Genomic DNA, 72,089 nt, shown 5'->3' on the forward strand with positions numbered 1-72,089 from the left:
ATGTTGTCTTCAATATGCATGCTCCCTCATTAATATAATTCATAAATTTAATACTCTCCCTCAAAATTGCGTATAAATATTGATAATACCCATCTTGGAAAGAAAATTAGAGAATAGATTGTAACCAAGGGGCTTAGCCAAAACATCGAATAACTAACTAGCTGAAGAAGCATGTAATGCTTTCATAGTGTCTGCCAATAGTTTTTATCTAACAATATGACAATAAATCTCAATATGTTTTTTACCTTCATGAAAAACTGGGTTGGCGGCTATATGCAAGCCAACCTCATTATCACAAAAAAGCACGACTGGTTTACATTGGGGTGCAAGTAAATCTTTCAAAAAATGTTGTAGCCAAGTAATTTCACATGTAGTCATTGCCATGACACGATATTCAGCCTCTACTATGGACCTAGACACTATATTATACTTTTTAGATTTCTATGAAATGAGGGATTATCCAAGAAACACACAAAAACCAATAATAGATTTTCTAGTGTCTTTATATGCAGCCTAATCTACATCATAGAATGCCTTCAACTGTAAATCATTTGCTGATGGAAAGCATAACCCTTGACCAGGGTTGCTTTTAATGTATCTCAAGACATGATGAGCAGCAGAGAAATGGGCTTCAGTGGGATTTGCAACTTATGGACTTAATTTTTGAACATAAAATGACAAGTCAGGTCTTGTAATGGTCAAGTAGAGAAGTTTGCCTACTAATATTCTATAAAAAAATGGATCTAAGAGAGGCTCTCTTTCTATTTTGGGTCATCTCAAGCTCTAGTCCATAGGAAATGAAGCTGCTTTACACGCCAAATACCCTGAATCAAACAATATTTCGAGAGCTTACTTCCTTTGTGAAACTGCAATGCCTTTTGTGGAACGAGCAATCTCAAGACCAAGAAAGTACTTCAAAGGTCCGAGATCTTTGAGCTTAAATTGAGAATAAAGATACTTCTTTAAATCAGCTACAACATCATCCTCTTTACTGGTAATGATCACATCATCTACATAGACTGGCAATGTAATGAATGAATTATTTTTCTATCGAATGGACAAAGTGTGATCAACTGAAAAATGAAAAAAACCATGAGCTAGCAAGGCAAAGGAAAACTTTGATAACCATTATCTTGATGCTTACTTAATACCATACAAAAACTTGAGAAAATGGTAGAAACTCCCCTTGAGTAGATGATCCCTTCAAATTGTAATGAAACCAGGAGGTAAGGATATGTACACCTCCTTTTCCAAGTCTCTATGAAAAAATTCATTATTTACATCCAGTTGATGCAACGACCAATTCTTAGATGCAACTATAGCTGACAAAACTCATATAGTAACTAACTTGGCAACTGGTGAAAAGGTTTTCAAGTAGTCTAATCATTTCTATTGCGTATAGCCCTTAGCAACTAATCGGGCCTAGCTTGTATCTTTCCGCGGAACCATTAGAGTTATATTTAATCTTGTAAACCCATTTACATCAAACAACTTGTTTGTTAGGAGGTAAATGAGTTATAGTCCAAGTTTTATTATCTTCCAAGGCTTTAATTTCATCAACCGTGACATTACATCATTGAGAGTGTTAAATGGCTTGTCTAAAATATGTTGGTTCTTTTTGCAAAGAAATAGAAAGTGTGAATGCTTTATGAGAACAAGAAAGATTATAATATGATAGAAAATTAAAATTTGGATATTAAGTACTTGAGAGAAGACCTTCACTCAAAAAATCATATGATGAAGTGGCATCTACGATATTAGCTAAGTTGCAATGATAATCTGCAAGATATGATGGATTTTTGTGAATTTTAATGGATTTTCTAGTCTTAGGCTGCAAAGTAGTATAATCAAGATTTTTTTGAAAAGTAGTTGGAGCTGAAGTATTTACTGATCCATTTATGGAGTTGGAAATAATATCAATAGGATCTGAAAGAATGTTTTGAGTAGTTTGAGTTATAGGATATGTGAATATATCAATAGGAACTAAATCATCTGTTTGAGGAACTGATATGACTACTAACGAAGTGGGAAGATCATGACCAGCTTTGAATGGGAATATAGATTCTTGAAAAATGACTTCTCTAGATAAGAAAATGACATTGGTTTCTAAATCATAGAGTTTGTATCCCTTGGTGCCATATGTATATTCAAGAAAAATACAAAGACGAGCTCTAGGTGCAAATTTAGAACGATTATGAGATAAAGTAGATGCAAAACAGAGACAACCAAGTATTCTATGATGAGTATAAATTGGTGGTTTTTATAATAACATCTCACATGTTGTTTTATCAGATAGAAGAGGAGAAGGTGTTCTATCGATTAAGTAACTTGCTGTGAGAACACATTCACTCTTGAAGACAAGGGGTAAATTGGCATGGAATCTAAAATATTTTGCCACGTTGAATAGATGTTGATGTTTATGCTCAACTACACCATTTTGTTGAGGTGTAGCAACACATGTTTGTTGATGATAGACTCCTTTAGAAGAATAGAATTCCTGTATATCAAACACAGCCCCTTTATCAGTCTTTATAGCTTTTATATGAATATCAAATTGTGTCTGTTGAATTTTTGAGTCCGATCTTTGTTTTGATGCTGACAAAGCACCAGTATCTTATGTTTGTTTAAGTATGTGAACAAGTCTAAATTTTAGCACACATAAGATCAAGGGATTTGGAAGCTAGAAGAAAAACCAAGATCATATGTATATGGCGCATTCCATGAACGAGCAAAGAAGAAGAAGAAGACTGTTTAAATTGTAAATGCATTTTTATTTTGATTTGGTCTATAATATAATGCATGGCATGCATGATGTGGATGATAAGCTTAGACAACCATAGACTGACCCTAGGGACCAACACTTTTCACAGAAACTCTTTTCTTAAATTAACTAATTGGTTAGTGTCAAAGATTGGGGCTAAAACGAAGTTTACAATGGTCAACCGACGCTAGATTTTTTGGATCAATTCAAAAGCTTCAACCATAGGGAACCGGACAAGGACTATAGCTAACCTTAGGGGCAAAATTGGAATTTCACTTTCCTCGGTTGACTAATCACCGCAAGGTTAATTGACCTCGATCAACCGAATTGAGAAAGTTGACCTAAGTCAAAGTTTCGTTGGACCGAGCCCTAAGTAGTACAAAAGCCTCGGTCGACCTAACTAACCAGAAGTCAACATATTAACTTCACTCAGTCGACCATTCTGAAATGAACATGTCTTCCACGGTCGACTGAACTTACACATGTTTGACCCCTAACAACGATCGACCGACCCTCATGAATGGTCAACCGAACCTCAGCCTTGGTCGACAAAACCTCCAAGGGTTTCAAATCGCCCCGAGATGGTCGACTAAACCTATAGGTCAAAATCGCCATAGTCGACCAAATTCAATAATATGGTCGACCAAACCTCAAATATGGTCGACAGAAACCTCTCGGGTTGATAAAATTTTTACCGTAGTAAATCAAGGTTAATTTTTATTAAACTCAATTAAATAATTTTCAAAATACCCTTAATGTCCCCAACAGTTATATTTTTTCTTGACTCTATATATACCCCTTCATTTGTTATAATTTGCATGAAATTAACATATAGACTAGCAAATTTTCTCTAAAAATTTTATTAAACTAAATCTTTCATACTCCTACCCTTTTTACAAGTATATTGCCACAAACTCTTTCTTATACTTATTTGATCATATATCTTTAGAAAGAGCATATTTTCCTCACCTTCATTTTCTTATTGATTGCATTTCGAAGCTAGGTTGAGTGTTATTCTTTTGTGAGAATATTTCATTCTACTCAAAAGCTTATCTCTCTCCCATACTTGCATTTGTTGACTGTTGATTTTGGAGAGTAGCTTAAAGTTTTTCTCATTGTATTTTACTTATAAATATTAGATTAGGAAAAGCACTTCATTGGCTTAACAAACTTGCATCCTTATTGCAAGTTTCATAAGCTTACTTTGTGTTTTGATAAAATCTGTTTTAGCAAGCTTAAACCCAAATATCCATTATGCTTGATATTTGAAAAATATTTTTGAGATATCTGCTTAGGGTTCTAGAGATGCTTTGAATATTGATATTGCAAATACATTATCTTGAAATCAAAGGTCTCACTCTCACATATACACATTAACACACATATTGTTGAGAGTTAACACATTGGTTAACGAAATCTCATTTGAGCTTGATATCCTATCATATGTGAGTGCATTAATTGATTGTGCGTAGTGGTGCAAATCCGCTTAGTGTAAGAAGCATATTTCTTTGTATGAAAAATTGCATATCTATTGTATTCCCAACGTGTGGTCAGAAGAAGGAGACTTGTCTTATGAAAAGTCTCGTACTGGTTCAGACTCGATTAGGAGAACTAGGTGCACCATCCTATTAAGGTGTTGTATTAGGTGCCACTCCACCTATTAATCGAGCCATAGTGGAATACTCTTGCTTACGAGCTTGAGGCGGGGACGTAGGCAGTATTGGATGAACCCTGATAACATATCTGGTGCAGCTTTTATTTTTCTGCACTTTCAATTTCAGCATATGTATGTTTTTATGTTTGATTTATTATTTATAGTACATGTGTTTGATTGTTTGAATATTTGATTGGGTTTATGATTATATAGAAAGACCCTAGGCTTGTGCAATATTATTTATGGAATTTGAATTGACCTAGGGAAAAGTTTTAAATACCCAATTCACCCCATTCTTAGGAATACACCAATTCCAATAGTGTGTTTATGAGCTTAAAAAATGACTGAACTAGAGAGCAAGTGTCAGATTTATTTTTCATTAGATATACCCAAGTACAACGTGAAGGATCATCTGCAATTATAAAAAAAATATCTAGAACCAATAATTGACTCAACAGAGAAAGGACCCCAAATATCACAGTGTATCAAATTGAAAATTTTATTTCTGATGGAACGACTAGTATTAAATGGCAATCTTTTATGTTTTGCCAATGAATAGACATTACATTTGAAATCTGAAGGAGTATGTATTTTAGGAAACAACTTTTGTAGTGTTTGAATCTTATTAAAAGAAGGGTGGCCAAGCCTAAAATGCCAAAGATCAAAAAAAGGAGGATTTACACAGGAAGTGAAATTTACAGCAAAAAAAAAACACTAAAATTCATAATAGGTACTTGTAGTAGATATAGTCAAGTTACTTGCTTAGCCACTCCAATCATCTTCCATGAGTGTAGGTCCTGTATAAAGCATAAATGAGAAAGAAATATAAAACAAAAAAAATTTTCTCTGAGTTTTTTGACTGAAATGAGGTTAAAATAGAAAGATGGGACATACAGAAGATTATGAAGAACTAATGAATCTGATATTTTCACAGTTCCAATATGCGTAACAGGAACACGTGCTCCATTAGGAAATTTTACTAACGTGTTTATAAGAGAGGTAATTGTAGTGAGATACAAAATAGAACTGACCATGTGATCAGTAGCACGACTATCAATTATCCAGGAATTTGATTGCTTAGAAAGAAAATCAGGTAAATTAACCATACCTTGATGTAAAATAAGGGCGTCTTCTCCCAATAATACGCAATGGAATGAACATTGTATAAAGGATCACACATACATACTTGCAACAAAAAAATTTGCTGATAAACAAAAAATATTCTATAACCTTAGCAATATAAAGAGAGTAAAGATTAGAGTAACGATAGCAGGAATTATGTGGTTCAGTAAAGCTTACATCCACGGGAGCAATCGGTAAGAGATTTCACTATGAAAATCAAAGATACACACTCGTTGATCTTCTCTCCTTCTCCTACCCCTCTCTTACTATCTTACATGTCAAAATATGCCTAGAAGAGCATATATAACAAGCCCTCAGAGGTTTCCCTCCAAATCCCCAACTGTCACAACGTTCAAATTCAAAATTCAAATAACCTCTCGCAACTCGGTCGCACTCATCGATGAGAATAGGGGATTTGTCGATGAGTCCAAGAAGCCCACTCATCAACTAGTCTATCATCTCGTCGATGAGTCTTATGCTTTGAGATTTTCTAGCTCTCGATATCTACTCGTCGAAGAGCACAGGGCACTCATCGATGAGTCATTGCTACTGCACCAACATATGTTGCTCTTTTATCCCTTTGTTTATAAGTCCCCACGAAGTATAAAAGCCACACCATAAACAATAATCTCCACCTTGGCGATTATAATCCCCTTAGGAGAACCTGAAAAACATATCTGACTACTCCACCTTGAACTTAGAATGCTCAGTTGAGACCGTCTCCCTTCTAGCATTTGGAGACATGTACCAAGTCCAAGCAACACCTCCTGAACTTGCCAATGGCAATTTCAGCTTCTACCATCAACCCCGATGCAGTTGTAGATTCATCACCCGAAGACTTCACCCTAGGCTTCCAATAAAGCCTTCCAACAACAGTAAACAAACACTACTGCAAGCCTTATATCACCAAAGCCCCCTACATAGTCTTCAACAAATCTCACAACTGACGGTCCACTCTGTTGCCTATTGAAATACCCCATTTACACAATCATGGAGGACCTTTGACATATCTCAGACATCACAGCCCGTCTTGGGTACTAGGCGGTAGACATTTCACAACGATTCTCCACAGAACCCCCTTGAGACGGCAAAGAAAGTCTCTTTACAATTCCATCCACAAAGCCACTATGAGATAATACCAATCTCCCTGCAGCTTTGTCCATGTGAATCAACAAACCAAGACCCATCTTGGTCGTACCCAAAGACATTCATGTCAAAACCTTCCAACAAAGTTTCCAATTGATTAAAGCCTCAGTTAAAGAATTTCAGCCAATAACATGTCATTCATACACAACAGACATATCACTCCACTGGATCTTATCACCCTCTTCCATACTGGAAGCCTCACCACCTCACACACTTGAGTGGTAGTCAGATAGTGCACATGAGCTTACCATGATTATGCGGGTCGCCCAAGCTGAAACTCCCTATAATATGACCAATGTCATCTCTGCCTTGAGTCTGTTGCTCCACCCACATCGCAAGCCCATTTAATCTGTGATATTGTTAACCTGAGTTAGAACTCCTTGCATTTCTATGTTGAGTCTCTAACTCCACCTGAATAACATTGTAATGCCCCGAACCCAAAAACCCGGTTAGGTGCATTATACCTGATTAATCGTGTCTTGTGGTGCCCCGAACCCGCTTTGTGGGACTCGGGTGCCACATCATTTATTTTTCTGTACTTGTTGTTCCATTAATAATTACGTAGCGGAAAACATAACTACAATCCTCAATCGATATAATACCAGAGTTTTCTACATCTATCTACATTCCAACATAAATCATACATTTACCTGTGTCCACATTATATATGTATGTATGTAACTCTAAAAACATGAACCACCACTTTCAGTATTCACCATCATCCATTTCTCAGAAGCCTTAAAACATAAAAAACATAAAACATAAATTTATACAACCCAAAAGTATCATCAAATTTATACCCTTTTTCCTTTCTAACTCAAAAATGTTATAATAACCTCGAGCTCCCTAAGCTCAATCTTGTGGAGGTCTTGAAAAAAAATAATTTGTATTCGGGTAAGAGACATCTCAGTAAGTGAAGAAACAATATATTAAATTAGCCTGTGACGAACGTGAAATTATAATCAACATAATATTCAACATTTACAGATCTTTAACATAATTTTTGAAATCATTTTTTGAATCTAATCAATCACATACAAGATATTTTACCCACAAGAAAAACCTAAGGATAGGGGTGATTACCTGCCCATATAAGTAGCACCCCTCTACTTTAATACTTTAGGCAACCAAAGGTCACAACGGAAGCATACCAGGGCACTCACCTTACTCAGTAAGCCCTCAAGTGAAGAAGTAATCTCGTACTCATACAGTCATACAATGGTTTACCAACAAAGGCTCCCAAAAATAAGGAAATCTACCCACCCAAACAAGTAGTTTCCCTCTGCCCTAATATGTTATGCAGCCTAAAGGTACATTTGATACCTACTAGGGCACTTGCCTTTCTTAGCAAGCCCTCGGATGAAGAGTTTGCCCCTCCCATATAAATATATATCATAATAGCATGAATGCTAATACTGCAATATACAATTCATTCTTACTTTACTTGGTATCTGTTATCTCTTTATCTACATCTTTTCATGTTCTCAACAGTTCATATTATGTAGTCCACTTTCATAGTTCACATTACATAAAATTCTATAAAGTCCATTTTGCGTGGATCACATGTAAAGTCCAACCTACATGGATCTTAGGTAAAGTCCAACCTACGTGGATCTCATGTAAATTCCACATTATGTGGGTCTCATGTAAAGTCCACATCACGTGCATCTCATGTAAAGTCCACATCACGTGGGTCTCATGTAAAGTCCACATTACGTGTGTCTCATGTAAAGTCCAAATCACGTGGGTTTCATGTAAAGTCCACATCGTGTGGGTCTCATTTAAAGTCCACATTATGTGGATCTCATGTAAAGTCCACATTATATGGGTCTCATGCAAAGTCCACATTACGTGGGTCTCATGTCATATACATCATCTGCAATAGTCCACAATGCGTGGATCTCGTGTAAAGTCCACATCATGTGGATTGTTGACTTTTTGAGTCTGATCCCTGTTTTGATGCTGACAAAGCACAAGTATCTCATGTGTGAATTTAGTGTTTTTTAATAGGTTCATGATTCTGCACACACATGAGGTAAAGGACATGGAAGCCTGGGGGAACATAAAGATCATATTATCCAGCATATTTCAAGAAGACTGAAGAGCAAAAAATGAAGACGTTCATTATAATTTGTATATACATTTAATTTTTATATCTTGGTCTATAATAATGCATGCATCTGCATGATGTCTTGTATGCTCAAAATGACCATAAATTGACCATAGGGACTAAATGACCTTAGGGAACCCTTCGGTTGATCGACGTCGAATTTTTTTTATGTCCTTAGAGACCCTAGAAAGACCTTAGGTCCCTACACAAATTCACAAAATAGACCACATAATCACTTACAATAACAGGGGAATTAGTTGAAGTGAAAATGGACTAAATAGGCAGACTTTGTGAGAGGTCGGGCGACCGAACCCATTGTGTTCAAAACACTTTGGACGCCCGAATAACTGAGAAGTCAGTGGGTTGACTTGGTTTCAGTCGACCGAACCATATTGTACACATCTTCCCCGGTCAACCGAACCCCTATCAGAGCACTTTTCACCAACTCAGGCACCCGAACCTTAGCGTTCAAAATAGCATCGGGTGACCGAACTCATGAGTTCGGTTAACTGAACTTAGACCTGGGCACTCAAACCACACACAGAAAGATTCTAACTTTTATTCAGCCAACCGAGCTTGAACTTGGGCACCTGAACCATTAAAAATGGCTTTTTGAGCTGAGTTTATTCAGGCAACCGAAATAAAGTTCAGCCACCCGAAACCTCTTGGGTTGGAAATTTTTTAAGGGCTAAAACATCATTAATTTTTAATTAATCTTTTCCAAAATACCGAGCATGTCCCTAACGGTCATAATTTTTAGAAAATCTATAAATACCCCCTCATTACTCCATATTAGTAACTTTGATTAATTTTAAAAACCTCTCAAATTATTTCTTAATCAAAGTTCCCCCAAACTGATTTCATTGCAAAAAATCCTTTCCTTGGGGTAAATTTTTACACTCTCCAACTCTCTTTATTATTTTTTGAAAATCGTTTTGAAGAGAATATTTTACTTTGGGTATTTATTTTACACTCATTTACATTTACTCTCATTTGCAACTTCATTTATTAAAATCATTTTTGAGAGCAGCTTTAATATTTCTTCTAGTTATTTTTTCTTGATAAACATTTTTTTTTTTTTGGAAGAAATCTTTGATTGCACAAATATCTTCTTAAACTTGAACTCCAGTTTCACCAAACATTTTTATTAGCAAAAATCGATGTTGGAGAACATAATAATCATTTTGATGTTTTCATTTGTGCATTAATTATTTAGATAAACACCCTTACTTTACTGAGTACATATTTTGTATCATATTAGAGTGCATGTATTTTGAGCTTTATTGTGTACATTTCTGCTTGTTTTTTTTAGGAGCATTTTCATGTACAAAAATGATTTTAATGTAATGGTTGGGTTCAGCTCGTTAATTGAACTGGGGAGTCTTAGCCCCGTAAATGAGAACGGTTCGGTTCAGCTCGGAAATTGAATTGGGGAATCTCAACCCCATAAGTGAGACTAGGTCGGCTCAGTCTAGCAATTGAGGTGGGGTTTTCCTTGCCCATAAGGAGAGGATGTAAACGAATTTTGCTCCGGCTGGTTAAGTGAGCAAGTTTTAGTAGAATCCTTGGGGGGTATGCCCTAAGGCGAGGACGTAGTCTCGTTTGGCCGAACCTTGATGATAAATCTTGTGTCTCTCTCTCCCTATCTCATTTAAATTACTGCACTTTAAATTCAGTATGCGTATGCCTATTTATTTACTTTTATATTTAGTTGCATGCACACATTTACTTTGAATGAGATACGCATGTATGCATGAACCGATTAGCTTAATCATTTTTCATACACGCGTTTAATATTGAACGGGATATGATATGTGGTGAATCGGCGTAAATGTTTAATTTAGCCAAAATATTTTAAAATCCAATTCACCTCCTCCCCCCCCCCCCCTCTTGGGATTATACCAATTCGAACAATTGGTATCAGAGCCTGATTGCAATAAGCTTAATCGCTACTTGTATAAAGATTGCAATGGCTCATTTTTCGGTGTATCCCTGTTTTGAGGGTCAATATTTTGCAAATCCTTCACTGCTTATATTATATAGATTTTACCGTTTAATTATTGAAAATGCTTTTGTAAAATCACTTGATTGGAGGATTTGGAAAGTATTTTTCAAAGTTATCATATCCCATCCAAAATGTTTTTAAAATGCAAAGTTTCCCAAACCTGAAAATAATTTTGAATTTGCATGAGATTGTTTTAATGCATTTCATTTGAATGCCATGCTTATTTTATTTTGTGCCTTAGTCACTAATGTTTTTACAAGTTCATATTTTTCTAAGTGCTAAGGATTTTGGGAACCAGTTGAGGTATGAAAAACAGAGAGAGAGATGAACACAACTTCAAGCTTAAACGACTAAGAAGGAGTAAACCATATAGGTATATCTATCCTCCTTCTATCCTCTTGAATATTTCATACAATGATTCATACTGTATATTTTGTGTTATATTTTTTATGAATCATGTGTATTTTGTGTTGATTGCATGCTATCTTATAAGAAGTCATAAAGGAATATTTTTTTTTTATATACTCATAAGATGCTTGGGTAAAACATATGAGGGGTCATAATGCTTTAAATGCTCAAATAGTGTTTGCGCTTGAAATTCTTAAATTTTATTATACACTATTGTTATACTAAGAACCCTAAGAAAAACTAGCCAACATGTGAGTTTTAATGATCTTATCCAATCTAAGCTTAATATATATACATATAACTATGATTGGTTAATATATGATAATTTTGGCTAGTGCATGCTTATATCATTATCAGTTTTTGAATTAAACATCATAAGCATGTTTAAATAAATCTCATTCAAATGGACAAAGTGTTTTAATTGTTATACGATTATTGATGCTATATACATGCATAAATTTAAAAACTTTAAATATAGCATACTTTTGTCCATCGTATAATTTTGAGTATTAGGAAATCAATCTTATGGAACTCATCATTGAACTTAAAAGATTTAAATATTTTCACACCTGTAGCTCATCACCTGTTAGATATTATTGATTAGCATAAAATGATGAAAATTAAGAGCATAAGATAAAAAAGCGTAGGTTATTTAATTGAGGGGGGGTTCCTAAAAATTCATCCAATAAAAATTTGAAATTTGTGCTTAATACTTGTTGGATGATTTGTGAGTTGAATGCAACTGTCCATTGTTTGCAAAATAATTATATCTTCGCATGGATAGTTTATATTTTATTTGATATATTGAATGAACTACCTGATTGCATGCTTAGTCTAAAATGCCTCCTGCATGACGGATGTAGTTGATGAGAATTGCATGCTGGTAGTGGATATAGGTTCTCGCATGCCTTTAACTGAATGGTATCTGCATGATGCAGATTATTTTATATTGCTTGCTTGAATCTATCAGGTTTCAGGTACATAGAAAAATGGGAAAAAGTCCAATTTACAGATGAAATGCTATTGAAATTTTGGTAGAATTTTTCCCAAAAATAAAACCATGTATCAAGATAATTAGTTATTGCATGCCCAAATGTTTTGAAAGGATGAGTGAATAATAAATGAATATTTATTCTCATTCGTAGTTAAAAATGCATGCACAATGACATATAGGGAAAGCTATACTAAACATATGATAAAATGCATTAACAGATAACCAATATAGTTGCATCAAAAGGATTGCTTATACTTTCTGGTATACTTAGTGAAATCAATTTTTGATTCGTATAAGCAACACATTTCCCTTCCTAGGATGCATAGTAATTGCATAGGTTAGTACATGTAAAATCCAAACCGCTATATATTTTGAAGACATATACACATGTAGTTTGTGTCATAGAATGAACTCAGTTCATGGACACCATTTGGTCAAATTCTTTGGGTTATGTACTTTTACTCCGAACCCAAATGGTAGAGCATCATTCCTTTTAAATTGAACGTCCCATATTTTGATGATGGTCCATTGACTAAGGAATTTGCATGACGTAGGGGGAGTTTTTCATTTTGCACACACTCATTGTGTTATGAGTTGTGCCATCCTTTTTTAACCCCTATTGCATTACCTCTGAGTATAGCCTTAGTTGGCTATCATGCATTAAATTGAAATGTAATATGTCATGCTTATATACTGAATAATTAATATTTGCTGCATATTGAAAGGATGAATATGTAAGGAACTTTCTTAAAAGACTATCATCCTTGAGCTATAATGCAAGTATGTGTGCACGCAAATATATAGTGGGAGCTTAAGCCCTACTTTTAGGAAAAATGAATAAGAACTTAATGCCTATAATATCTTGCATTCTAAGTAATATTTTAGAAGGATGAACATGTGATGAATGTACTTGAATGAAATTCATCCTTAAGCGTAAATGCATTTATGCGTGCCTGAGACTATTCCAGGGAGCATAAGCCCTATCTTTAAGATAAGAATTATAAATCACTTGACCAAAACACATTAGAATGACTCAGCCGACTGACCCAAGTTATCTTTTGAAAACTTGTCCAACTGACTCACCTTTCTGAACTAGAATCAGTCAGTCGACTGACATCCTTGCCTGCCCAACAGACTGACCATTTCGAACGTGGTTCAATCAGCTGACTGATAATTTCTTGAAATAAATTTTTGGCAGACAAAATGTCCTTAGTCGCTTGTTCAACTGACTGACCAATACAAATGTTGACCCAGTCGAGTGAGTCAGCCGACTGACTCTACGAAGATTTTTAAAATATGAACTTAACGGGAAGTTTTTCAAAATTAATTCTATGATTTATTATCCTTTGAAAAATTACCTAAATACTCCAAGTCAACTTGTTAAATGAGGAAACTTTTCTCAAAGGAGTCTATAAATACCTCTCTTGCTTATTGAAACAAGATGCACAAGCAATACAAGTAATTTACGTTAAAACTCTCCTAAAGTTCATACTTGCTCATATTCTTGCTGGGAGAACTCTACGAAATTGCTGGTTGATTAAAAGCTTTGGTTCTGATTTGCAACTAAGTTCTCTATTCATAAGAAAGAACTTTTGGTGACTTCTAAACCTTGAGCTTCATATTGTCTATTTAGTTTTGGTTTTGAAGTACGTTAGGTGATTTAACTTGTACAACTTGCTCTGTGTTTAAGAGTGTTTTTGTACGCAGATATTCATTCCTTTCTATTAGATCTTTGACAGTTCAAGGTATAGTTGGATCGTTGCATCAAGCATAGGTTGTTGCTTGGAAAGGTTTCTCTTCCTGAAAAAGAGGTTAGTTATTGTAAAGGTTTTTGTTCCACCAGGAAGGAACAAGGTATAGTGGAATCCTTAGATGGTTAACCTAAGGCGAGGACATAGGCTGGGGTAAGCCAAACCTTGTAAAAACATCGTGTCACTCTCTTCTCTTATTTTCTTTAAATTACAGTAACAATATAAACTGCGTAGATGTATTAATCTTACAAACAACCTTGGATATTGAATAAACTTAAGATTAAAATTGATTGGGTTGATCATCAGTGATTGCAGAAACCGAAAGGGAGTACATTGGTTGATTAACTCCTAAATTCTTTTAACTAAGGGTTTATTTAAAATCTGAGTTATTGAAAAGAGTGATTAGATGTTATTTTAATTTTCAATTCAAAGGCCAACTACAAAACTTCCATATTCATATGCAAGCCTGCTAATAATTAAGCTGAATACTGCAAAGCATACATTAATTGATTACTTGTATTGTGTTTGATTGGTTTGAATAGTTGATTATTTGGTTGTTTATGTTGTGGATGTGGATTGAATAGAACATGTAAGTTTTTTGTGTGGACTACCTAATCAACAGGAAAATAAGAAGTCTTTAAAAAGAATTGTAAAAGGTTAAGATTTCAAAAAGGGACTTAAAAGAAAATTTTTAAATAACCTAATTCACCCCCCTCTTGGGACTACGCCTTAGGTTTCAATTGGTATCAGAGTCAAGTTATAGTAAATCCTAACAAGTAGCTATATAAAGATCTAGATGACACAAATAGGAGTAGCTCCCTTTGGTGAGGGTCAATCCTCAACTAGACCACCCATTTTTTGGGGTCTCAATTACACCTTTTGGAAACAATGAATGAGAATCTACCTTCAAACAATGGATTGGAAGGCATGGAATGTTATCAAAAATGGTAATCTGATCCCTGCTAAACTTGTGGATGGAAAAGAAGCACCTAAAGAAGAAAAAGAACTAATTGAATCAGATTACAAAATGTTACAAATTAACTCAAGTGCAATAAACGCCCTATATTGTACACTTGATGCGAATGAATTCAATAGAGTAATGGCGTGTAAAACAGTAAAGGAAATTTGAGATAAATTAGAAGTAAGCTACGAAGGCACAGTAGATGTTAGAGACAGTAGAATTGACATGTTTACTAGTGAGTACGAAGATTTTAGGATGAACTCCGATGAAACCATCACAAGCATGTACACTAGGTTCACACATATCATAAACTCACTAAGTGCCTTAGGGAAAAATATTCCACCCATGAGATGATTCGCAAAATTCTAAGAGCACTTCCACCCATTTGGGAACCCAAAGCCACAGCAATAATAGAAGGTAGAAACCTCAAAACAACTTCATTAGATGAACTAATAGGATCACTTCTAACCAATGAAATGACTATAAAAGAAAGAAGCACTAAAAATAAAAATAAGAAGTCTATAACTCTAAAACCCTTGAAAGAAAATTCAAGTGAAGAAGATGATGACTCTAGTGAATTAGAAGATGAAGAATTAGCTTTCATAACTAAAATACTTGGAAAATTCTTTAAAAGAAACAAAAAGTTCACTAAAAAATTCAGAGGGTCAAGAACTGAAAAAGGTGAAAATAGTAAAAAGGAGTACAAGAACAAAAATGAACCACCCACTTATTATCATTGTAAAAAGGTCAGACACATCAAGCCGGACTTCCCTCAACTCAAGAAAGAAAAAAAGAAAAAGAAGCTTGCAATGAAGGCAACATGGGATGACACAAGCTCAAGTGAATTAGAGAGCGAATCCAGCGAACAAGAAGTAGCAAATATGTGCTTCATGGCACACAATGAAGAGGTAAACTCTTACTAATCTTTTTCGATAGATTCGTGCAATGAATCATGTAATGATTCATGTGAAAGTATGCCTTTTTATAAAAAACTTCAAGCTGAATTATTCTCTCTTCATAATAAATTAATCAAGGTCTCAAAAAGGAACATAAGCTTGAAACAACAAAATGAAACACTGAGAAATAAGCTTGAATCTTTGAAAATTGTTGAAGAAGAAAAAGACCTAAAAATTGATGAGCTTGAGAAGAAAGTACATGACATGTCTCAGAAATTAATTAAGTCTCAAGTGAATGAAGATGGCAAGAGAGAGCTAGAAATAATTGATCTTAAAAATTCAATTCAAGATAAGGAAAAGATTGTTTACAACTTCACAAGAGGTAAAGTAAACTTTGAAAAAATGGTAGGATAATAAAGGATGGCTAACAATAGAGAAGGAATTGGTTACAATGGAACACCAACCAAAAGAAAGAAACAATTGTTTATGGGGTATTTTGTAAAGCAATCTAAACACTATGCAAGTACTTCATCCACAAACATTTATAAGCATACTACTTGCAACATGTGTAAAAATGAAGGACATATAATGTTTAATCGTCCACTCAAGAAAACGTACATCAAAGTGAAAAATGAATGGAAGATAAACACAAAAACTAGACAAGACTTAAAGAGAGTTAAAAAAGTTTGGGTTCCAAAAGTAACCACATGAATCCTCTCTTGTAGGTTTGCTTTAGGTCCACTCTGTCTAAAGAAAAATGGTACTTGGACAGCGGATGTTCAAGACATATGACGGGAGATAAATCAAAGTTCACTTCTCTTTCTCAAAAGGATGGAGGATATGTAACCTTCGGTGACAATGCAAAAGGCAAGATCATCGGAATTGGTAAAATAGGTAAAGACTCTTCACTCACTATTGATGATGTCTTGTTAGTAGATGGTCTAAAACATAATCTATTAAGCATTAGTCAACTTAGCGACAAAGGACTTGAAATAATGTTTAATAAAGACAAATGCATAATACAAAATTCTAAGGATCATAAGACACTATTCACTGCACATAGAATGAATACTGTGTATTGCATAAACCTTGATAGCTTGATTTCTCAAGATATAACTTGCTTTGCTACCATGAGTGAAAATAGTTAGCTTTGGCATAGAAGATTAGGACATGCTAGCATGGATCTCATATCTAAACTCTCTAAAAAGAATTTAGTTAAAGGCTTGCCTAATACCAAGTTTATCAAAGATAAAATTTTTGATGCCTGTCAACTAGGAAAACAAATCAAGACAAGCTTTAAAAGGAAGAAACATATATCAACTAGTAGACCCCTAGAACTCATACACTTAGACATGTTTGGCCCTACTAGAACTCAAAGCTTAGGATGAAAACAATACGTCTTCGTAATTGTTGACGATTACTCTAGATACACATGGGTATTGTTTTTAGCTAACAAAGATGAAACTTGTAATTTATTAATCACTCTATGCAAGAAGTTTCAAAATGAGAAAGAGTTGTTTCAAACCTAAGAAATGACTAAGGAAGAGAATTTAAGAATCAAGACGTTGAAAAGTTTTGCAATGATCATGGTATAAGTCACAACTTTTCAACACCAAGAACCCCACTACAAAATGGAGTTGTAGAGAGGAAAAATAGAACTCTTCAAGAAATGGCAAGAACTATGCTTAATGAAAATAACTTACCCAATTATTTTTGTGCCGAAGTTGTAAATACAGCTTGATATGTAATTAATAGGTATTCTATTAGATCAAGTCTAAACAAGACACCTTATGAATTATGGAAAGGAAGAAGTCCTAACATAGCTTACTTTCATGTTCCTGGGTGTAAGTGTTTTGTTCTCAATAACAAAGATAACTTAGGAAAATTTGATGCTAAATCGGATGAAGAAATTTTCCTAGGATACTTTACAAATAGTAAGGCCTATAGGATCTAAAACAAAAGAACACTCACCATCATTGAATCAATTCACGTAAACTTTGATGAATCAAACTCTCTTTCAAAAGAAGTCAAAAATGAAGAAAATGATGATATTTTCAAAAAGGAAGATGATCTGGAAATCAAGGAAGAAAAAGAAGATAATGAAGAAACCTCAAAAGATAAATCTATAGAAAATCATGAATGATCAAGAGAATGGATGTATGTAAAAGATCATCCTCAAGATCAAATTATAGGTGAACCATCTAGAGATGTAACTTCTAGATCTTCTTTAAAGAATCTATGTAGTCACTATGCATTCCTATCTCAAGATGAACCTAAAAATGTGTGAAGAGGCCCTTAAATATGACTCTTGGATAATTGCTATGCAAGAAGAATTAAACCAATTTGAAAGAAGTAAACTATGACAATTAGTACCCAAACCCGAAAATCATTCGATCATAGGAACTAAATGGGTATTTAGAAATAAAAAGGATAAGAATGGTAGTCATTAGAAACAAAGCTAGACTTGTAGCTAAAGGATATAACCAATAAGAAGGGATAGACTATGATGAAACCTTTGCCCCTGTAGCTAGAATGGAAGCTATAAGAATGCTACTAGCTTATGTTTCCTATAAAGAATTTAAGTTATTCTAAATGGATGTCAAAAGTGCCTTCTTAAATGGGTATACTAATGAAGAGGTACATGTTGAACAACTCCCTGATTTTGAAAATATAGAAAATCCTAATCATGTATTTAGACTAACTAAGGCTTTGTATGGATTAAAATAGGCCCCTAGGGCTTGGTATGAAAGACTTAGTGGATTTCTAATTGAGAAGGGGTTTTCGAGAGGAAAAAATTGATAGTACCTTGTTCATTAAAACCAAGAAAGATGATATACTCCTAATTCAAATCTATGTAGATGATATAATATTTGGTACTACTAATGAATATCTATGCAAAGAATTTGCAAAATGTATGCAAGAAGAATTTAAAATGAGCATCATGGGAAAGTTAAACTATTTTCTTGGACTGCAAATTAAACAAGCCAAGCTTGGGACTTTCTTAAGTCAATCAAAATACATAAGGGAAATGATTCAAAATTTTGGTATGGAAAATAGTAAACCCATAGGAACCCCCAGGAGTACCTCCATCAGCCTAGATAAAGATGAGAAAGGGAAACCTATAGACATAAAGTATTATAGAGGTATAATTGGAAGTTTACTATACTTAACCGCCAGTAGACCTGACATAATGTTTAGTGTGTGTATGTGTGAACATTTTTAATCAGCACCTAAAGAATCACACCAAATAGTTGTTAAAAGAATCTTTAGATATTTAATAATCACCATGGACTTAGGACTATGGTATCCCAAGGATACCAGATTTGAAATGATTAGTTATTCAGATGCGGACTATGCAGGGTATAAAATAGATAGAAAGAGTACAAGTGGCACATACCCTTTCGTAGGAAGATTATTAGTTTCTTGGTTCTCTAAGAAACAAAACTTCGTAGTCTTATCAACTGCTGAGGCTGAATATGTAACAGTTGGAAGTTGTTGTGTACAAACACTATATATGAAACAGCAGTTAAGAGATTTTAACTTAGAATACAAAACTATACCAATTAAGTGTGATAATATGAGTGTGATAAACATATCTAAAAATCCCATTTCACACTCAAGAACCAAGCACATTGACATAAGACATCACTTCCTAATAGATCATGTTCAAAAAGAAGAAATCATTCTAGAATTTATCAATACAACTGATCAATAGGCTAATATCCTCACTAAACCTCTCTCAGAAGATAGATTGATAACCATTAGAAGAGAGCTTGGTCTACTACATAGTAGAGAAACTAAGTGAAAGGAAAAAGCTTAAATAAAAATCTACAGTCAGCCGACTGACTGAATTAGTTTTCCTGGAATAGAGGCTAGTTAGCCAACTGACTCTGAAGTCAGTCGACTGACTGAATTATTCTTTCTAGAACAGAGAGCAATTAGCCAATTGACCCTGAGGTCAACTAACTGACTGACGGAAAAACCCTAAGCTCATTTATAAAAACCTGAGTCATTCGAGTGGTCAGTCAACTGACCTAGGGTTTGCCTCTTCGTGTGCTCTCACTCTCTCCCTTTCCTCAGCTTCCTCCCATCCAAAAACACCAAGAATCTCATCTTCCATCTTCCAAATCTCACTAAATCTTAGCCTATACACCTACAATTATCAATAGAAAATCTCCAAAACTCTGAGAACAAAGTCAGTTGGAAGCAAGAAACCGTCCACCTCTACTCAAACCACTGAAGACCCTTCTATCAAACAATGACTTGTAGCCCTGCACGCTAAGACTTTTTATTAGAATTATCTAAGCACAGCAGATCCTATTCTAGGTAAAATCCTCGATGTTTTATTTTTCCAATCTGATTTCCCTTATATCATTTCCCTATTTGACACTCTAGGATGGAAATTTTTCATTTTATATCAAGCCAAAGGACATTTTCCAAATCTCATAAAAATTTTCTATGCAAAGCTTGTCAAGGAAGAGATTGACCTATCATCTAAAGTAATGGGAAAATCCATCTCCCTTACCTCTGAATCCCTTGGAAAGATTTTTAAAATTACTAAAGGAGATTTTGAATGTCCTCCTTTTGGTACTTCTTGGATTCTAGAACAGGGATTTACTCCAGAAGAATTTCTTCCTCTGATTCTGGAAAATGAGCCTGTTTCTTTTGACAATCCTCCATTATACAAACACTTGAACCTTCAAGCTCAAATTTTACAAAAAATCATCACTTATAATATACTTCCTCAAGTTGGATCATATGCATACATCTCCTACGCAGATTGCTTTGTCCTCTGGTGCTTGTTCAAGGGCAAGAAACTAGACCTACCTAACCTTATGCTTAATGGATGATATTAAGGCAGAAGCACGACGAGTCACCTTTCCCTATGGAGGTGTCCTAAACCATCTTTTTGCCAAACTCCAAATATTCTCTCCTACTAATTTCTTTGTGAAATGCACCCATTATGACATCTTTAATTCCACAACTCTCAAGTTAATGGGTTATGAGAATTATGAGGATGGTTAGATTATAAAGGGAGGTGGGAGTCAAGTTCAACAACCCCCAGTTCCCACTACTCCCGCATGGTTTAATCCGTTCTATCAGCAATTCACCACTTTCAGCCAAACTATGCAAACAAGACTTCAATCCTTCCAAGCCAACTTTTCTTCACTTTAGGAAAATTACTCCTCACTTGATGAACAGTTGAGCAACATTTAGCCAGCTCCTCTCATCCAACTGATCCTATGGATATCAATTCAGCTCTTGCCAGTGATGATGGGAGTGATGATGAAGATTTCAAAGAGAAGAGTGATGTTGATGAAGAAAGTACTGAAGAAGAAGAAGAAGAAGGGGAAGATGAAGCTGCAGATGGCAAGGATTGAAGAAACAGCAAAGGATCTTTTTGCTCATGCTATATGATGTTTTTACACTTCCACTTGCAAGCTTGTAACTTTTTTCTTGTACTTTGATATACACTTTGTTTGGTAGCTTTGCCTGTATGATTTATCTCTTTCCCCTTGTTTTTGAGTGATGTCAAAAGGGGGAGAAATCTGAGAAGAGCAAAGATGTAATGAAATGTTAAGTTTGTATGCCATAATAGTCATGTTAAGTTTGTATGCCATAATAGTCATGTTAAGTATGCATGCCATATTGAATAGTCACATGCTCAGTATGAATGCTCTTTATATATACCCGTATATCCTTGAGTATGTATGCCATATTGAATAGTCACATGCTCAGTATGAATACTCTTCATATATATTCGTATATCCTTAATCTTATGTTGAGTATGTTACTTGTATATTGAATATCCTTGATTTTCACTTAAAGCACATTGACATTTTTCACATAATATATGACTCCGATGTCACATGCTTAAAATGTTGAAAAATTAAAATTGATGTCACATGTTTAAAATATTGAAAGAATGCTTACAGTAAAGGGGGACCTTTTCATAGGAACCCTCATTTTTGCTCTTTGTTTGTCATCATCAAAAAGGGGGAGATTGTTGGTTTAACTGAGTTTTACAATCTTGTTTTAATGATAACAAATGTAGGATGTTTTAACATGTGTTGTTGAGTAATAATGAAAGTAAGCTGGAAATCAAAGTCAATCAAGTGAAAGCTTCTCAGTATATTAAAGCAATGAACAACAAATGAAGATCTTAAAGGCTAAACAGGACTTGAAGTAAAGGGTTGAATCTCAAGAGACTGGAAGACTTAGTGGTTAATGAGATCATGCTTAGAAGGATATTTTTAAGTACTTCAATTCATTACTATTTAGATATGTGAAGCTCCTTCAAATACAAAGACTTAGAGACCAGCACTTGAAAAACCCTTGAAAATGTTTTTGAAGAGTTTTATTTGAGTTTTTCAAGTAAACTAGAATTTAAAAATTAGAAATAAAAATATTTGAAAAGAGAGGACTGGTCAATCGACTGACCAAAACACATTAGAATGACTCAGCCGACTGACCCAAGTTATTTTTTGAAAACCTGTCCAGTCGACTGACCTTGCCGAACTAGAATCAGTCAGTCGACTGACATCCTTGCCTGCCAAGTTGACTGACCATTTTGAACATGATTCAATCAGCTGACTAACATTTTCTTGAAATAATTTTTGGCTGACTGAATGTCCTCAGTCACCTGTCCAGCCGACTAACTAATACAAATGTTGACCTAGTCGACTGAGTCAGCCAACTGACTCTACGGAGATTTTTAAAATACTAACTTAACGAAAAGTTTTTCAAAATTAATTCTATGATTTATTATCCTTTTGAAAAATTACCTAAATACTCCAAGTCAACTTGTTAAATGAGGAAACTTTTCTCAAAGGAGTCTATAAATACCTCTCTTGCTTATTGAAACAAGATGCACAAGCAATATAAGTATTTTACGTTAAAACTCTCCTAAAGTTCATACTTGCTCATATTCTTGCTGGGAGAACTCTACGAAATTGCTGGTTGATTAAAAGCTTTGGTTCTGATTTGCAACTAAGTTCTCTATTCATACAAAAGAACCTTTGGTGACTTCTAAACCTTGAGCTTCATATTGTCTATTTAGTTTTGGTTTTGAAGTACGTTAGGTGATTTAACTTGTACAAATTGCCCTGTCTTTGAAAGTGTTTTTGTATGTAGATATTTGTTCCTTTCTATTAGATCTTTGACAGTTCAAGGTATAGTTGGATCGTTGCACCAAACATAGGTTGTTGCTTGGAGAGGTTTCTCTTCTTGAAAAAGAGGTTAGTTATTGTAAAGGTTTTTGTTCCACCCAGAAGGAACAAGGTATAGTCGAATCCTTAGGTGGTTAATTTAAGGCGAGGACATAGGTTGGGGTAAGCCGAACCTCGTAAAAAAACACTGTGTCACTCTCTTCTCTTATTCTTTTTCAATTCCAGCAACAATATAAACTACGTAGATGTGTTAATCTTACAAACAACCTTGGATATTAAATAAACCTAAGATTAAAATTGATTGGGTTTATCATCTGTGATTGCATAAACCGAAAGGGGGTACGTTGGTTGATCAACTCCTAAATTCTTTTAACTAAGGGTTTATTTAAAATATGAGTTATTGAAAATAGTGATTGGATGTTATTTTAATTTTCAATTCAAAGGCCAACTACAGGACTTGCATATTCATATACAAGGCTGTTAATAATTAAGATAAATACTGCAAAGCATACATTAATTGATTACTTGTATTGTGTTTGATTGGTTTGAATAGTTGATTATTTGGTTGTTTATGTTGTGGATGTGGATTGAATAGAATACATAAGTTTTTCGTGTGGATTGCCTAATCAACAAGAAAATAAGAAGTCTTTAAAAAGAATTGTAAAAGGTTAATATTTCAAAAAGGGACTTAAAAGAAAATTTTTAAATAACTCAATTCACCCCCCTCTTAGGACTACACCTTAGGTTTGAAATACCTTGAACATCATATCCTATCTCTACTGAATATCTCTGATATGATTGTTCCGGGTACACATAAACACCATGCTTGACTTATTGTTTGACCTTTAGCACATGTGTGTTTAGGGAAATTTTACTGGTAAGATTTATTAGTCTAACATATATCCAGTAAAATCGAAAAAGAGTACTTATATTGTTTGAACTCTTAATGAACTTTTATAATCAACACCAGTATAAGTACTTGTAGAATCTAAACACTTAGTCAAATTGATAGGGGGAGCATCTTAGGCTAAAATTCCATCTTGTAATGCTCACCAAATTTTTGGCTTAGATCTATTGTTGAATTCCTTGTGGCTTGTGCTTAAACGAAATGATTTTATTGAAATTTTTTATTTAAAATATACTTCCTAAATGAAAATGATTTTTTTTTAATTTCAAATATGTTTTATAAAATAAGTCAACCTACATTTAACCTTTATATACTGAAAATATACCTTTCATTTCTTACATAATTATCCTAAAAAATATTTCACTTTCATCAGTCCATTTTCACATATACATAACTAATAAAACAACCTTAGTTTAGAAAACATAATTTAAACAGTTGGCATTTTAAACCCATACAAAAATATATACACGTATATTCATAACATATTTTATTCTTCAATTAATTCATAAAAATCTGATTTAATATCTATTACCCCTTCCCTGCTTTCTTGAACTATGCCAACATGAATCCCCAAAAGGTGCCTGTGACGCCCACCCAGTCCTTGGTTCAAAAACTCCAGTTTAACTTAATAAACCCCAAATAACCTTCTATTTTTGCATTTTCTCAACCTAAAAACCTTAAATAAACCTTTAAAAACTCAAAACTGAGAATCTTAACCCTTACCTCAAATTAGGAGCGTTTCCCGAAAAGCCAGTTTAGAAAACTATTCCTCTATATGTGCAGAGAATCTTCTCTAAAACACCGTAGTGGTCTCCGATCATTGATTTGGGCTGAAATGGGGCCATAAAGCTAGAGAGAAGGCAGAGAGATTTCTAGATAGAGAAACAAATGGAGGAAAATAAATTTCCTTCGCCAAGAAGTTTCCCCAACCCTTTTATATACATTGTTGCCACGTGGCCTCATCGACGAGTCACCAAAGGAACTTCGTCAACTAGTCTTAAAACCTAAAATTTTCTCATTCGAGATCTACTCATCGATGAGGAACTGAACTTCCCCGACGATCTTTTTAGAACACACATCGACGAGGATGTGTAACTGATTGACGAGGTCTGCTGTTCCCTTTCTTCCAAATTTTTCCCTTTTTTCCCCTTTATTCCTTATTTATCCATTTCATCTTTCATTTTCCTAATTACTTAATCATTAAAATTTTTTGGGTTGTTACAAACATGATTGCTGCTACTGCTGCTGCAATTTTCTAGCATTTCTGTTTCTCTTCCTTTACCTAATTAAACCGCCCCATGACCTCATCAACAAAAATCCATGTCCTCAATCACTTCTTTGTTTGCCATAGGATTACCTAGCTTGCACCCTCCTTTTTTAGTGAATAAAGAAAGAGGTATTATCTGGACAAAACACCAAGCCTAGATCCTCCATCACTAGAATAGTGCATTAGTAAACATTCACTCACAACCGAGTAGTCTACCGCAAAACCATGCCCTCAATTCACTTGCAACTTTCCCATCTAGCGATACTTTTGGCGATCAATCATACGAGAAACAAACCATACTCACTAACTTCATTAAGAAGTACTCTGCAAGCTCTGCATATAACCTGCCCTGCTCACAAAATTTCTTGAACAAAACCAGCATACTCATCCCCAATGTTTGACTTTAGAATCTCTCTCCTAGTCTGGTTCTCCACCTCAGCCACTGCATAAAGTACACCAAGACCCTTCATGATAAATCCATGAAATACATATGTCTATCCCATGATGGTATCATCATTGATTCCCAAACATCTAAATACATGTAGTCACTCATATACTTTAATCGCATATGCCACAAAAAATTCGACTCAGACTCAACAGTTGCAGCTCCACCTACAACTGTGACATCTTGTAGTGCAAACATATTTCCTACAACTTTATCTTCTTTCATCACTATCAAGTTACCCTCACACACTTTCATTTCTCGACATTCAGACTCGTAACAATATCCATTATGGTCTAAAATTCCAAATGAAATACCATTCTTCCTTAGACTCGATTCTTACTTTACATCACATATGGTTTTTACAACATTATCACACATTTTGATTTTGAAATTTACAATAACAAATATTTTGTATGAAATATTATTTTCAATCAAAATACAAGCAGCATAAACTGACCTATCAATGTCAAACCATTTCTTGGCATAAAAGCATCCGGTGACTAAGATTTAAGAATCATCCATGAGGCACCTCGAATCTGATGAAACACGTAGCATATCTCCAACACTACATTCTAAATCTTCCTCCACTACACTTGTAGATTTTGACGAACCCTTAAACATATATCGAAATTCTCGTTTTCACCTAACTAATGTCGGAGAATTCTCATCCATGACATGATACAACACGTCCTTAGCCAAACAAAGACAAATAATTGCTCCCAATTCACTCCAAGTCGTTGCATCCATGCTATCCAGTTGAAATTCTGTATAAACCTTTCACCAAACCTTGTTTCACTAAGAGATCATTCAATTCAAAGGCCATACAATACGCTCTGATACCAATTGATGTGAAATAAAGGTGGCCTCTCCCAACAATACGTAGCAGAATGAACATTGTATAAAGGATCACAAATACATACGTGCAATAAAAAAATTTGGTGATAAACAAAAACATTCCACAACCATAGCAATATAAAGAGAGTAAAGATAAGAGCAACGACACCAGGAATTACGTGGTTTGGCAAAGAATACATCTGCGGAAGCAATCGGTAAGAGATTTCACTATGAAAATCAAATATACATACTCAATAATCTTCTCTCCTTCTCTTACCCCTCTCTTACTCTCTTACATGTCAAAATATGCCCAGAAGAGCATATATAACAAGCCCTCAAAGGTTTCCCTCCGAATCCCCAACTGTCACAATGTTCAAATTCAAAATTCAAATAACCTCTCGCAGCTCAGTTGCACTCGTCGATGAGAATAGGGGATTCGTCAACTAGTCTATCATCTCGTTGAAGGGTCTTCTACTTTGAGATTTTTTGGGTCTTTGTATCTACTTGTCGACGAGCACAAGGCACTTGTCGACGAGTCATTGCTGCTGCACCAACATATGTTTTTTTTTTTATCCCTTTTTTTATAAGTCCCCATGAAGTATGAGAACCACACCATAAACAACATACCTGATAAACTCTAAGTGTTTGGAACAGCAGATGATTTGCTCATAGCATTCATGATTGTGGGTTGAGGTGTTTGTGAAGAGGGTTGTAGAAAAGAAACAAGTTGCTGATACTGTTCTTTGGTGGAAGGAAGTAGAGGAATTGTGGAAGAAGAATCCGGGTCATTGGAAGGTAATGAAACTTGATGCGCAAAAGATGTTTTGGTTCTTGAATTCTGGTGATATCTAGGTGGATATTTATGTAACTTGTAGCATCTATCAACTGTATGCTCGGTGAGACCACATGAGTACAAACTGGCCTGGGAAGTTGCTTCTGATAATTCTTGGCCATTGTTCCAAGAACATTTTTGCTGAATAAAGCAGCAGTTTCAATCCCACCACCTTTTTTTGCTTTTATTCTTCTGAAGTGAGAGATAGAACTCTATCAATGGATGACATTGGATCCAAGAGCATAATTTGCCCTCGAATATGTGTAAAAGAATCATTAAGACCCATAAAAAATTGAACAACATATTTCTTTTGATGTTGCTCGATCAATCACTATTTTTAAAGCTCCACAATAACATCCCGAATTACGAGAACAGCTAGGCATTGGTTTCACGGTAGAAAATTCATCCCATACAGCTTTCAACTTCGTATAATAAGAACTAACAAAAGATCAATCTTGAACTAATGAAGCAAGATATTTCTTGAGTTGAAATAAATTGGGGCCATTACCTTGTGTGAATCTGATTTTCAGATTCCTCCAAACTTCTTTAGTAATCGAAGTGCTGATAACACTAGCAGCAATTCCTCGTGTAAGAGAATTCAAGATTCATGAAAGGACCATGTTGTTGCAATGGAACCATAGAATGTACAATGGATCAAACTAATCTTCAGGCTGAGAAAATGTTCCATCCACAAAACCCATCTTGTTCTTGGCATTGAGAGCTGTCAACATTGATCTACTCCATGTATAGTAGTTCTCAGCATTTAAAGCCTAAGAAACTAAGATTGAACCAAGGCTTTTTCCATGATGAAGAAAATATGGGTTGGAAAAATATTCAATCAAAAGAAAAGAACTTTGCTCTAATACCACGTCAGAATGAAGGAAAACATATATTGCAAGGAACAAAGAAGGAAAACCAGAATCTTGGAGAGAAAAAATGAATCTCCAACTTGTATTATTTCTTGCATACATACATGTACATCAGCAGACCTCGTATATATACACATAAAATGATAACTAACAAACCAATTAACTACTAACTAACAAAAAGACTAACACTGAAAACAGATAACTAACTTAACAAATTGGAAAGCATCGACGATTTCCAATCGACAGTTACATGGCAAACCATCGACGATTTCAGACAGAAACAAAACCGACGATAAAAACCAAGATAATCGTCGGCTGTTGTTGCGATGTTTTTAGACAAAAAGCAAACCGTCGATATATTCACTAAAGCATCCTAAAGCCCAGCTTCTTAGTTTTCTTGTTTATTTTCACACCATGTTGTCTTCACCGTGCAGGCTTCCTTATTAATATAAGTCATAAATTTAATATATGTACTCATAAAATGTTATACTTCACACATTACTATTCGCTTTAACTTAATTTCTTATATAATTAATTGTAACTAACCTATTAAACTTAATATATTTACAAAAATATATATACAATAGTTTCATATTATAGATCAATCTCATATTCAAATTTCAATAGAAATGGAATGAAATATGAAATGGGAGACGAATTGCCTTCTATGTGGAGTTCAATGTGCGGTTTTGCAAACTATTAAAAGAAGAAATAAAATAAACAAAGAATTGGAGAAAGGAGAAAGGGCGCACCCCAGGCCAAGCAGGAGTGCCGTATCCAACACGCACGGCACGGACGCACAGCGCGCAGGTCGCCACCACCCATCCGCCCCACCCACAATAAATTCCCATTGCCCAGTGCCCACGCGACGCATAACTCATCACTCCAATTAATTAATCGTCTGCCGCCTGCCTCCTACCAAAGCTGAATTTCCTTTTCCATCGATATATCGGCGGATATGGATAATAATAATGATGAATCGGCGTCAACGCCAACCATTGGGTTTCCTCTAGCCACGGCGCTGCTGCTGCTGGTTCTGTTCGGCACCAGCGGCCTCATCTCCTGTTGCTACCACTGGCACCGCCTCCGCTCCCTCCTCCCCCTCCTCCTCCTCTCCCATTCTCCTCATCCCAACTCCCCTGCGCCCCAACCACCGCCCATCCCCCTCGCTGTTCTTCCCACAACCATGCACCACCTGGTACTCTCTTTCTCTCTCTCTCTCTGTCTCTGTAATTCAAATTAATTAATAAAATAGTTGTCTTAACTGTACGTGGGTTGGGATTTGTTTGACTTGGATGACTGATTGTTACGGAAGAAGCAGGGGGGCGGAGATGATGATGAGAATGAATATTTAGGAGAGCAGCAGCAGAGGTTGATGGTGGTGATGCCAGGGGAACGAGCACCCAGGTTCATAGGGATTCCATGTCCTCACCCCCCGAAACCATGATGACCACCCTTACCCTCTCCCAAATTAACTCCCCCTCTGCTTTTCCTCGGCCCTATTAGCTATTTTAGTTAATTAATTAATTAGCATGTCCATTGATTAATGTTAATTAAATTTTGTGTAGTACTTGTGTACATATACCCACGCACAAATATATGTATAAATATTCGTATGGAAATTAATTGAATTTTTGGGCTTCTTATTAATTCCCTGTATCTCAATATTCAATTGAGCCTTCTTTCTTCTTCTTCTTCTTCTTCTTCTTCTTCAAATTTATAATTACGTGCCAGCAATGACTCCTTGTGAAGAAGGGAAGAATTGGTAGGGCAGATGAAATAGAAATAGTGGAAGAGAAGAAGGGTGTTAAATGAAGATCTTGTCACTTCTTGGGAGAAAATGAACAAGAGAGCATTCATGAAGGTAAATATAAGACGGTTAATTTTAATTCTGACCCACAAAAAATTAAGTCATACATATTATATGTGAATTGTACTGTAGACATTGATATATATATACACACACAAGTATCTATATTTAATTTAATTAGTCAAAATAAATTTGGTTATAGTCCATTATTATAATCATTTGTAGATATTAAAAAATATATAAATGTCTACAATTAATTTGATTAGTCAAAATTAAATAAATTTAAGACTAATTATTTTAATGAGCTCATCCAATTTTAGTTTTGATCTATAAATACCTTCTATGACATTTCTTAAGGGGCACCTGGAAAGAAGAAAAGAACAAGTAAAAAGAATTGAGAGAGAAGGCATACATCAATATCGATCTAGTCTTCGCTCTTCAATAATTTTTGCGGTCGAGAAATATCAACAAATTTTGGATTGTGTTTGGACGATCCATTCCTAACTCAAACATCCATTATTCATGATCAAGCTTGTGCCCAAAAAAAATTGGATATGAATCCATCTTCTAATATAATTAAATTTGTTGTTGATACGAATGTGCAGCGGAAACCTCGCAACTTGAAACAATCCGGAACAAGTAATGCAAGCACTCAACGATGAATATACGGAAACAATCACTCAACTACAATGAGAATAATGGAAAGCAATAAAATCAATGACACAAGAAATTTACGTGGTTCGGCAATTTGCCTACGTCCACGAGAGCAAACGACTGACTTTCATTGTCTTATGTGAAGCCTACATCACGGGTTACAAAATATGGTTTATATTCTAACTCTATACGTACAGAAAACTTAGAATACAACTAAAACACTTATGTAGTAATCCCCAGAGGAAAATCCTTTGAAATCTCCCAATCTATTGATCTCTGGATTCAAAATCTGTGTTCCATGCCGAACAAAACTATTGACGGTTTTAGGCAAACCATCGACAGAAAGATACCGAGAACTATGCCTACTGCAGACTGAAACCGTCGAGCCTACCATCGACTAAACCTTCGACGATTATCTCTTGTAACCAGCTTCCTTGTTCTTCACATTACTTCACTTCCCCGGTGCATGTGTTCCACTCAAATATGAGCCACATCTCCAACAATCTCCACCTTGACGAATATTCACCGCTTAGGAGAAATCCGAAAGCATAACCCCGCTTGTCCACCCGAGACAATAGATTGGAACTGCCTTATGTCTAGCACCTAGAGACATAAACCAAGTCCAAGCGATGCTTGAACTTGTCTGTGGTAATAGGAACTCCACCTAGCTGAATACCCAGCTCCTTGAACGATCATTTAAACCACAATGCTACCTTGGTAGCCTCAACTGCTACCAAGTACTTCGACTCAAGTGTTGAAAGTGCAACTTGAGACTGTTCCATGGACTTCCAACAAATAGGCCCTACCACAACATGCGCTATTGTAGACCTCGGGTAGTCCCAAAATGGGGTGAATTGGATATTTAAATTTTAATTACGCAGAAGCTTGATTTATTTTAAACATTTCTTAACAATCTCAATCACCGCACAATAACTAATCAGTGAATGGCTTTTCCAATAAGCAATCCTAAGTATATATGTAATTTGATAAACATAATCTGAATTTTACCTTCAGCAGTTTTAAATATCCAATCTGAATTTAGACAATGAACAAGTATTTATTTAAAACAAGATTCAACAATATAACATAAGCAAGTAGGCTTCTTATGCTTGACCAATCAAACCACAAAAATAACTTTACCTCAACCAATCAAATTCAATTCAAAGTTTCAACAATTATCTGATTTTCAATTGGAAACTTAAACCATACAAAGCATTAGCAAACCAATTTAATTATTCAAAGTGATCCCAATCAAATCTCAGTATTCAACATATTTTTCCAATAAACTTAAAACATACACAGCAGTTAATTAGTACAGAAATTAAAGAGAGTTAAGCAAAGACGGTGAACACAAGGATTTTTTACAAGGTTCAGCTTCCCACCTTCGTTCTTACCCCAAGCAACTTGCTGTGAGGATTTTCCTTACTCTCTCCATTCAATAGGTGGAGTTCCCTCTCTCCGTTGGAAGGTGGATACCCCTCTATAGCAAGAACACCCTCTCGCTAGGCAATAACTCTATCCTCGAGTCGTTAGTTTGCAAAATAGCATTACAATTGTGCGTATAATCAAAAAACTCTCACAGTAGAGCAGTTTTTGTACAAAGATAAAATTACTATATACTCTAAACAGCAATTTGCAATGAAGCTCACTAAGAAATCAAGGGTATTCTAATTTGTACAATGAGAATTCAAAAGAAAGAATTAGAAATCTATTTAGGGCTTTAAGGAATGCGCACAATAGCTTTTCAGAGTATGAATCAATGTATAATGAATCTATATCAGTGTGTATTGGTGCCCTAATGCATATATAATAATCCTTATATAGCTTAGGAAGAAATCTTACCATTTTCCTTAAGTTTTGAAACCATATCTTGTAAATTAGGAAAGAAATCGCGCGGTTCATAAGTTTTAAACACAGACTTTAGTCACCTGAACCATTTAAAGTATGTGCTCCAGAATAGGCAACAGTAATTAAGTCACCTAAACCCATGAGTTCAGTCGCTTGACCCCTGTTTGGGTGACCTGAATTCCATTCAGTCGCCTGTACTAGCATTGTTACGATTTCTTTGAACTGGTAGTAACAATTCAGTTGACTAAGAAATTTACTCAAGTGCCTAAACACTCTATAACTCACTGTTTTCCATATTTTTTATTCCAAAACTTGTTAGTATTACTTTGAAAAGAATTCTAGACTTGTAAAAATATTTTCCAGATTTGTAAACAAATCTCTAAGTCCAATATTTATTCCTAAGAGCTTTATAAACAAATTTGAAGTTTAAGAGTACTTACATAAGACTTTCAAAATATCTAAACAACAATAAATCATAAGTCTTCATGTGTAGAAGCTTTAACTTTGTCCAAGCTTTGTCAATACTTCAATGTACTTGTTTTCTTCATGACTTGTGAATTTAAGTTGAACTTCATCCAATCTTTACCAAGTTTAATCATTATGCTTGAAGGAAGATAATACGTGAAATTTTACTTGAAAGCACAATTAGAATACCTTACTTTGTTATCATCAAAACGAGACTAAGTCTTGTTAGACCAACAATGTCCCCCTTTTTGATGATGACAAATAAGGAGTAAAATGAGGTAGCCTTGATAAGGCTCTTGATGAGTCCCTAAAATAAATAATTTTAGACCCTCATTTACCTGTGCTTATCCTCATTTTATTATATATTTACTCAGAGTTATCATTGTTCAGAGCTATGCAAGGTTTATTTGTCTTTCTAGGAAAAACATGTTAAAATCATGGAATTGGGCATTACAAGAAGCCAAGGAGAATTTGGAGGATTCAAAGCTCGAATCCAAACGCTCAACCAAGATCCAGAAGCGTCAAATCATACATGGACAAAAAGATAATGCTTGACCATGTGGCGTGACTAGCAAACCACAGGGGCAACTTAGTCTTCTACTGCAAACTCTAAGATTCAGACTAAGATTTTAATGGTGTAAGATATGACCAAGTGCTCGACCAAGTGACCCGCTGGGGCGACCACGTCGAGATGCTGAGAGGGAACTAAAATTCATAAGTACCGAGAATGTAGTAACCCGAACTTGAAAAATAAAATAAAAATGAATAAAAAGAAAAGGGAAATAAATAAAGGAAAGGAAAAATAAGAAAAAGAAGAAGATGGTTTGGTTCAGCACCAAACCATTGATAGTTTGAAGATCTCTCAAAAGAATCATCGACGATTTTCTCTTCAGCAGGAATTTTAAGAACCAAACTGTCGACAGTTTTCTTCGGGGATAGAATACCTATATATAGATCCTAGTTCTTTTTTTTTTCATAAATTTCTCTTCCTCTTCACTCTCTTAGTTAGGGTTTCAGGTCTTTAGGGGGTTTTAGGGCATTGCAAGCATATCTAATCCTATTCGGGGGTTTGTGATTGCTCTCGGACGTAAGGTTCGTGTTGTAGCTCATCGGTTTCTGTTCATCAGTAGGTTTGGAGCCTAGGGTTTCAAGTTTCCTTTTTATTTCAAGCATTTTCTTTAGAAAGTAGGTAAGGGGAATTAATTATAGCAAGTTTTACTAAGTTCGAAATGTTTAATTCCAATTATACAAATTTATATACTTAGGTATGATTTTCTAAACGGTTTAGGCATTTGGAAAATAATGATTTTTGATTATATATCATGTATGGGAAAATTTGTGTGGCATGAATATAACTTTCATATTTAACTGGTTGCGAATACTAGTTGTTGTGAATACTAATTGGTGATAAATACTAACTGCTTGTGAATATTGGCTGATTGTGGATATAGTTTATTTGTAAACATAGGTTGGTTGCGAATACTGGCTACTTGTGATTATTGTGTGGTGAATACTTTGATATGTGTGAATGGGTCATTTTGTGCGGTTATTCGTGTGTATCACAATATAACGTTGGCAGGCCTACGGAGTTCGTTATATTGCCTAGATATAATCATGATATAATGTTGGCAGGCCTGAGGAGTTCCTTATATTGTCATTATATATTGAGGTAGAACATTGGCAGGCCTAAGGAGGTTGTTCTATTGATATACTATGGATAGGTCATTATGAAAGTGTGACAGTGATGGTTGGCGGAGAAGAACTTGTACAGAATCCTGTGTAGATGTGAGTCCTGTGTGAATGGTATTTCCTTTATGGACTATATTTCCTGTGTGGATATAAGTCCTATGTGGATGGTATTTCTTGTGTGGATGTGTGTGGTTATTTGTATACATGGATCTCAGTGAAATGGTTTATAATGGATGTATGTGAACTTAATTACATAAGTATTTATGGCAAAGTAAAACTCTCCACCCGAAGGCTTGCTGAGAAAGGTGAGTGCTCTGATAATTTTCAGTCTAGTACTGAAGTATAGGGAAGCTACTTTTATGGGCGGGTATTCTTCCCTATTCTCGGAGACTTTGCCTATATACGTAATCCGAGGGCTTACTAAGTAAGGTGAGTACCTTGGTATTGGTATTAGAGTAAAAGAAAGTTACTTGTATAGACAGGTAATCTTCTCTATTCTCGGGAACTATCATTAAAAATAATTATGTATGTGTGAGTGTAATCTATATGTGCTTCCTCTATTCATGTTGAGTAGCAAATGATTATATTTTGTAATTATTAAACTCTCTGCTACACACAGTCATGGTTTATTCTTCCTTACTGAGATGTGTCTCACCCTAGTGAATGATTACATTTTAAGGTCCTTTAAATGATCGAGCTTAGAACTCTAGGCAAGGTAGTATGTTTGGTAAATTTTGGGGTGATTGTAAGTGTAGACACCCCATTTTTACCTAGGCCCAATATATGTATTACTATTATTATTATTATTGTTATTTTGTTATTATTATTATTATTTTATTTATTCTTATTATTATTATTATTATTATTAATTTTCACTAATCTTATTATTATTATTATTATTATTATTATTATTATTATTATTATTATTTTCTTTATTATTATTATTATTTTTCATTAGTGTTATTAATATTACTTTTATTTTTATTTTTTACGTCTATTTTATTATTATTATTATTCATTATTTTCATTATTATTTTTAATTTTTATTAGTATTTTTATTACTATTATTACTATTATTTTATTTATTACTATTATTATTATTATTTTTTTTCATTAATATTATTATTACTTTTATTTTTATTTTTATTTATATTGTTTATTATTATTATTATTAATTATTTTCATTATTATTGACATTATTTTTAATTATTATTATTATCAGTATTTTTACCTTTATTATTACTATTATTACTATTATTTTATTTATTACTATTATTATTATTATTTTTTTTCATTAATATTATTATTATTACTTTTATTTTTATTTTTATTTATATTGTTTATTATTATTATTATTAATTATTTTCATTATTATTGACATTATTTTTAATTATTATTATTATCAGTATTATTACTATTATTACTATTATTTTATTTATTTATTTATTTATCTTTATTATTACTATTATTATTATTATTTTATTATTATTATTTTTACCTTATTATTATTATTATTATTATTATTATTATTATTATTATTATTATTTCCTTATTTACATAATAGCAATATATATTATTTCCAAAAAAAAAAAGAAAAATATCATAAACCAAAAAGGAAATGTTTTTAGGGTTTTTTTCAAAAAAAATTTTATAAGAAGAAGGGCACCGACAGAGGCCAAGGGTGGAGGAAAAACAAACTAATAAAAAAATCTCTCGCTGTCTCTCTCTCGGGCTCTCTCTCCCCACGGCGGCGCTGCAAACACAACCAAGCCGGAGCCTCTTCTTCTCCTTCTTCTTCTTCCATCCTCATCTGCAACCTCCACCATCCCGACCCGAGCCACCCGTGACCACCCACAACCACTGCGGTTCCCCACGGCCAGACCAGAGCCACCTTATCCTTCATGGTTTCTCCAGCCACAACCTCATCTCCGGCAACCACCCAAAGACCCTGCTGCAATTAACCCCAAGCCCATACGTAGACCAGCCGTGGCATAGTTGTTCTCCGGCACAGATTCGGAGACCTCCTACCAGTCAGCACGGCAAGCTTCCCCCTGCACTAACTCTTCTCCGAACCGAGCACATCTCCTCTTCCAGCAGCCCCGGACGCCCCTCTTCAACAGACCACCGCCGTCGAAACAGCACCACCCTCCGCGCACGGGCCACAGTACCAGCTTTCCCCTCTTCTCGCCGCCAGTAGCAGCGGCCGACAGCAACAGGCCATCGTCATCCCCGACGAGGCCTCTCCACCTTGCTCCTGGTGAGATCCCGCAGAGCTCCCGCCCATCTCTTCCGGCCTCCTGGCGGTGCAGCCCCAGCGACCTCCCCCTGTAAGCCTCTGCACACACGCACACAAACGCACAGGCATACAATTTCTGATTTATTTATTTTTATATATTTTTTTTAATTTTCTTTTCTGGTCTTGTCTTGTATTGAAAATTAACATTTTTGTTTTTATTTTTTATTTTTCTATTTATGCAGGCATGTGTAATATTTAAGGATTTTTATTTATTTATTTGTAATATGTAGGTTTCATGTTTAGGCTTTTATTTTATATATATATATATATATATATATATATGTATATATATTAATTGGTTAAATGTTTATATCTAGGCGGTGTAAATGTGTATGTTGATATATTATATGTTGTAATATTTAGGTAAAATTTATTTCTATGCTATGTATGTGTGTATATTAATACATTTTTTTTAGCATTTAATTAATAATGGTATCTATTGTTATTGTTGTATACTTTAATATCGTTGCCATGTTAATATTATCATGCTTGTTTTATTGTGTATTTATTTTGCATAGTTATATTGTTGCGATGCATGTTTATTTTATTGTATATTTATTTTTGCATATTTATCATATTATTGTATTGTGTGCTTATCTTGTTGTATATTTATTTTTCATATTATTATGTTGCATATTTATTTTATTATATATTTTTTCATATTTATGTGATTATTATTATTACCTTATATATTTATATTTATGTTACTATTGATTGCATATTTTAATTGTATATTTAATTTGCATATGTATTATTGTCATTGCCTTTATTTTATTGGCATATTTATATTGTCATTTAATTGTATAGTTTGTGTATTTATTATAATGATTGCCTCATGCATTTATTTGGATATTTACATTACTATTGACTGCACATTTGATTGTATATTAGCTTGTATTATTATTGTATTTCAATCTTAGATTTTTGCTATGTTTCATAATTATCACATGTTTCCATATTGTACATATATATATTTGTATAATATATTGTAATTTGAACTGTTCCCATAATTCCACTTGATTTGTTTCCAAATTGCATAATTTACGTGTTAATTACATGATTAATTTATTTCTTTAATTATTTCCATATTGTACGTGTATTCATTAATTATGTGTTAATATTAAGGTAGGTTTGGTATTACTAAAATATGCTTATTATCATTATTAGTATTAGTATTGCTGTAATTATCATCTTTATTATTATATTCATACACATATATATGTTTTTAGATATGTAGTATTATTTTACATTATTATTTTTATACCGGTATATATATATATATATATATGTGTGTGTGTGTGTGTGTGTGTGTGTGTGTGTGTTAAAATAAATGTTATTATTACTATTAGTGTACCTATATATATTTGATTTACGTATTACTATTACAATATATAAGAGCACAGGTCATTTATTTACGTACATATTCATATTCTAAGGTAGTGTTATTATCATGTGAAATTACTATTAGTATATAATTATTATTCTTTAATTATTTTATGTAGTATCATTATGATATCATTGTATGTTATTATTACTGTATAGCTTGCAATATTAATATGGTATTATTAGTGCATGAATATTATTATAGTATAATGTTTCATTATTGTTACTATTGTTATTACTCTTTATTATTATTATTAATATCAAATATTCTTTATATTTTTGTTTCTCGGGTATGTTCAAATTTGGTATTATGTATTATGATATTTACTCTTATTATTTTATTTTATTATTTATTTTCGTGTACATAGTTCCCTATGATTTTATTGCGGGGGTATGAGCCTTCGGTCATCACGTACCCTAAGCTCTGAGGGAATATATATGTATATATATTATCTTTATTTATTTATTTATTATTTTATTTATTTATTTTTTTCATGTATTTATAAATTCATAAAAAGGAGTAATTTAAAGAATTATTAGATTAACTTAGGGATAATTTTAAATTAATTAGGTACCGTTCGTAAGAACGGGCGCATAGGGGGTGCTCGTACCTTCCCCTCGCGTAACCGAACTCCCGACCCCAACTTTGGTAATGTAGACCGATTCTACCCCTAACGGGGTAGTAATCATGTGTTCTAACCGCACTAAAGGTTAGTGGCGACTCCTACACCATATTTTTCTTGAAAATATTAAATTGATTTTTAATTTCGCCGCCCGGGGCACACGCGCTCCCGGGACGTCGCGACAGTAAGAACACTATATATATAGTTTTTGTTTTAAATACTGGGATGTAATATAAACAAATGGATGCTATTGTTTTATTTGGGATTTATAGATAAACTCTGATATTTAAATTGAGATTGTTATTTATTTCCACTACGTGATTGTAGTTTATCGTATTAGAAAATAGGTGAATGAAACACATAACCTTCGGGCCCCACTTAACAGGTTCAAGGTGTTACAGATGGTATCAAAGCCTAATGGTTCTGTAGTCTTTAAGGATGATTAATACCAGAGTATAGGTTCGAATTAGGATAAGGATAAGAGTGGGTAGGTTAGGTGGAATAATGGTCAGGAAACTTGGAGACAGAGATCCTTTGATGGTCTTCTATATTTTTCCATGAATGGTGATTTTTGGAAAACTATGGTAAATCCATTAATAGTTTCATTTCTGAGTTGAGAGATTGGAACTTGGGCACATAAGTTGGAACGTTAGGTCGATTGAGTATGTTTATCGTGTTGATGTTATGGTTTTCTAGTAAGATGGTATGAACGAATTGTGGGTTAGAACATCTATGCTATAGTAATTTTTCGTTTTAAACTTGTTTCAATTATGATAAATAAGGAGATTCTAAGTTTGTTTCTATCTTGTCTTCAGGATGGATCCTAGAGGGAAGGACATTGACATTAGAGGAGATAAACATGTGGATACCTCCAATGAGGATCACATTGATGCCTCAACAGTGCTGCGTAGCATAGTACGTCAGGCTAATAAAGAAGCTCGGAGAGAGCAGGATCAGCCACTGGGTGATTGGGGCTGTACTTTCCAAAAGTTCACCCAGATGAGTCCTTCGACTTTTGAAGGAGGTGCAGACTCGATCATAGCTGAGGATTGGATTCAGGAGATAGAAGAACTCCTGACTATTCTACACTGTACTGAGGAGTAGAGGGTACAATATGCCAAATTTAAACTGGTTGGGGAGGCCAAGCAGTGGTGGAGGGCAGTGAAGCTCGTAGAGGAGTAGTGACTACGACTTGTAGTCATCACCTAGAGTCACTTTAGGGAGGTTTTCTTTGGCTGGTATTTCCCCGCTGCCACCCAGACAGCTAAAGCAGAGGAATTCCTACATTTGACTCAGGGGTCCATGACTGCGCAATAGTGTGTGACCAAGTTTGTGCAGTTATCACTCTTCACTCCACACATAATCTTGGACGAGCTGTTGAAAGCCTAGATGTTTGAGAAAGGACTGAGGCAGGGGATATGCACTCAAGTGGTGGCAATGTTGACTTAGAGTTTCTCTGAGCTGGTGGACAAAGTCATGGTAGTTGAGGCCAATATACAGGAAAGTGAGGCAAAAGTGAATCTGAAAAAGAGATCAATACCTTCTAGTTCATAGACCGAGGTCCGACAAGATTCTTGGAGGTGAGATCAAGATATTGGAGGTCAAAGGTCAGATAGGGCTGATCGAGACTACCGGGAGAATTCATCCCGCCCCCTTTGTGCCAAATGTAATCAGAGGCAATGGGGGGAATGCTGAGGTGGGAATATCGTGTGCTATAGGTGTGGTAGATATGGTCACATAGCTCGTGATTTTCTTGACCCACTGAGCAATGCACCTGCTTCTGATCAGAATAGGAGGAACAACCCGGTACCTCACGGCGGCGGTGGCCCAGCGCGTGTCTATGTGCTTACCTCGATAAAGGGGGGCCATGCTAAAGGTGCAGGTAACATGTTTACGTTTGCATAAGCGATAGTCATGTTTGATTTTAAGAGAGTCAATGGTTCATATGTTAGAATAAATTGAACTGTGTAAATGTGGTTTGTTAGCTTTCAAGTTATGAAAAATGATGGATTAACGAATTTCGATGATGAAATTTTGTAAGATGGAAGAATGTAGTAACCCGAACCAGAAAAATAAAATAAAAATGAATAAAAAGAAAAGGGAAATAAATAAAGTAAAGGAAAAATAAGAAAAAGAAGAAGATGGTTTGGTTCAGCACTAAACCGTCGACGTTTTGAAGATCTCTCGGAAAAATCGTCGACAGTTTTCTCTTTAGTGGCCATTTTAAGAACCAAACCGTTGACAACTTTTTCAATTGCACGAAAACCATCAACGATTTTCTTCGGGGATAGAATACCTATAAATAGATCCTAGTTCATTTTTTTTCAAAAATTTCTCTTCTCCTTCTCTCTCTAAACTTGGGTTTCGGGTCTTTGGGGGGTTTAGGGGATTATGAGTATTTCTAAGCCTATTCAGGGGTTCGTGATCGCTCCCGGACGTAAGGTACGTGTTGTAGCTTGTTGGTTTCCATTCCTCGCCGAGTTTAGAGCCTAGGGTTTCAAGTTTCCTGTTTATTTCAGGCAGTTTCTTTAGAAAGCAAGTAAGGGGAATTAATTATAGTAGGTTTTACTAAGTTTGAACCGGTTAACTTTGATAATACAAATTTATATACTTAGGTGTGATTTTATGAATAGTTTATGCATTTGGAAAATAATGATTTTTGATTATATATGATGTACGAGAAAAATTGTGCGGCATGAATATAACTTTCATAATTTAATTAGTTGCGAATACTAGCTATTGTGAATATTGATTTGTGATAAATACTAGCTGCTTGTGAATATTGGCTGATTGTGGATACAGTTTTTTGTGAATATAGATTGGTTGCAAATACTGGATACTTGTGATTACTGTGTGGCAAAATATTTTAATAGGTGTAAATGGTTCATTTTATGTGGTTATCCGTATGTATCACAATATAACATTGGCAGGCTTGAGTAGTTTGTTATATTGCCTAGATATAATCACGATATAATGTTGGTAGGTCTAAGGAGTTCATTATATTGCCATTATATAGTGGGGTAGAACATTGGCAAACCTGACGAGCTTGTTCTACTGATATACTATGGATAGGTCATTGTGAAAGTGTGACAGTGATGGTTGGCGGGGAAGAACTTGTGTAGAATCCTATGTGGATGTGAATCCTATGTGGATGGTATTTCCTGTGTGGACGGTATATCCTATGTGGATATGAGTCCTGTGTGGACCGTATTTCCTAGGTGGATGTGTGTGGTTTTTTGTATACATGGATCTTAGTGAAATGGTTTATAATGGATGTATGTGAACTTAATTACATAAGTATTTATGGTAAAGTAAAACTCTCCACTCGAGGGCTTGCTGAGAAAGGCGAGTGCCCTAGTATTTTTTTGTCTGGTACCAGAGCAAAGGGAAGTTACTTGTATGGGCGGGTATTCTTCCCTATTCTTGGAGACTTTGCCTATATACATAACCCGAGAGCTTACTGAGTAAGGTGAGTGCCCTGATATTGGTATTAGAGCAGAGAGAAACTACTTGTATGGGTGGGTAATCTTCCCTATTCTCAGGAACTATCACTAAAAATAATTATGTATATGTGAGTGTAATCTATATGTGCTTCATCTACTGATGTTGAATAGAAAATGATTATATTTTATAATTATTAAACTCTCTGCCACACACAGTCATGGTTTATTCATCCTTACTGAGATGTGTCTCACCCTAGCGAATGATTACAATTTTACATCCTTTAAATGATCGAGCTTAGAACTCCGGGTAAGGTAGTATGTTTGGTAAATTTTGGGGTGATTGTAAGAACAATTTATGTATAGTTCTTGTTTTAAATACTGGGAAGTGATATAAATAGATGGATGATGTTGTTTTATTTGGGATTTATAGATAAACTCTGGTATTTAAATTGAGATTGTTTTTTATTTTCGCTGCGTGATTGTAGTTTATGGTATCGGAAACAGGTGAATGAAACACGTAACCTTCGGGCTCCACTTGGTGGGTTTGGGGCATTACAGAGAGTCTCGACGAAGTGTTCAACCAAGAGACCTTGTTGACCTCATAGGTCACACCTAGTTTTGATAATAACAAATACTCAAGTATTTGATGGCTATCTAGTTTATATGCAGGTTTATATTGGCAGATAAATTGATGGCACGTGAAGTAAAGCCTAAAGACCCTAAAGATTATTTTATGTTGTAAATTATATCATTATTCAATTCGGGTCTGTAATAGTAATTATAGGAAAAAGGTCTGCTATAATCTTTGCATATCATGCATATAGGTTTATTGTAAGCTCACATACCTTAGGTCCTTACACAAATGCACAAAACAGTCCTCATAATCACTTACATTATCAGGGGAAAGAATTGAAATGAATTGAACTAAATAAGCAAAATTGTGAGAGGTTGGGCGACCAAAGCCGTAGTGTTCAAAACACCTCAAGCGCCGGAACCGTGGACCGGTCAACATGTTGACCTGAGTTCGACAAACCAAACTAAATGTCACATATCATCCACGGTCGACCAAACTGCTGAGCTAACCCTTTTCACCAACTCAGCCAACCGAACATTTACGTTCAAAACAGCCTTGGGCGACTGAACACATAAGTTCGGTTAACCTAATTATAGACCAGGCGACCAAAATGCGGACATAATGAAAATCACCCTGGTTTAGCAAACCAAGCCCTGATTTTGGCACCCGAAGGATCAAAAGCAACTTTTTGAACTGAGTCTGTTCGGCCAACCGAACCATGGTTCAGCCACCAGAAAACTCTCGGGTTGTTTATTTTTTATTGTGGTTAAAATTAGAAAACAGAGTTATTTTTTTAAAATGGTTTTTAAACAATTCTAATAATGCCCTATAAGTCCTTAACGATTATAATTTGGGCTACTTCTATATAATTTGTGAAGATTAGCATAAGATTAGAGAAATCATTAGCCAAAAATCCTCTCAAACTCAAAAGGCTCATTTTACCCATTCTTCTTCAAAGCTTCTCATACACTCATTCCTTTGCTTAATCCTAGTATTTTGAGAGTTCTTATTGTGCTATTGCTTTATTATAGATTTCTTAGTACTCTCAATACTTTGGTTGTTGATTATTGTTTATTTTGGAGAGTTAGGTAAAGAGTTTTCCCATAGATTTAAATTTGATAAATCTTGTGTTGGAAAAACTCAATAGCTTGAGGATCTTTGCATTATTATTGCAAGATTCCTATAACTATAATTTTTGTGTGCAAAATATTTTACAAGTTGTATTCTTCAAACAACTCTTGTGCTTATTTCATTGAGGAAAATATTTTGAGTTAGTTTGAATATTGTTTGCAGCCTCTTTGAAACCCTAATCCATTATTGAGATTTTTTATACAGTGTTTCAAAGAAATAGTTTGTTAGAACACTCTTGAGCATTTTTTTATTGTACTTTGCTAAGTGTTTGCTTGCACAAAATCACATCACTGAGCTTACAATTTCCTTTACTGTTGATGTGTGGTTGATTGATTACATTTGGTACATATCTGCTTGATTGAGAAGCATAATCACTGTACCAAGTTTATTATTGAGAAATATTGTTGTATTCTAGGCATGGCTTGAGGGGGCGGTAATCCAACTCGAGAAGGATTGTACGTAAAGGTTGAGGTCAACTCTGTGCTAATTGATCTGGTTGTTTTAGGTGCTGCTCCACCCGCTAAGTGAGCATATAGTGTAATCCTTGTGCTTTTTAGCCAAGGCGGGGACGTAGGCAGTTTGCTGAACCTTGGTAACATTTTGGTGCTATGCTCTTTACTGCTTTATTGTGCATACTTGGTTAAATTTCTAGTATAGTTTAATTTCTGCTAACAATATATACTGATTTATTTTATACGCATTAGATTGACCTTAAGCTTGTGTAATATTGTTGTTAGTGGATTGATCTAGGGGATAAATTTTAAAATACCAATTCACCCCACTCTTCGGATTACAGTAAAGCTAACAGACCTTCAAGGGCAACTATGTCGAGATACTGAGATTTCTTGAAGATCGAGATACTGCAAGTCTCGACCATCAAGACCCTGAGGCCCGACAAAGTCAAAGACATTGAAGATTCGAATCCTTGACTTCTTGTGAGTCTCAACTAGGGTGCACACAAGAATGACAAAGGCGCAACTTGGTCGACAGTGATGATCTGCTGCGCAAGATCTTCTGCAAACCTTCCTAAGTTGTAGAACAAATATTGTAAACCATAGAGCCTATAAATATTTTCTACGAACACAAGCTCTAGGTTCCTCTTTGGTCTCTCTTAGGTTAGTGACAGATTTAAGATGTCATTAAGAGCCAAGTTAGATTAGGAGTAGCATAGATTTCAATTCCTGTTTCGGTGTATGCATGAAGTGTTCAATGGCCTGTGACAATCGGTGACGTTCGTGTGCTATCTATGTGTATTACACGAACACTCTCTTGTACCTTTTGGCATTAGTGACAAATTTTTTTTAATACAAAAGGGATGATCTTTCTACCTGCTTTCTCCTTTACTGCTTTTGATTTATTGCTTTCCCTTTACTTGTTGTGTTTAATGAAAGATTGCAGATAAGGATAAGCACTACTACGTATTCGTCAAAGGGAAGTAGTTGGCTATGGAACCATGGAGGTAATCGTTATCATTGAGACAGGGTATACTCCGGTTCCCAACCGTGCTCTGGACGGTTGGTGCACCCTTGCTACCCTGTGCCCTTGATTGACCCTCTCCCACTTTGGCCCACTTGAGTTAATACTTCTATCGAAGTCTAAAGGAGCACAGTTAGAGGCATGGCATCCTGTGTCTAATTCAGACCTCAGCATCGCTTTTTAGGAGTAGGGTAACATAGAAATTTACTTGCTTTCTAGTAGTATAAATTTACTTGCTTTTATTTCATTGCTTTCAAGTAGTTGGTTTGATTTCAACCATTGAAAAGTACCATCTTTTACTTCTTTTTTATAACAAGGCTATAATAAACTAAATTGAAAGTAGTCTAATAACTGCGCTTCAAGTCTCTGTGGATCGATAACCGACTTACCCACTTTCTACAGAACTTGGGATAGTTAGGTTTATAAATATTATTTTTTGTAGTTAAGAACCCAAACCTTGGTGAGCCTAACAAATTTTGGCGCCGTTGCCAGGGACTTGGCTATGGTTATAAGCCAACTTCCATTTTAGAGTATTACAACCTTGTTCTTTTGATTTGCTCTCCTTTTATTTTCACTTTCTTTATTTTATTTTATTTTATTTTATTTTCTATTTGTGAAGTCTGAATCTTTGTGCTTAAAAGTGTGTATGTTTGGACTGCATTCTTTGGAACCAGAGATAATTCCCATAGATCTAGAGATTGAAAAATCCCGTAGGTCCCTTAGAAAACTTATCTCTAGCCCATAGAAGGCTGAGTCACCGAAACTAAAAGCAATGGTTGAAAATGACCCGCTAGTTTCTGCTGAACAAATCTCGGAACCCCATGCTCCTCACCTACCTATTATGGGAGAGCAAAACTTTTGACCTCTTAGGGACTACTTTGTACCTAATGCATACACATCGCCATCTTACATTCGGTTCTCGTATGTCCAGGCGGCACAATTTTAGATTAAGACTTCAATCATCTCGATGCTGCCCAACTTTCATAGGAACTCTACTGAAATCCTTATTAGCATCTGAATGAGTTCTTGGAAATTTTTTCCACCATCCACGTCCCTAATTTTAGTGATGATGCTCTCCATCTTAGGCTTTCCCCATTCTTCTTGAAGGACAAGGCCAAATATTGGTTGACATCCTTAGAATCGAACTAGGTAACCAACCGGGCCACCATGCAGCATGAATTTTTTAAAAAGTACTTCCCAATTGGGAAGACTAACCAACTTCGAAGAGCCATTACAAGTTTCTCATAGATGGATGGGGAACTTTTTTTCTAGACTTGGGAGTGCTTTAGGGACCTACTCCATAAATGTCCACATCACTAGATCATAAGTGGCAATTAGTCCAAACTTTCTATAAAGGGTTAGCTGAGAGAGATAAGTCCATGGTTGACGCATCGTGTGGAGATACTTTCCTCACTAAGCACGAGAACGAGGCCTGGTTTCTCTTTGAAAATCTAGCTGAAAGCTCTCGGTATAACATATGGCTGCCACCCATAGACTACCTAACCCATCAACTTCTAAATCTATGGGGGTTTACAAGTTGGTTATGAACTAGGACTTAGCTTCGGCACTGCATGCTATATCCAAAAAGTTATATCAATTCTTGTCCTTAGGAGCGTAAATAATAGCGTGTGTAAAGATATGTGCAATCTGTTCTAACCCTTCCCACACTTGTTATAATTTCCCACACATGCACTCCCAACCTGAGATTGTGCATGAGGAAGTAAAGGTCACCCACAACTGGTATGATAAACTCTCTAATGACCCATATTCCAACACATACAACCCTGGGTGGAAACACCTCAACTTCTCGTGGCCACCACAAGCTCTGAGTTTTCAATCTCAAAGACCTCCACAAGCGTCGAATGATTTGCCCCCACGCCTATACCAAAATCTCCAAAGTCATCTAGATTTAGCCCCTATATTTTCAACCACCCTGCAGCCATCTCTTTCACAACCCAAGTATGATACATTTCAACAGATGGTGCTGAGGTCCCTTAATAACATTGAAGCTTATTGCCAAGTGGATTGGAAACTCTTTCACTCTCACTCCTAATCCATTACAAAGCTAGAAACCGCTTTAGGACAACTAGCTGCCACTTTGAGTCGTAGAGATGAAGGCAAGCTGCTAAGTCAACCTATAGTCAATCCTAAGGGACAATATGGGGTAGAATGTGAACCGGACATTGGCCACTCATCATACTTTGAGTAGGCCCAGGTAGTAACCACATTTCAAAGTAGTAGGCTGATAACCAAACAAGGCGAGGAGCAACTGAGCATGGGGGAGACCCTGAATTAAAAACTAGAAGTACCCAACGCGGACTCATGCACTCTCTCTTCCTCTAGTAGGGTACACAGACCATTAAGTCTCACACCCATCACCAGAAGAACCACATCTCACTTCGCCCCCCCATAGGGCTTTTCATGGCTACTCAGTGACACATCCAATAGCCCCACTTGCACCCTCTATATTTAGAAAATAGGCTTCCATCGAGTCCATATGGGATATGTTTAAACAAGTATGAATGGATAAGCCTATCCTCGATGACATTAAGCAATCACATGCGTTTACAAAATTCCTTAAGGACTTGTCAATGCAAGAGATAGAACCAAGGGGGCGCATGGATGGTTTACTTAAGCATACTGAGCATATGAGTTCTATAATACTAAAGCACCTTGTTCCTAAACTTAAAGACCCCAACTCATCTATTATCTCATGTGTAATTGGTAATCACACCATTAATGGGGTCGTTCTAGATTTAGGAGCAAGTGTGAACATTCATTCATACTCGGCCTATCAGAAACTTAACCTAGGAGTGTTGTAACCCACCTCGGTTTCCATATGCCTTGCTGATCGATCTCTTAAACAACCTCGGGGTGTGGTGGAAGGAGTGGTAGTCAAGGTGGGATATTTCCATTACCCTGTTGATTTCATCATTTTGGACATGGGGACTTCCACTAACCCGATCCCTGTCATTTTGGGACAACCATTCCTAGCCACGGTTAATGCCTGCATTCAATGTAGGACGGGGATTATGGATATCTTTTGGGGCCACAAGAAACATAGGATGAACATAATTAAGGTTTCCCTACATCCTTTGAACATTGTCCAAGCTATGGACGAAGACGTGAGTGACAAAATTGTTAGGCAAGCAACTCCTTCAATGCTATGGAAACACCCTTGGGAAATTACACTGCAGCTTGACAGCCCGACCCATGCAAAATTTGAGGATCCTTTTGATTAATCTATGCTAAAACATAATTACGACCCCAAATCTAAAACTAAGTTGGGGGTATGCAATCTTGAGTGTGAGGAAGAGACGAGAGAAACCAATGTTAGCTGGGAACCAGGATGAGCTCAAAATAAGCTTCAAAGTGTTTGGCTGAAGACGATAAACTTAGCGCTTTTATGAAGCAACTTGATAGGTGTCTTGCTGAAGACGGTAAACTTAGTGCTTTTGAGATGCAACCCAACAGTTTTTATTTTCTTTTTAAGTTCGTAAGGTAGTTAGAATAGACTAGCCAGAAGTTAGAGTCTTCAGAATAGGTTTTAGGATAAGTGCGGGTTGTGACCAAGTATGCGACCATCACAAGTGAAGGGCGACCTAGTCTAGCCCCTAAGTTATTATGAGCATGAAGAATACTGAGAGGGTTGACTAGGTCCGCAACTGGCATTGAGCTAGGTGTGCCCTGGGCGAAATCATCGAGAGATTGTTTAAAATTTGGTTGATTCCGACTCTTCATCTCCCGCATTCTCATCATAGGCTAGCATTGTCACCTTCTTCTCGCCTCACCGCTGGAGCAAAAAGCACTCCCTTTGAAATGTCTTCTTCTTCTTATTCATCTCCGGTACCCCCTCATGCATCATCTCAACTAGCTTCTAAGAGGCGACAACTTGGAGCATTACCATAATAAGGCTCTTCATCAGAGGGTCGGCAGAGTTTGGAGGCACTAGAAGAAAGAGTGTACATGGTACGGGCACCCTGCCAGCATCTACAGTAGATTTCACAATGAGGTTTGACCCCATGACCAGAAGGTGCATCCTACTCTATGATGCCACCATTTTTGGAACAACCCTCCATCGATCTCCATGTAGTTTGGTTTCCCCACCCATTATTATTTCAAAAATTCCACCCTACCATGCCATATATACCACCATCGGAAGCCTCCGACCCTTCCCCCGTAGAACCTTTGGCTCCTATACCCGACCCATAACCATGGCCATATCCCTTTCAATCATATCAGTCCCTCTTGCCACAAACAATGCCTAACCAACTAAGGACACTCCAGGCTCTTTAGCCACGATGGGCTCGACCTCCACTCTCTCCCCACCTGCTTCAGTAACTATGGGAAACAGACGCTCATGATGCAACATTGGCCAAACCATTGATGATTTCATCTGAATCGGATTCTGACTCTGATTCTAACTAAAATCAATACAGTTGTGTCACATAATATTGGGTCTTGTAATATGCCTCTGCGGCATTAGGTCATTTTCTTTCTTACTCTTGCACGAGTCCACCATGTTTTGTAGTTGCTCTTATGCTTGCACTACATTGTATTGATTGGGATATGAATGAAATGACCATGGTGCTTTTGACTAATATATGTCTTTTGTGCTACAGTGTATTCTTGCTTGCATGTTCTTTTGGTTATTATATTTTGCAGGGCATTGTTTGATCGTACTAGCACCATGCACGGTCTTATTCCCTGCCCGGGTTCTATTTTATTTTTACACTTTAGTGAGGACTCTGAAGTTCTAAGTTGGGGGTAGGGGGTAGCACACTGCATGACATTATTTCATGAACAAAATTGACACAATTTAAAAAGAAAATTGCAAAGAAATTCTAGGGAACCATGCTAACATATTTTATACCTTATACATATACCCATATAACCTATGGTTACATGCATAAACTTTTTAATTATATGATTTCACTATGCTCACCAACAATGTAGTAAATCAGTTATATAAAATTTGCATAACATGGCCGACAATTTGACATTACTCTAGGTACTTGACTAAGTGGTTTGTTTGGGTTAATATTGCAATGTAAACTCATGTATTTACATGGTAATTTATGGGGCTAAGAACACGCTCACACATGATTTGTAACACTAAGGGTCCTTTGAGAGTAATGAGAGAACAACCATGGTGACTATGACACCTTGTGAGGTACTTGAGCCATCCATTCATTTCTCAAGTTTTTGACGTAAAACTCAGAGTTTTAAAAATAAAAAAATAAAAATAAATAAAAATTAAAATTAAAAACTCACCTACCCTTCTTTTACTGGATTTTCCTTGTCAACTAGTATTTGCTAGCCTAAAGGTGACATCAAGTGGGGAGATATAAATCTAGGTATTGCAGCTTACTCAAGACATAAAGGTTAAGCCAACCCTAGAGACTAACTTTTTCCATCGACTCATTTATAGCTACATTCCCATTGGAAAACATGAAGACAGTATAAAGAAGTGACAATTGTTTCGGTTGACTATGCAAGAAAGAAAATGAAAAAGAGAAGCCTGAGTAGAGAAAAAGGTAAACAACAAAAATATACACCTACTCTGAGAAAAGATAAAATGGTCAAGCTGAGAACACACACTACAAGTCTGCATGTATGAAGAATCTTTTGACCAATGCATCTGCTGAAATTCACACAAATCTGTGAATAAGTTCCTCTAGGGTGGTCTTAATTAAATGTGATGAGTGAGTGAGAAGATGTCAGGGTGAAGGACCCGACACCTCAACAAAGACTAAATTCCTTTCTTATAATACTAGTCACTCCACACTTCTAGCATCAGTTCTTCAATTATGTGGGACGTTTGATGATGACACTCTTCCTAACATATGAGAGTGAACCCATTTTCTTGAGTGACTTTTGAGGGAATAAACCAGTGAGGCTGAGTTAAGACAACCATTCTATAGGTGCCTCCGAGCATTCTAAGTGATACAAATCATACACTTTACACATGCCTTGTGAGGTGGCCTATTCATACTAGGATTTGCATGCTAATATTAACATTGAATTACAATCATGGGTTAATTCTATGTGAGTGGTATCTTGAAATGGCTTTGTTGTGTTGAGTTTTGCATTATTGAAATGGTGTGGAGTGTGTGTATAATGGAGTCATGTATGAAGGATTTCTATGCAATGAGGTTATATTCAGGTATATAAAATGGTATGATTATGTTACATGTGTTTCAACTTTTTATTCACTACACTGATGTTTGTGGGAATTGCCTTGGAAACCCTTAGGAGACTAGAATTCTTCCACAAGGATCAACCTAGGGGTTTAAAGCTTTGTTGCATATGATAAATGCAACCATGTTTCCCACGAAAGAGGATATAGGTAGGATTTGGTAGTTTTCTTAGATTTTGCTTTGTCAGGGACTAGAAAAGTGTAAGTCGGGGCATGCGATGAGTCCCTAAAATATATGATTTTAGACCCTCATTTACCTGTGCCTATCCTTATTTTATTATATGTTTACCCAGAGTTATCATTGTTTAGAGTTATGCAAGGTTTGTTTGTCTTTTCAGGAAAAATGGGTTAAAACCATAGAGTTAGGCATTACAAGAAGGCAAGGAGAATTTGGAGGATTCAAAGCTCAAATCCAGATGTTCAACCAAGGTCCAGAAGCTTCAAGTCACACATGGACAAGAAGATAATGCTTGACCATGTGGCGCGACCAGAAAACCACAAGGGCGACTTAGTCTTCAATTACAAACTCCAAGGTTCAGATTGAGATCAGAATGCTACAATATTCAACCAAGTGCTTGACAAATTGACCCGCTAAGGCGACCGCGTTGAGATGCTAAGATAGAACTAAAATTTAGAAGTACTGAGAGTCTCGAAGAAGTTTTCGACCAAGAGACCTTCAGGGATGACTATGTCGAGATATTGAGATTTCCTAAAGTTTGAGATACTACACGTCTCAACCATCAACTCAACCATCAAGACCTTGAGGCGCTATGAAGTCAAAGACATTGAAGATTCGAATCCCTGACTTCTCACGAATCTCGACTAGGGCACACATAAGAATGACAGAGACGCGACTTGTTCGACAGCGACAATCTGCTACACAAGATCTTCTACAGACCTTCCTAAATTGTAGAACAAACCTTGTAAACCCTAAAGCCTATAAATATTCGCTACGAACACAAGCTCTAAGTTCCTCTTTGGCCTCTCTTAGGTTGGTGACAAACTTAAGATGTCATTGTGAGCCAAGTTAGATTAGGAGTAGCATAGTTTTTAATTCCTATGTTCAGTATGTGCATGAAGTGTTCAACGGCCTGTGACAACCGGCGATGTTCGTGTGCTATCCGTGTATATTACACGATCACTCTTTTGTACCTTTTGGCATTAGTGACAAATGTTTTGAATACAAAAGGGATGATCTTTTTACCTGCTTTCTCCTTTACTGCTTTTGATTTGCTACTTTCCATTTACTTGTGGTGTGTTTAATGAAAGATTGCAGATAAGGATAAGCACTACTTCATATCCGTCAAAGGGAAGTAGTTGGCTACGGAACCATAGAGGTGTTCATTATTGTTGAGATAGGGTATACTCTGGTTCTCAACTATGCTTCGGATGATTGGCACACCCTTGTTATCCTGTGCCCTCGATCGACCCTCTCCTGCTTTGGCCTGCTTGGGTTAGTAATTTTATCAAAGTCTAAAGGGGCATAGTTAAAGGCATGGCATCCATTGTCTAATTTAGACCTTAGCATCGCTTTTTAGGAGTTGGGTAACATAGAAGTTTAATCGCTTTCTAGTAGTATAAATTTACTTGCTTTCATTTCATTGCTTTCAAGTAGTTGGTTAGATTTCAACCATTGAAAAGTACCATTTCTACTTCTTTTTCATAACAAGGCTATAATAAACTAAATTGGAAGTAGTCTAATAACTGCACTTCAAGTCTCCATGGATCGATACCTGACTTACCCACTTTCTACTGAACTTTAGATAGTTAGGTTTATAAATATTATTTTTGGTAGTTAAGGACCCAAGCCTTGACGAGCCTACTAGCTCTCCCTCACAATAAGCATGAAACACAAGATATAATCAATGTAGGCATAATTTATTCAAGCTTAACCGTGATTTGATGTTTCTCCTTTTTAGAAATATTGTCCTCAACAAGTCATTTATAAAATGTATTTTCCAAGAATAACATAAATAACCAACTTAGTTTGTAAGTATAACATCAACTTAGCTTATAAGTATTACATGTATAACCAACTCAGCTTGCAAGTATAACTTACACATGTATTCCACTTACACACTTGTATTCATAATTTCAATCATACCTTATTTCCCCCCTTAATATTATATTTCCTTAAAATCAACAATTCCATAAAATCAGCATATCAGCATTTACTTATCATTTTGCTTAATCTTCTTCCCCTTTTGACATCAACAAAAAGGAATGCAATAGAAAAATTCAGTATGCAAGTCTCAATAGGACCATCAAGTGGCATACAGGTCACAATTAATAGTTCTAATAGTCAGCATGCTTTCTCAAGCAATACATCCATTAATATATCCAACAACATGTCCATCAATCAGCATGCAAAATATAATCAATAAGATCCTTTTCCAGAATGCATTACAAAATGTTCTGAATATTGTAATCAGGAGAAAATAGCATTAGCATTCATAACAAGAAAATTGATCATAGGTTGTGCATCTTATGAATAGGGTGGATGAGTTGGCAACACCGAGATGATCAAAGATGAGGTTCAAGATGCCTCCATATAGAAGAATAACTCGCCTCGTTTCCTTTTTTGAAATCATCCATTTTAGGATGAAGGTGGGAAGATCAAGGTGTTTTCCCTTGTATAAACATCACATGAAAAAACAATTTAAGTAGGAAAGATGGTCCTTAGACCCAACCCTAGGTAGAATGTTGTACGTGATAAGCAGATGAATTATCTTTGCCTCAAGTGTCAATTGCCTATATAAAGGTGGATGGCCAAAACATATTGGTTGCTTAGTCATTATAAGGGGTTAAAACTTTTAGGGGGTAAAATCATGTTCCATTACCCATGATTGTCCCAAGTTAGGACATTCAAACTCACCAACTTGAATTCTAAGTCTAGTTGCTATAGATTGTGGGGTGAGTGCGAATGATTTGTCCATGACTGTGGTAGTATATATGTTTCCTTCCTTTCATAAGTTCACGTAAAATAAGCAAACCAAGTTTGGATACATCCCTCTAGGTTGATATGAAATCAATCTATCCCATCCTAATACATTGAATATATGAAGAATATTCGAAAAGCTCTCTTGCATAAAAGGAATATCCAAGATCTTACCAAGAATCATTTTGGTAAATCAGATATGTTCAACATACATTCTCTTTGCTGTAGGAGAGATGAGCCAATGTTGAATAGCCTTGGAGTCATCTTTTCCTGAGGATTGGCTCCTGTTTGCCCTAGATTTCGTCCGAGGCATGTTTTTGGAAGAGATAGTGCAGATCACCCTAAACAATCGAGAGTAGTGGGCAAGATTTGGAGCTTTAATGGAGGTTTAGGGGTTAAATCTCAATGGGAGAGCTTTGAAGAGTGATAGAGGAAGCTTTAGAGGAGAATAGAATAGGGTTCAGGTGCCTGAGGGTGCAAAAATTTAGGGTTTTTCACAAGCAACAAATATATATATATATATATATCTGCGTGGTTCAGGCGCCTGACCTAAACGTTCAGTTACCTGAACTGCTTGGGATTTTAATAACTCTAAACCAGTAGTCATTCAATCGACTGAAAGAGATGATTTAGTCACCTGAAGTGATGAAAATTTTTTCTAACTTGAAATTTTGACCCAAACTCTTAAATTTTTTAATTACTTCCTCTCAAATCACTTCTCTAGTATGCAATAAGCCTAATTCTCATCATATTGAGATGAACTAGTCCTCTTGAAGAGGTTTTGTGAAAATATCCACCCATTGTTCATCCGTGCTTACGAATTCAAGAGTGATATCCTCCTTTTGTATGTGATCTCTAAGAAAATGATGTCTTATGTCAATATGCTTAGTTCTTGAATGAGATATTGAATTTTGGTATATATTTATGGCACTGGAATTATCACACTTATAGGCACAACCGCATATTCCAAATTAAAATCCTTGAGTTGTTGATTCATATACAATGCTTGTGCACAACAACTACTTGCTGCTACATACTTAGCCTCAACAGTGGATAATGCCACAAAATTCTATTTCTTGGAAAACTAAGATACCAAATATTTTCCTAAGAAGTGACAAGTACCACTGGTTCCTGGCAAAGGGACGATCTGTGCCATTAAGACTAGATAGATCCAATGGTTATGGTAAAGTGTGTCAGAAACGCTGACGTGGCGAGATCAGGTGCGTTGACACGTGGCAAAGATTGGATGGCAGGGAGGAGAACCACCTGTTCGCATTGATGGCGAGGGTGACGCCCATGCCACATGTCGCTGAGTGAGGGGAGCATGCAGGATTTCATAATGATCCCTGACCCGGGGCGATCTTAGCCGTTGGTGATAATCAAAGATCCAACGGCTATGGAAGCGCTTCGTACACCGCTTGATTAAGTGCACCGAAGCAGGCCGCGTATCAATATCCTACGATCTTGAGACTTTTCATATTCAAACCAAAAAATTTTCTTTTCTTAATTTTTCACTCTCTCTTCTCCCGAACACTTTCCCTCCCTCTGCTCTCCTTTTTTCCTCAAACCCTAACCGATAGCCTTCTTCCTCATTCCTTAAGTTCTCCCGAACACTTTCTCTCCCTTTACTCTCCTTCTTTCCTCAAACCCTAACCTGCAGCCTTCTTCCTCACTCCTTGAGTTTTCTCGAGACCTGCTTAAACTCTCATTCTCTCCTTTCAGATCCCCACAGCTCTCCAGACCCTAACCCTCTCACAGATCCACTTGAGCCTGATTTGATGGGCCTAAAGGGGTCAAAAACTATTTTTTGTCCGTGTGCAGCCTTTGGAGCCCTCTTATATCAAAGCAGGAACTGATTTGAGATCCTGAGGGTAGATTGTGAAAGGTTTAGGCGAGATGACTCTAAGCTTCCAACTTCCGATAAGTTCCAGTTCCTTCTACCCTTTTTTCCTTTCTGTGATGTGTTTAGTTTGTAATGTGTTGTGCTCTGGTTACATCTATCAAGAGTATTTCCTATTTTTTAGGATTTCCAATCGCAGGGTGGAGTTTCTGGGAAGACAAGTTAACTCACCTTTTGACTAGGTGAGTGTTAGGTTTTTGGTCCAAGATGGAATACGAGATAACTCGTCTTGACTCAGCAAGCGAATTTTGGGTTGACTCAAATGAGTCAACCTGGGTGAGTTGGGTACTCGGGTAAGTCACATGATGGTCACGTGTGGGCTTGACCGGGCTTGGTCAATTTTTAGAGAAGTGGGCCCAAAGGTTTTAAAAAAAAAAAAACACTAAACAGGTGGGCTTGTTTATTTTTAAAAAATGATTTATGGCCTTAACTCATTTTGGCCTGATTGGTGTTTATCAAATGGGCCTGGTGTAAATTGGGAGAGTGGGCCATCTCAGTCATGCTTTGAAAACTAGGCCTAGATTATTTTGAAAATGGGCCGGCTCAATAAGGTTTTAAAACAACACCCAGGCTGAGGGTTTTTTTTTTTTAAAAAAAGGATGGGCCGGCCTAATTTAACTCTAAAATAGGGCCTCTTTGGATTTTTAAAAGAAATGGGTCGGCCCAACAAGATTTTAATATAGGGCCTCCTTGGATTTTTTAAAAGAAGCAAGCCGGTCCAATACGAGTTTTGAAACATGACTACGCGAATTTTTGGAAACAAGCCTGGGTGCCCTTTAAAAAGGGTTATGGGCCTATGTATTAGTTCAAAAGGGGCTTCAACCCAACTTTGGGTTCTGGTCAAAGGATTCGAGTCACATGGCCATGGGTTTAGACTTGGGTATGAGTTCGAGCTTGGTTTCAGTTTAGGGGGTCCGAATCTAAGTTGAATTCAAAATGAGCTTCAGGTTCGAATTTGAATCTGAAGCTTGGGAATGAACACCTGCTGCCGCACATGAGCACAATATGGATTAAATGAAATTAAGCTTAGTTAAATGTAACCTCTTCTCTTCTCTCCTCCTTTCTTCTTTTCTTAAGCTCCGAGCATGTTAGACTTAAATGTTTAGCTTCTCGATTCTATTTTTGAGTTTCTGAATTTTGCTGGTTCTTCTCCTCTACTCCCCACACTATGCACTGCAGAGTTTGCACCTGCTCTCACCCTTCCATTCTATAATCTGCTTCGGCAGAGTATCTCTCTACTCTCTAACTTTCTCTCTCTTCCAATTCCTAGAGGGTTTCTGTATGTTTTATCTTTTTTTTTTTTGCAAAGTATTTCTATGCTTTCTCAATGTCTCTATTTTTTCAACATTTCATCTTATCAACCTCAACAGTCCCTTTACAGTGTGCAAGCTCCCTACTTATAAGGAGGCTTGGGAAGTATTTGGCGCCAATTTCCCCCCACCAGCGTGGATTATTCCAACAGATTTTCCCCACCAACAAACTGTCAGGGAATAATTCAATTCTCTCCATGTGATTTCATGTTTATTATTATTTTTGAATTTCCTTTTCTTAACAACCTGCCTTGCTGTCTCTTTTGTGTGCAGGAAACTTTGGAGAACCCAGGTGGCATCTCAGGAATGGAGGGCAAAGCATCTGCTAAGCATTTTTATTTTATTTTTTTGTAATTTTATTTATTTTTATTTTTATTTTTTTTGTATTTTCCAGCATTGTGATGTACCACACATGTTTTTGTATTGAAACCTATTGTATCATCTTCATTTTATTTTCCTATATTTTATTCTGTATTTCGTATTTTATTTTATTTTATTTATTTTTTTCTAGCATGTGTGTACTCTACATTATAGCTGGGGTACGTGTCCCTTTTTCTAAATGAATAAAAAAATGTGACATCATTTCTTTAGGTTTGATATTTTGACCCAGAAACAACATTCACTATTGACCAAACTCCCTCTAACAAGCATCTGGTTAGTAAAATGTGACTTCAAGATTAAACATGGTACCCGATTTTTGAAATTAAAACTCTAAACATAAAAATTTGAAAAATCTAATATAGATTTGAAATCGAGCAACCCATTTCTCAAATGAAAAGAATAAAAGGATTTAATTTAAGGACCTCAAAAACTTAAAATTCATTTGGATAAGTGGGACTCATTTTGAAAAATGAAATTGACTAAGACCAAAAGGGCTCAGTTTAAGAATGTTTGGCATCTGGACTTGATTTTGAAAATATACGGTTTATTTCATGATCCTCGAATTTAAGAAAGGAGACTTTGTGACTAAAATTTTTTTATAAAAGCTCAACATAGATAGGACTCAAAACGTTCCTAGAATGCTGGGATTCAATCCTGAAACTACAAGATTATCTTGAGATTATCGGGATTTCAAAATAGGACTCTAATCTTGAAAAGGACTCAAAGTTGAAACAACCAGGGCGCCAATTTAGACTTGAAGTCAAACTTACAACACCAGGTCTTTTCAGGAAGGCATGTTAAAAATTTGGATGTCTACAGTGAAAATCTAGTTGACACTTCACGTGATGGTTCACCAATAATTTGGTCCTTGGGGTGGTTCTTCACAAATTTCCATTCATTAGGCAATTCAGATTGCTCTAGAGAGTCATCATTAGATGGTTCGTTGATTTCATGAATTGTTAGGTCTTCTAAACTCTTTCTTATGTATAGATCATCAACATCAGTAGTTTTAGAAGAGAAAGGATTAGCTTCATCAAATAATATGTGTATGGATTCTACAACATATAGTGTGCTTTTGTTATTGATTCTAAATGCTTTGCTATTTACAACATATCATAGGAAGATTCCTTCATCTAAGTTAGCATCAAATTTTCCTAGGTCCCCTTTATCATTTAAGACAAAACACTTACATCCAAATAGATGGAAGTATGAAATGTTTGGTCTTTTTCCTTTCCAAAGTTCATAGAGGCTTTTATCTAGACTAGCCCTTGTTGGCCTAATAAGGCTTATAATTCTTATTTTGATGATAACAAATCAAGATATGTTTAATGTGGTTCAAGTGAAAGTTTTCAGGAGAAAGGAAAAGCTTAGAAGTGACAAAGCTCAAGACGATGATAAAGCTTATGGATTAAAAAAAGATCTTGAAGAGCATAAGGATTAAAGATAACTTGATGAAATTTCGAAGAAAAGATCAAAAACTCAAAGATGATGGAAGAACAAGATTGAAGATCAAAGGATTAAATTTTTAAGGTTGTTCTGAATGTAAGTACTTCAAGTTAATTTCAAGTATAAATTGATTTGAAGCTCTCAAGAAATTCAGAAATATATTTTTGAGAAAACTCTAAAGAATACTTTTATAATCAATGAAAAGAAAGGGTTTTGAAAAAGAAAAGTTTTTAAAAAACAAAAGGGCCAGGCGATTGTCCTATTGAGGCAGGCGACTTCCAAATTAAGTGAAGGATTTTCAAAGATATAGTAGCAAGATAGGCGACTACCTGAACATGCCAGGTGCCTGGGTGGTCATGCCAGGCGACTGCCTTGGTTCTAGCAGGCGACTGCCAGTGTTTTGTGTTGTGAGTTTATTCTATGACAGGCGACTGCCAAGTCGTGGCAGACGACTGTCACTCGCATGTTGGTTTAAAAACTTTTAACGGGAAGATTTTTAAATGAAAATTTTGGACACTATTATTTTGAAAACTTAGAAACTACTTCAAGGAAACTTTGGGGGTAAAGAATTACTTTTAAACATCTATAAATAGCCCCAAACTTCAAAGGTTTGTGACACCAAGAAATTTTTCAAGCAATCAAAGTTCTCAAAGGCTCTCAAACTCTCTTGTAACAACTACTGAATTGCTACTGATTCAAACTCCAAAGTAAAGCTTTCAAAGTCAGAATCTTTCAAATTTTGGAAGATATTTGGTGATCTATATTGAGTATTGAGCTTCAAATTCTTTTATATTTGAATTACTTTCAAGTATTATTGTGCTGAATGTTGTACTAACCTACTCTACTGTGAGAGTGTTTTCTTGTACACAAATTCTTCTTTATCTTGGTTTTTATTCATAGACAATTCAGGGCTGTAGAATCGTTAGACCAAACGAGCGAATATCATTTGGAGAGGCGGGATCTAGCCTAACGGAAGGAGTGTTTGTAATCCGTATTGTTCCACCCATCAACGGAACTGAACTAGTGAATCTTTTGGTGGTTTGCCAAAGGCAAGGACGTAGGCTGGGTATAAGCCGAACCTCGTAAAATCTTGTGTCTCTTTTCTTTTTAGGAATTTGCTATAACCCCCCCCCCCCTCTTGGGAAGCTATCCTAATTTCAAATGGTATCAGAGCCTAGTTATAGCAAATTCCTAAAAAGAAGCTATAAAAAGATCTAAATGGCTAACATAGGAGCAGCTCCTTTTGGAGAGGGCCAATCCTCAACTCGTCCACCAATCTTTTGTGGACACAACTACACCTTTTGGAAAAAGAAAAAAAAAAAAAATGCAAATCTACCTCCAACACATGGATTGGAAAGCATGGGAAGTAGTTGTGGATGGAGACCTTGTTCCCACCAAAATAATAGATGGAAAACATATTCCAAAAGAGAGAAAAAGGATATGATTGATTCAAATTATAATATGCTTCAAATAAACTCAAGTGCTATTAATGCTTTGAATTGGGCTTTAGATGCTAACGAACCCAATAGGGTCATGGCTTGTAAAACAGCTAAAGAAATATGGGACAAATTAGAAGTTACATATGAAGGAACTATTGATGTTAGGGACAATAGAATAGTCATGTTAACAAACAAATATGAAGCATTCAAGATGAATTCAGATGAATCCATATCAAGTATGTACACAAGATTCACCCACATAATTAATTCCTTAAGTGCCTTAGGAAAAACTTATACCACCTACGAAATAATTAGGAAAATTTTGAGAGGCTTTCCCTCCATATGGGAACCTAAGGCTATAGCAATTACCAAAGGAAGAAACCTTAAGACCACCTCCTTAGCTTAACTCATAGGATCACTTCTTACCTATGAAATGGCTCTAAAAGAAAGAAATCCTAAACCAAAGCATAAGAAATCTATTGTACTAAAAGCATCAAGCCACAGCTCAAGCGAAGAAGAAAGTGAACCAAGTGACTTAGATCAAGATGAATTAGCATTCATCACTAAGAGATTAGGAAAGTTTTATAGAAGGAATGAAAGATTTCCTGAGAATTTCAACAAAAGAAAAACTGAAAAAGTAGAATCAAGTAGAAAAGAAAATAAAAGTAAAAATGAACCTCCTATATGCTATCATTGTAAGAAACCAGGACATATCAAACCGGACCGCCCTTTGCTCAAGAAAGACAAGAAGAAAAGGAAGGAAGCTATGAAGGCTACTTGGGATGACTCAAGCTCCAAGGAAACTGAAAACGAATCAAGTGGACAAGAGATGGCAAACGTATGCTTCTTGGTGAATGATGAAGAGGTAAATTCCTACTACTTTTCAACCGAATCTAGCAATGAATCTTATGACGAGTCATGTGATAGTATGCCCTCATACAAAGAATTACAAGCTGAATTATTTTCCTTGCATAAAAGATTTATAAAAATTTCCAAAAGAAATATAACCTTGAAAGATCAAAATAAAGAACTTTTGAAGCAACTTGAATCATTTAAAACCAGTGAAAAAGAAAAAGATTCTTGTATTGAGAAGTTAGAGGAAGAAGTAAGTAAAGTAACTCAATAATTAGGAAAAACTCATAAAGAAAACTTGAATAGAAAGGATCAAGAAATAAATGAACTAAAGAAATTAGTAGAAGATAAAGAACAAATTATATATAATTTTACAAAAGGGAAAGATAATTTTGAAAAAAATGATTGGACAGCAAAGGCTACATGGGAACAAAGAAGGAATAGGTTCAATGGTAAACCAAACAAAATGAATAAGAAATTATACATGAGATATTTTGTAAAGGAAGCCAAGCACTATGCTAGCACTTCCTCGCACAAGAAACATGAAAACACTACTTGCTATATGTGCAAGACCAAAGGTCATGCAATGTTTGATTGCCCACTAAAAAGGAAGTATGTTAAAATACAAGGAGAATGGAAAGTCAGTAATGGATCTAACAACAAAACAAAGAAAGTTAAAAGGATTTGGGTTCCAAAAACTAACACAATGAATCCTTCATTGTAGGTATGTTTTAGGACAACATCATCAACACACAAGTGGTACTTTGACAACAGGTGTTCAAGACACATGACCGCAAATAAGACCAAGTTTTCATCACTAAAACAAAAGGATGGAGGATATGTCACCTTCGGCGATAATGCCAAAGGTAAGATCATTGGCATCAGGAGAATAGGTAGAGAACCTTCTATTACTATTGATAATGTATTATTAGTAGAAGGTTTAAAACACAATCTTTTAAGCATAAGCCAATTGAGTGACAAAGGGTTTGAAATAACCTTTAAGAAAGAAAAATGCGTTATTAAGAATCCAAAAAAAAATAAAATCTTATTTATAGCTCTTAGGATAAATAATGTTTATTGTATAAATCTTGAGAATCTAACAAATCAAAATGTAACTTGTTTGGCAGCTATGAATGTCATAAGTTGGCTATGGCATAGGAAGTTAGGACATGTAAGCATGGACTTATTATCCAAATTATAAAAGAAAAATCTTGTAAAAGGATTACCAAATACCAAATTCATAAAAGACAAGATATGTGACGCATGCCAAAAGGGAAAGCAAGTTAAAACCAACTTTAAAAAGAAAAAGTATATATTTACTAAAAGACCCCTAGAACTATTACACCTAGACTTATTCGGTCCAACTAGAACCTCAAGCCTAGGAGGAAAACAATATGATTTTGTAATAGTGGATGATTATTCAAGATTTACTTGGGTATTATTCCTAACTAATAAGAATGAAGTTTGTGACATGCTAATCACCTTATGTAAGAAATTACAAAATGAAGGGCTATAATGTAACAAGTTTTAGAAGTGACCAAGGAAGAGAGTTTAAAAACAAGGAAGTCGATAAATTTCGTAATGAACATGGAATAACTCATAATTTTTCAGCACCAAGAACTCCACAACAAAATGAAATTTTAGAAAGGAAAAATAGAACTGTACAAGAAATGGCAAGAACTATGCTTAATGAGAATAATCTACCTAAATACTTTTGGGCTAAAGCTGTAAACACAACATGTTATATTATAAATAGGGTATCTATAAGATCAAGTATAGATAAAACACCATATGAATTATGGAAAGGAAGAAAACCTAATATCTCTTACTTTCATGTATTCGGATGCAAATGCTTCATCCTTAACACTAAAGATGATTTAGGAAAGTTTGACGCAAAATCTGATGAAGGTATCTTTTAAGGCTACTCTACAAATAGCAAAACCTATAGGGTTTATAATAGGAGAACTCTTACTATCATTGAATCAATGCACATAACATTTGATGAATCCAACATTTATGAAAATAAAATTAAGAATGATGAAAAAGAAGATATTTCACAAAAAGAAGAAGATCTTGAAATAAAAGAAGAAAATATTAATAAGACTTCAAATGAAAACATTGTAGAAAATCAAGAACTACCTAAAGAATGGAAATATTCTAAAAGTCATCCAAAAGAACAAATACTTGGAGAAACGTCAAAAGGAATAACCACTCGAGCCTCATTGAAAAATATTTGCAACCATTATGCCTTTTTATCCCAAGAAGAACCCAAAAATATTGAAGAAGCGTTAAAAGATGACTCTTGGATTATTACTATGCAAGAGGAACTAAATCAATTTGAAAGAAGTCAAGTATGGGAACTTATACTTAAACCCAAAGACAAATCAATCATAGGAACTAAATGGGTGTTTAGAAATAAAAAGGATGAAAATGGAGTTTTTGTAAGAAATAAAGCTAGGCTAGTAGCACAAGGTTATAATCAAGAAGAAAGTATTGATTACGATGAAACCTTTGCCCCCGTAGCAAGAATGGAAGGAATTAGGATGCTCTTAGCTTATGCAGCCTATAAGGACTTCAAATAATATCAAATGGATGTAAAAAGTGTTTTCTTAAATGGATACCTCTAGGTTTTGAAAATTCAAAAAATCCATATCATGTATTTAAGTTAACTAAAGCTTTATATGGATTGAAACAACCTCCTAGAGCTTGGTATGAAAGGCTAAGCAAGTTCCTAATTCAAAGCAAATTCTCAAGGGGAAGAATAGATAGTACGCTGTTTACAAAACCTAAAAATAAAGACATGCTTATAGTACAAATTTATGTTGACGATATTATTTTTGGAGCAACTAATGAGGATTTGTGTAATGAATTTGCTAAGTCTATGCAAGAAGAGTTTGATATGAGTATGATGGGAGAGTTAAATTACTTTCTAGGATTACAAATCAAACAAACAAAAAATGTAACTTTCATAAATCAAACTAAATATATTAAAGATATATTAAAGAAGTTTGATATGGAAGAAAGTAAACTTATAGGAACTCCTATGAGTACTTCAACTAGTCTTGACAAAGATGAAAAAGGGAAACAAGTAGATAGTAAGCATTATCGAGGTATAATAGGAAGCTTACTTTATTTAACAGCAAGTAGACCGGATATTATTTTTAGCGTATGTATGTGTGCTAGGTTCCAATCAGCTCCTAAGGAATCACATCAAACAACGGTTAAAAGAATCCTTAGATATCTATTAGGCACACTTGAACTAGGTTGATGGTATCCAAATGAAACTGAATTTGAAATGATTAGCTATTCTGATGCAGACTTTGTTGGATGTAGAATAGATAGAAAAAGCACAAGTGGAACGTGTCATTTTCTAGGACACTCTTTAGTTTCATGGTCTTCAAAGAAAGTAGGAAGTTGTTATGCCCAAACATTGTATATGAAACAGAAACTAAAAGATTTCAAAATTCAATATCAAACTATTCCCAGGAATTCACTCCAGAGGAATTTTTGCCTCTAGTTATGACTGATACACCTATTAATTTTGGGGATCCACCTCTTTACAAATAGCTCAATCTACAAACTCTAATCCTGCACAAACTCATTACATACAATATTCTACCACGTTCCGGTTCTCATGATCATATTTCATTCTTGGATTGTTTTGTAATGTGGTGTATTCTTAAAGGGAAAAAGTTGGATCTTCTAAGTTTACTTATCAAGTGGATTATTATGAAAGTCGATGCTCCTCGTGTTGTTTTACCATATGCTGGAATGTTAAATATGGTCTTTGCTCATTTCAATGTTCTTACACCATCATTTAACTTTACTAGCAAAACCCATTACGATATCTTTTCTGATACTATTCTTAAACGTATGGGATATAAGAACTCTCCTCAAGGGTGGTTTCATAAAGGACATCGTCATGGATCATCTGCACCACCACCTCAATCTTCCATACCAGCATCTTCAGTTCAACTTGACCTAGAAACTCCTTCTTGGTTCGTTCCATTTTTTAATCACTATATGACCTTCAGTGATGGAATGCAATCTGGACTTGGTACTCTACAAGAGAAGGTTTCTACTATAGAAACTCATTGTTCAAGTATTGTTAAGTGAGTTAACAAGATTGAACAACATTTGGCCAGCTCCTTTAAAGGCAAATCTCCAATGAATGTCAACTTTGCTACATCAAGTGATGATGAATCTGGTGAACAAGAAGAAGGAGACGATGAAAGTGGATCTATGGAAGCTTCCGATTGATGTGTTTCATCTATGAGCTATTTATCACTTTTATATATTAAAGCTTTATCGGATAGTATGCTCTTTATGTTTGTAAGCTCTATAAGTACTATGTATTGCAGCACTTCTCTATTTTTGTATTATTTTCTCCTTTTTGATTGATGTCCAAAGGGGGAGATGTTTAAGAGAAGGGAGTGCAAAAATGTGTGATGCTATGCCATGGTTTGTATTTCTTGTATGGATCATATCTTGTATGTGGTTTGTATAAAACTATGAATATGTATGGATGGATCATTTATGAATAAGTATGGATGGATCATTTATGGATTATCTTACATGGATCATATCGTGTATATATCATGCTTGTTGATAGGGGGAGCCATGAGTATTAATTCTTCTTATTTTTGCTCTTGATTTGTCATCATCAAAAAGGGAGAGATTGTTGGCCTAATAAGGTTTACAATTCTTATTTTGATGATAACAAATCATGATATGTTTAATGTGGTTCAAGTGAAAGTTTCCAAGAGAAAGAAAAAACTTAGAAGTGACAAAGCTTAAGAGGATGATAAAGCTTATGGATTAAAAAAGATCTTGAAGAGCATAAGGATTAAAGATAACTTGATGAAAGCTCGAAGAAAAGATCGAAAACTCAAAGATGATGGAAGAACAAGATTGAAGATCAAAGGATTAAATTTTTAAGGATGTTCTAAATGTAAGTACTTCAAGTTAATTTCAAGTATAAATTGATTTGAAGCTCTCAAGAAATTCAGAAATATATTTTTGAGAAAACTCTAAAGAATACTTTTATAATCAATGAAAAGAAAGGGTTTTGAAAGAGAAAAGTTTTTGAAAAACAGAAGGGCCAAGCGACTGTCCCATTGAGGTAGGTGACTACCAAATTAAGTGAAGGATTTTCAAAAAGAGAGTAGCATGACAAGCAACTGCCTGAACATGCCAGGCACCTGGGTGGTCATGCCAGGCGACTGCCTTGGTTTTGGCATACGACTGCCAGTGTTTTGTGTTGTGAGTTTGTTCTATGACAAGCGACTACCAAGTCGTAGCAGGTGACTGCCACCCGAACGTTGGTTTAAAAACTCTCAATGGGAAGACTTTTTAAATAAATTTTTTGGACACTGTTATTTTGAAAAACTTGGAAACTACTTCAAGGAAACTTTGGAGGTAAGGAATTACTTTTAAACATCTATAAATAGCCCCAAACTTCAAAGGTTTGTGACACCAAGAAATTTTTCAAGCAATCAAAGTTCTCAAAGGCTCTCAAACTCTCTTGTGTTCAACTACTAAATTGCTACTGATTCAAACTCCGAAATAAAGCTTTCAAAGTTAGAATCTTTCAAATTTTGGAAGATATTTGGTGATCTATATTGAGTATTGAGCTTCAAATTCTTTTATATTTGAATTACTTTCAAGTATTATTGTGTTGAATGTTGTACTAACCTACTCTGCTGTGAGAGTGTTTTCTTGTAAGAAAAATATTCTTTATCTTGGTTCTTATTCATAGACGATTCAGAGTTGTAGAATTGTTGGACCAAATGAGGGAATATCGTTTGGAGAGGCGGGCTCTAGCCTAACGAAAGGAGTTTTTGTAATCGGTACTGTTCCCTCGTCAATGGAACTAAACTAGTGAATCCTTTGGTGGTTTGCCAAAGGCGAGGACGTAGGCTAGGTATAAGCCGAACCTCGTAAAATCTTGTGTCTCTCTTCTTCCTTACTCTTTACTTTTTTAGCAACACTTACAACTTGTGTGTATGTTTTTAAATTGTTAATTTTGAGTGTATAGTTGTTAAATAGATCGGAGGATAATTTATTTTTGGCTTAATCAGCATTAATTACGGAAACCAAAAAATGTGAAAGTTTGTTTAAAAGCTAAACACAAAGAAGAATTGTGAGTTTGGAACAGGGCTTACATAAATTCAACGTGCTTTACAATTTATTACAGGGCTATTGAGACAAAGATTGAGCTTTTGATTGGTTGTGGTTGAATTGTTTTTATATTTACTTGTTGTGATTGCTGATATAAAATAAAGAATTAAAATTGAAATAATTTTAAAATTCCAATTCATCCTCCCTCTTGGGAAGCTATCCTAATTTCAGCCCTAATGGACACTCTATTCATCACGTAACAGGTGGTGTTTACCGCTTCAGTCCATAAGTATTTAGGTAGGTTATCCTTATTTAGCATAGTCCTAGCTATTCCATTAGTCATCTATTCTTCCTTTCAACAACTCCATTTTGTTGAGGAGTACGTGGTGTTGAGAAGTTGTGAGAAATTCCATTTTCATCACAGAAGTTTTCAACATCTTTATTCTTGAACTCTCCACCTTTATCACTTCTTATGTGTAAAACAACATACCTTTTTTTTTCATTTTGAAGTTTCTTATACAAGTTGGTGAGCATTTTACACACTTCATCCTTGGAGGATAAAAAACAACACCTAGGTGAACCTAGAGTAGTCATCAACTATGACAAATGCGTATTGCTTTCCTCTTAGGCTTTGTATTTTAGTGGGGCCAAACAAATCTAGGTGAATTAATTCCAATGGCCTTCCAATGGAGATTAGTTGCTTCTTCTTAAAACTTGTCTTAGTTTGCTTCCTAAGTTGGCAAGCATCACAGACTTTGTCTTTTGTGAACTTTGTGTTGAGTAAACCTTTAACTAAGTTCTTTCTATCTAACTTGGATAACAGGTCCATGCTAGCGTGTCCTAATCTCCTATGTCAGAACTAGATTCACTTAAAGGCTTAAAGCATTTAACACCTTGAGATATCAGGTTTTCAAAGTTTATGCAGTATAAGTTCTCAACCCGATTTGAAATAAATAGTATTTCATGTTTTTCGGTATTTTTAACTATGCATTTGTCCTTTTTAGATGTTATATCAAAACCTTTATCACTTAGTTGACTAATGCTTAGTAAAGTACGTTTTAAACTTTCAACCAATAAGACATTCCCAATTATCAAGGAGGGTTCCTTACCAAATTTTCTGATGTTGATAATTTTACCTTTAGCATTATCTCCAAAAGTGACATGTCCACCTTGCTTTAGTGTCAACAACATGAACTTGGACTTATCTCCTGTCATGTGCCTTAAGCATCCACTATAGAAGTCCACTTGTCTTTTGATTGGGTGGACCTAAAATATACCTACAAAATGGATTTAAGATATTACTTTAGGTACCCAAACCTTCTTAGGTCCTTTAAGGTTTGTTTTAGAGGTACTTTTGACTCTCCACGCCTTTTTGGTTTTAATATTTTTCCTTTTAAATGGATATTCAAATTTTATGTGTCCCTTATCCATACATAAGAAACATGTGGTCTGTGTATATGCATTGGTTGAGGAGGTGTTGCCATAGTTTTTTGAAGCTTTTACAAAATACCCCCATGTAGAGGTTCTTTTTCTTCCTATTTTCAATTCCATTAAATCCTATGCCTTCCTTGTCTAAAGACATCCGTTGAGATCCAACCAGTTTATCAAACTTTTCTTTTCCTCTTGTGAAGTTGTAGATGAATTTAGATTGGTATTCTATTTTTATTTCTATACTGGTTATTTTTGAATCTTTCACATCTTTACAATCGACTTGTAATCTCACTAGTTCTGTGGACATCTTGTTAATTTGAATTTCCAATTCAACAATATACATATCCTTCTCTTTTTCGGTTGATTGAGCTGACTCTAGTTTGTTCATTAGCATTTCATTTTGAACTTTAAAGTGGTGTTTCTTTTGGACAACCTAATGAATCTTTTATGTAGTGTAAATAACTATGTTTGTATTTTAGTATAAGATGGCATACTTTTACACTATTCATTACAAGATTCCTCACTAGATTCAATAAATGAGTTTGAGTAAGAATTTACCTCATCATTTATTGCCATGAAGTAGAGCTTGCTAATCTTGATCACTCGAGTCGCTTTCCCAGCTGCTTTTGTTGGAGTCGTCCCAAGTAGTGGCTTTCATTGCCTTCTTCTTTTTCTTCTTTTTCTTCTTTTTCTTCTTAGCTTCTTTCTTGAGTTGTGGACAATCAAGTTTTATGTGGTCTACCTTTTTACAATTATAAGATGTTGGTGGTTCAGCCTTTGTTTGTTTCTTACTAGATTCTCCTTTGTCCATTTTTTATCCTCTAAATTTCCTAGAAAATCACTTATTCTTTTTAAAGAATCTACCTAGTCGTCTAGTGAATAAGGCTAGGTCGTCATCGTCCATCTCATCATCTTCATCGTCACTTGAGCTTTCTTTGGAGACTTTGAGTGCTATGGATTTCTTATGTTTGCCATCTTCAGTTGATCTTTCATTTATAGTCATCTCATATGTGAGAAGTGACCCAATGAGTCCATCTAGGGTAGTGTTCTTTAAGTTCTTGCTTCAGTTATAGCTGTTGCCTTGAGTTCCCAAACAAGTGGAAGTCCTCAAAGGATTTTCCTAATCATTTCATAAGTTGAATAATTCTTTCCAAGTGCATTCAGGGAGTTCATTATGTGAGTAAACCTAGTAAACATACTTGATATAGATTCCTTTGGATGCATCCTAAAGGCCTCATACTCACTGGTGAGCATGTCAATTCTACTATCCCTAACATCTACTGTTCCCTCATAGGTCACTTCTAGTTTGTCCCAAATTTCATTTGAAATCTTACATCCCATTATTCTATTAAACTCATTTGCGTCTAACGCACAGCATAAGGCATTCATAGCACTAGAGTGTATTTGCAATTTTTTCATAGCAGTCTCACTCATTTCGTTTTCTCCTTTAGGAAATTCTTTGTTTTCTACTGTTTTAGAAGGAACGTAGTTCCCTTGGATTACAATTTTCAAAACTTTCCAATCCATGGTTTGTAAAAGTATCCTCATTCTTTGTTTCTAGAAAGTGTAATTCACACTGCATAAAATTGGTGGTCTAGTGGAGGATTGTCCTTCACCGAAATGGGATACACCTATATTTGCCATTATGATCTTTGTGTAACTACCTATTCGGATTTTTTACAACCTATGCTCTCATACCAATTGAAAGTAAGGTGTAATCCCAATAGGGGGGTGAATTGGGTATTTAAAATTTTATTACACAGAAGCTTGATTTGTTTTAAACCTTTCTTAACAATCTCAATCACCACACAATAACTAATCAGTGAATGGCTATACTAATAATCAATCCTAAGTATATATGTAATTTGAAAAACACAGTTTGAATTTTACCTTTAGCAGTTTCAAATATCTAATATGAATTTAGACAATGAACGAGTATTTATTTTAAATAAGATTCAACAATATAACTCAAGAAAGTAGGCTCCTTATGCCTAAACAATCAAACCACAAAAATAACTTTACCTCTACCAATGAAATTCAATTGAGAGTTTCAGCAATCGTCTGATTTTCAAACAAAAACTTAAACCATGCAAAGCATTAACAAATGGATTTAATTATTCAAAGTGATCCCAATCAAATCTCAACATTCAATAGATTTTTCCAATAAATTTAAAACATACACGGCAATTAATTAGTGAAAAAATTAAAGAGATTTAAGGAAAGAAGATGAACACAAGGATTTTTTACAAGGTTAGGCTTCCTGCCTACGTCGTTGCCCCAAGAAACTTGCTGTGAGGATTTTCCTTACTCTCTCCATTCAATAGGTAGAGTTCCCCCTCTCTGTTGGAAGGTGGAGACCCCTCTCTAGTAAGAACACCCTCTCTCTAGGCAATAACTATATCTCTGAGTCGTCAATTTGCAAAATAGCAGTACAATTGTGCGTACAATCAAATAACTCTCACAGTAAAGCAAATTTTGTACAAAGATAAAATCACTATATACTCTAAACAAAAGTTTGCAATGAAACTCGCTAAGAAATCAAGGGTTTTC

At 35.3% G+C, this 72,089-nt stretch overlaps 1 protein-coding gene and 1 non-coding gene across 5 annotated transcripts; one reads left to right on the forward strand and one right to left on the reverse strand.

The window, feature by feature from the left end:
* The first annotated feature begins 28,945 nt into the window (after window positions 1–28,945).
* Window positions 28,946–43,132, forward strand: LOC131161922 (uncharacterized protein At5g65660-like). Of its 4 annotated transcripts, none has more exons than XM_058117948.1 (2): window positions 28,946–29,329; window positions 29,447–29,781. In XM_058117948.1, exons 1-2 carry the CDS (start codon window positions 29,090–29,092, stop codon window positions 29,576–29,578), a joined length of 372 nt encoding a protein of 123 aa, XP_057973931.1. In that variant the 5' UTR covers window positions 28,946–29,089; the 3' UTR covers window positions 29,579–29,781. The 4 variants fall into 4 exon arrangements, with proteins under 4 accessions (XP_057973931.1, XP_057973935.1, XP_057973932.1 ...); XM_058117952.1 differs by lacking the exon at window positions 29,447–29,781 and adding an exon at window positions 42,847–43,132 and having other exon boundaries at window positions 28,952–29,329; XM_058117949.1 differs by having other exon boundaries at window positions 28,952–29,329; window positions 29,450–29,781.
* A 3,607-nt stretch (window positions 43,133–46,739) lies between these two features.
* On the reverse strand, window positions 46,740–46,845 carry LOC131163203 (small nucleolar RNA R71). Its single transcript, XR_009138980.1, has one exon. It is a non-coding gene; the product is annotated as a small nucleolar RNA R71 (small nucleolar RNA).
* Window positions 46,846–72,089: the final 25,244 nt, after the last annotated feature.

The sequence above is a fragment of the Malania oleifera genome, chromosome 8 (assembly GCF_029873635.1).
Source record: "Malania oleifera isolate guangnan ecotype guangnan chromosome 8, ASM2987363v1, whole genome shotgun sequence".
Taxonomy (NCBI): domain Eukaryota; kingdom Viridiplantae; phylum Streptophyta; class Magnoliopsida; order Santalales; family Ximeniaceae; genus Malania; species Malania oleifera.

Excerpts from the sequence above, each read along its gene's own strand:
- LOC131161922 (XM_058117948.1), top strand. The coding sequence starts at position 29,090 with ATGGATAATAATAATGATGAATCGGCGTCAACGCCAACCATTGGGTTT. Across the intron at positions 29,330-29,446 it reads CCACAACCATGCACCACCTG|AAGCAGGGGGGCGGAGATGA; the intron begins GTACTCTCTTTC and ends TTGTTACGGAAG.